At 36.6% G+C, this 71,730-nt stretch overlaps 1 pseudogene; it reads right to left on the bottom strand.

Annotated features, from left to right (window-relative positions):
* Positions 1–15,172: 15,172 nt before the first annotated feature.
* On the bottom strand, positions 15,173–43,186 carry LOC113624998 (uncharacterized; annotated as a pseudogene).
* Positions 43,187–71,730: the final 28,544 nt, after the last annotated feature.

Below are 71,730 nucleotides of genomic sequence, written 5' to 3'. Positions count from 1 at the left end.
TTCCTTCCTTCCTTCCTTCCTTCCTTCCTTCCTTCCTTCCTTCCTTCCTTTTCTCCTTTTCTTTCTGAGGTCTTAGCTGTCAATCTGTGGCTGATATTTCTCATTTTTAGGTAATGTGCATTTTTGCTCTGCATGCTTTCAGTGTGTTTTCTCTGTCTTTGCTTTTCAGCAATAATATATATATGTTATGTCCAGTACAAGTTTTATTCATATTTATTTGCTTTGAAATTTAAGTGCTTGTTAAAACTGTGGCTTGATGTCTTTTATCAGTTTTGAGACAGTTTTTGTTATTTTTCTCTTCTACATTGCTTTTTCCCCATTCTCTTTTTGAGAGTTCAGTCACTACTATGTTAGACCACTTCACCATTTTCCATTTATTTTATATGCTTTTTCTTTAATTTTATTATTTCTCTAGAGATTTTTATTCATTCATTCTATTTTATTCATTCAATTTTCAACTTTATAATTCTTTTAAACTCTGTAGAGTCTGTTAAAATTATCCATGAATTTTTTAAGTTTACTTATTTTATTTTTCAGTAGAGAACTTTCATTTGACTTTTTTTTTAAGTTTCCATTTCTTTGTCAAAATTCACCAGGCTTATGTTATTTTCTTGCACATACTTAAGAGTTATTTTAAGGTCTACAAAATTGGCTTCAATATATGGATGTCCTTATATACTGAGGTGCTCCTATTTTGGGTGCATAAATATTTATAATTGTTATATCTTCTTCTTGGATCAATCCCTTGATCATTATGTAGTGTCCTTCTTTGTCTCTTCTAATAGTCTTTATTTTAAAGTCTATTTTTTTCTGATATGAGAATTGCTACGTCAGCTTTCTTTTGGTTTCCATTTGCATGGAATATCTTTTTCCATCCCCTTACTTTCAGTCTGTATGTGTCTCTAGGCCTGAAGTGGGTCTCTTGTAGACAGCATATATATGGGTCTTGTTTTTGTATCCATTCAGCCAATCTGTGTCTTTTGGTGGGAGCATTTAGTCCATTTACATGTAAGATAATTATCGATATGTATGTTCCTACTCCCATTTTCTTAATTGTTTTGGGTTTGTTATTGTAGGTCTTTTCCTTCTCTTGTGTTTCTTGCCTCGAGAAGTTCCTTTAGCATTTGTTGTAAAGCTGGTTTGGTGGTGCTGAACTCTCTCAGCTTTTGCTTGTCTGTAAAGGTTTTAATTTCTCCATCAAATCTGAATGAGATCCTTGCTGGGTAGAGTAATCTTGGTTGCAGTTTTTCTCCTTCATCACTTTAAATATGTCCTGCCAGTCCCTTCTGGCTTGCAGAGTTTCTGCTGAAAGATCAACTGTTAACCTTATGGGGATTCCCTTGTGCGTTATTTTTCCCTTGCTGCTTTTAATATGTTTTCTCTGTATTTAATTTTTGACCGTTTGATTAATATGAGTCTTGGCGTATTTCTCCTTGAATTTATCCTGCATGGGACTCTCTGTGCTTCCTGGACTTGATTAACTATTTCCTTTCTCACATTAGGGAAGTTTTCAACTATAATCTCTTCAAATATTTTCTCAGTCCCTTTCTTTTTCTCTTCTTCTTCTGGAACCCCTATAATTTGAATGTTGGTGCATTTAATGTTGTCCCAGAAGTCTCTGAGACTGTCCTCAGTTCTTTTCATTCTTTTTTCTTTATTCTGCTCTGCAGTAGTTATTTCCACTATTTTATCTTCCAGGTCACTTATCCATTCTTCTGCCTGTTATTCTGCTATTGATTCCATCTAGAGTATTTTTAATTTCATTTATTGTGTTGTTCATCATTGCTTGTTTCATCTTTAGGTCTTCTAGCTCCTTGTTAAATGTTTCTTGCGTTTTGTCTATTCTATTTCCAAGATTTTGGATCATCTGTACTATCATTATTCTGAATTCTTTTTCAGGTAGACTGCTTATTTCCTCTTCATTTGTTTTGTCTGGTGGGTTTTTATCTTGCTCCTTCATCTGCTGTGTGTTTTTCTGTCTTCTCATTTTGCTTATCTTACTGTGTTTGGGGTCTCCTTTTTGCAGGCTGCAGGTTTGTAGTTCCTGTTGTTTTTGGTGTCTGTCCCCAGTGGCTAAGGTTGGTTCAGTGGGTTGTGTAGGCTTCCTGGTGGAGGGGCCTAGTGCCTGTGTTCTGGTGGATGAGGCTGGATCTTGTCTTTTTGGTGGGCAGGTCCACGTCTGGTGGTGTGTTTTGGGGTGTCTGTGGACTTATTATGATTTTAGGCAGCCTCTCTGCTAATGGGTGGGGTTGTGTTCCTGTCTTGCTAGTTGTTTGGCATAGGGTGTCCAGCACTGTAGCTTGCTGGTCGTTGAGTGAAGCTGGGTGCTGGTGTTGAGATGGAGATCTCTGGGAGATTTTTGCCATTTGATTATATGTGGAGCTGGGAGGTCTCTTGTGGCCCAGTGTCCTGAACTTGGCTCTCCCACCTCAGAGGCACAGCACTGACTCCTGGCTGCAGCAACAAGAGCCTTTCATCCACACGGCTCAGAATAAAAGGGAGAAAAAGTAGAAAGAAAGAATTAGTAGAAGTAGAAAGAAAGAAAGAAAGAAAGAAAGAAGGAAAGAAAGAAAGAAAGGAGGGAGGGAGGGAGGGAGGGAGGAAGGAAGGAAGGAGGGAAGGAAGGAAAAAAGAAAGGAAGAAAGAAGATAAAGTAAAATAAAATAAAGTAAGATAAAATACAATAAAGCTATTAAAATAAAAAAAAAATTAAGAAAAAAAAAAAAAAACGGACATATAGAACCCTAGGACAAATGGTGGAAGCAAAGCTATACAGACAAAATCTCACACAGAAGCATACGCATACACCCTCACAAAAAGAGGAAAAGGGGAAAAAATCATAAATCTTGCTCTCAAAATCCACATCCTCAATTTGGGATGATTCGTTGTCTATTCATGTATTCCACAGATGCAGGGTACATTAAGTTGATTGTGGAGCTTTAATCTGCTGCTTCTGAGGCTGCTGGGAGAGATTTCCCTTTCTCTTCTTTGTTCTCACAGCTCTCAGGGGCTCAGCTTTGGATTTGGCCCCGCCTCTGCGTGTATGTTGCCGGAGGGTGTCTGTTCTTCGCTCAGACAGGACGGGGTTAAAGAAGCAGTTGTTTTGGGGACTCTGGCTCACTCAGGCCGGGGGGAGGGAGGGGCACGGAGTGCGGGGCAGGCCTGCGGCAGCAGAGGTCAATGTGACGTTGCACCAGCCTAAGCCTCGCCGTGCATTTCCCTGGGGAAGTTGTCCCTGGATCCCGGGACCCTGGCAGTGGCGGGCTGCACAGGCTCCCCGGAAGGGGGGTGTGGAGAGTGACCTGTGCTCACACACAGGCTTCTTGGTGGTGGCAGCAGCAGCTTTAACGTCTCAATCCCGTCTCTGGGGTCCGCACTTTTAGCCGTGGCTCGCACCCGTCTCTGGAGCTCCTTTAAGCAGCGCTCTTAATCCTCTCTCCTCGCGCACCAGGAAACAAAGAGGGAAGAAAAGTTTCTTGCCTCTTCGGTAGGTCCAGACTTTTCCCCCGACTCCCTCCCGTCTAGCCGTGGTGCACTAACCCCCTGCAGGCTGTGTTCACGCCGCCAACCCCAGTCCTCTCCTTGCGCTCCAACCGAAGCCCGAGCCTCAGCTCCCAGCCCCACCCGCCCCGGCGGGTGAGCAGACAAGCCTCTCGGGCTGGTGAGTGCCGGTTGGCACCGATCCTCTGTGTGGGAATCTCTCTGCTTTGCCCTCCGCACCCCTGTTGCTGTGCTCTCCGCCGCGGCTCCGAAGCTTCCCGCCTCCGCCACCCGCAGTCTCCACCCGCGAAGGGGCTTCCTAGTGTGTGGAAACCTTTCCTCCTTCACAGCTCCCTCCCACTGGTGCAGGTCCTGTCCCTATCCTTTTGTCTCTGTTTATTCTTTTGCCCTACCTAGGTACGTGGGGAGTTTCTTGCCTTTTGGGAGGTCTGAGGTCTTCTGCCAGCGTTCAGTAGGTATTCTGTAGGAGTTGTTCCCTGTGTAGATGTATTTCTGGTGTATCTGTGGGGAGGAAGGTGATCTCCGTGTCTCACTCTTCCGCCATCTTCCCCTCGTTCCTGGATGTCCTATAGAATAGTTTATGTTCCAGGTTTCTTTTGTTGTTGTTTTTGGCCAATTCTTATTTCATTATTTTTAAATTGAATAACAGATATTTTTATTAAAAATATAGATATATTTTAATACTTAATATAATATTTTCCTCCATAAAGGATTGTTTTGACTAGTCTGCCAGTTAGATTGAGGTTATATTATCAAATATTTAACTGGACTTTACTTCTTGTGTTTATTAATGTATACTTTGTTCAACTTACTCCTGAGGTTTATGCACAATTGAAAGTCTGTGTTACTTAACAGGTCCTTCATCCTTGGTAGATCCTCAGCTGCACTTTTCATCCATTCAGCCCTATAAGTTTTCTAATATTTCTGTTCATCCTATCATCCATAGCTTTGTGGCTGGCAAATAACCTAAAGTAGAAGAATATTGATCTGATATCCATGGGATTCTCTTCTCTCTTATAGCTTGTCTTTTCTCCCCCTCAAGTCCTTGTAACCTTAGCAACTTTCCAATGCTTTTAAACAGATTTTTAACATATATATTTTTCTTTTTCTTTTTTGTCCAGCTTTTGTAGTTCCCACAGTGTGGTTTTTGAAACAGAAGATCTACAACTTCTCTACATAATTCTTTGTACAATCTTCTTATAAATATGAAATTACTTGAAGCAAAATGCAAAATATCACCGTTCTTACAAATAAAAATAACAAATGGAAAGAGAAGTAATGTATTGTATTATGTTGATTATGATGAAGATGTGTTTGATTTATACCACCCATTAACAATTTTAAATTAGACATTCAAAACAATTACTGGAATTATGTACATTAGGTAAGATTTTACTTAATATATCTATCTATTTCTTGGTAACTGACCTTTGCACAATAACTTATTATTGATTTTTATTACTACTCACATAAATTTTATTTTATAAATGTGTTAAATATTGATTTTACATAAATAGTTTTCAAAGAGCATTCAGTAAGCAATCTGCTGATACAAAATAATATTAAATACTTTAATACTTATGTTTTAACTTTAATTATGTATTTTTGAGCATTAAAATCCCATATATAAATAATTTAAAAACTTTCTTTTTCTGTTTAATTTGTCTACTTTGCCAAAACAGTTACTGGATAATTATGCAATTGTCTCCTCCATGTCTTTTGATACTTTTAAAATACAGTCCCAAAAGATATTCCTTTTCACCTCAAGAAATATCCAAAGTATGAAAGGAGGCCTGCTTGGTTTTTTTTTAATTTTCAGATTTCTGTTCTCTAGTCCTCTTTTATATATTTCCTTTAGTGTAGCATGTAAATCACTATACATCTAAAACATTGTTTTGGAAACAAGATCTATTTAACACCATATATGAAATCTCTGGTCATAAGTTATTGATGCAGAAAATAAAGAAAAAATCTCAACAGGCATTACTTGATTATAATCTTTGTGCCAGGCATTGTACTAAGAGTTTGAAATTACACTGGTGAAAAATATATGGCTCTTGTACTCAAGGAAGTCACTGTCTAGCAGATGTAAACACATGTAAATAAATGTAATATAGTGCTATAAAGTGCCATAAAAGAGGACTTTAGAAGGCATTTCACAATAAAATATCATATATCATATGGAGTGTTTACACCAAATCGTGAATTTTGTTTCTGCTAATTAGAAAAAAAACTCCTAGCATTTATAGAAAGACGTGAAGTTAGAGGGGTGAGTCGGATGAGATCAGACACAAGGCAATATTTTCTTCTATATTTATACCTTATCTCTAATTAGTGGCTTTGAATATCATTATATGTTTATAACCACCAAACATAACTTAAACCTTGATTTCTATTGATCTCTAGTAAGCAGTGTGTCAATATTTCATGAGAGACTTGTTATGGTGGGACATTGGAAGAGTCCATAAGAACACAATGATTATGCTACTATATGTGGGTGGATTTGGGGGCTTATTGACAATACTAACACTATTACTACTCATAATAATAGTAATAAATATTGAATCTCAATTTTGATTCATTTAAAATATGGTCTTATTTCAAATAATGCTGTGATACAGGCATTACTTTCCTGGTGTTATAGAGAAAGGTTTGAAAGCATAGAAAAATCCTTAAATAGCTGAGTCAGAATTCAAACTCAGTCTGTCCCTCTGAAGTGGGAGTGTATGTTATGAAATATGGAAAAAAGATAATGGGTTGACTTTTGAACATTTTAATTTTGAGAAGGGTTTGGGACACCCATGTGTAGTAAAGAGGCTATTGAATATTTTTGACTGAAGCTCTTGAAATGATCCTACATAGAGATTTGTTCTCAGATATCATAAAAGGGGCAGGTAGAAGATTCCGTGTTTGAGACTGCTGAGATATTTGTGTAAGGAATAATGAAGAAGGCAAGTATAAAGCCTTGAATAACACAACACTTCATAAACGGTTGAAGGAAAATGAGCAGAGGAAAGAGAATGAAAGAGTTTAAAACTTAGAAGAAAAACTAGAATCTTCTGACATAGAAATCAAAGGAGAGTCCTTCAATTAATTGAAGATAGTCAGTGAGTGTCGCAGAAAGATTAAGATGAAAAGTCAGCTCTAAAGTTCAATTTTACTTGGATTCTGCCTCCTCGACTCACCTAAGCCAAAAAGAACCTTTAACTTAGAGCCAAAGAAATTCTAGGATTTTTATTCAGTCCTATATCTCTTCAATTAGGACAAAAATATTCTACAAAATTGTCATAAATTGTCAATTATGTTTTGTTTGAATATTACCATCCAGAATTGAATTGGTGAAGTTACAATTAGTGCAAGAAACAAAGTGTATTTTCAGGTATAATTTTATCTATTTAGGAGAATTTCTAAAAGGGTTTGGAAATAGACTAACATTACCCTTCTCAGTCAAGACTTAACTAAAGCTACAAAAATAATGAAAGAATCAATATAAACACATAGAGATGTATTTTGGTTGAATCAGAGGTAGTAACACTTTAACTCTACCAATTCTGAACCCATATTCCTCTACCTTCTTAAAGATTCTCTGCTCGTGGCAGCCATAGTTCTCTTTAATTATCAAGGGATATTTGACATCATGTAAATATTTATTCTGTCCATGTCCTCTTTTGAAGGGAATCCAGGAACTTCATGGGAAGGAATGCATATTAAAGTTCAGATTTTCACAAATATGTCTGATAGACTGGAAAAGTTCTAATAGAATCAACTCTGCAGGAAAGAAAACAGGAATATGTGTATTTTGTTCAGAGAGAGGCAGGAGGCTGATGTGATGATCCACAGAGACCAAGGGGGCAATGGTTCTAAGTGAAGTGTGAGTCCATGTGAAAATTATTTTGTTTCCATGTCATTACTCCATCAAAATCGAGATTGATTAAGGTCTGAGAGAATCCATACTTCCACTTAGAGTAGAAAACAATTTTTCCATGCATTTTCTAATGTTTTTAAGCCACATAGGTACCCAGGCTCTTTTCCCCTAGAGAGAATTGGTTACAGGAGGACAGTTTCACAATACACTGAACTCTGTTGACTAATGAAAACATATATTTTCATTACTAGAGACTACACTAATCTACTAGAAAACAATATGGTTTAATGAATTACCTACTTTTTTGAAAGCAATGAACAAATGGCTTCATTTATAGAAGTCAATAGCAGACAGAAAATATGTTATATATGAAAAATAAAATATCTTATCCATTCTTTAGTGCTTAACCCAATTTTAGTTAGGGTATGTAGAATTTTGCTCACAAATATTTCTAGAGCTCCTAAATCCCGGGTCAATTAGCTAAACCATCCTTTACCCCCAATCAAATGTAGGTTATCAAATGTCTTGTTTTCCTGAATTAAGTGGACAGCAATTTTTCTTTTTCTGTTTGTCATTGTATCTTTCCATTTACCTATAGCTCAATGAAGACTTCTACATTATGGTAAAACATTACATACTGCCAATAGCTCAATTATATATACTTTTATAGTTCATTACCCAAACCATCTCTCTTCCTAAGAAATCCAGAAGTTTAGCTATGCCTCATTGATTCACAGTAGATACACCAATCTGGATGAAGTTTAAAAAATAAGAAAATTACAGAATTAAAAACAACTGCATTCATTTACATACACACTATACTGATGTTCTTGTTTATTACTTTATTACACCAAGGGTTCTTTTTAGCCCATTGAATACTGTTGTATTAGTTTAAAGAAGATTCTAAAACCATGTTCAGAATCTGATCTCTCTGTCGAACAATGGACCTTCTTCTCAGCCAGTCTTATTCAAGTCTGCAGTGTGTTCAGTGGACAGCAGATGTAAAAACACAGGAGAGTTTCTTACACTCAGAGTCAACATTATTTTGAACTGTGTGTCCTTGTTCCTGAGAGGTGTATGTGGATGTATCAGAACATAGGGGTTATCACTAGAGGATACTATCACATTATCCCAACCATTAAGTTTTCTCTGGTCTTTGATACATGTAAGGACAAGTATTATTATGAATGTTAGTATGATTATTATGACAAGAATTTTACACAATTACAATCTGAAAGAGTGATTCACCATTCCTCACCTTCTTTAATATTTTAGACAGCTGTGTCTGTCATGACCCCATTTAAAAGACATTAAGTACATTTCAAAAAATTTAGGTCACACATAACCCATGATGTTTGATTTATGATCTACAAATGGACACCTGGGGCATAATTATACACCTATAAAGTTGTTGTAGGAACCATTAATTATCTTCTACATAATGGCAGGTTCTAATTGGTTTGCTAAAAAGTTTATTACTGATTATCACACAGAACTTGCCACTGAAGTCATCTTTGTTATAATCCCAGCAGCACAGATGAACACATTTTAATGTAGGTATCAGACATAAAGTAGGAAGCATGCTGAAAATCTATTAACAAAAACTATTTCAAGAAAAACAATTTTGTAAAAATTCTATTTATCTTTTTTTTTTTTAAGGTCAAATCTTTTATTTATTTATGATTTTTGGATGCTTTGGGTCTTCATTGCTGCGTGCAGACTTTCTCTAGTTGCAGCGAGCAGGGGCTACTCTTCGTTGCAGTGTGCAGGCTTCTCATTGCGGTTGCTTCTCTTGCTGTGAAGCATGAGTTCTAGGCGCGTGGGCTTCAGTAGTTGTGGCACGTGGACTCAGTAGTTGTGGCTTGCGGGCTCTAGAACACAGGCTTGGTAGTTGTGGTGCATGGTCTTAGTTGCTCCGCGGCATGTGGGATCTTCCCAGACCAGGGCTTGAACCCGTGTCCCCTTCATTGGCAGGCAGAGTCTTAACCACCATGCCACCAGGGAAGTGCCCCATTTATCTTTGATATAACTTTCTAATAATTTCAAAATTCTTTTTTCAAATCAAGCAAGACTTATGTAGAATTCTGAAAAACCATGTCTAAATTAGGTTAAAATCTTCAGTTTAATGAATCAGTCATGGTATTAAAATTGATTCAATGTTTACTGACAAACTTACAGTAAAAAATGGGCTTTTTCTCCATTTTATTTAAGAAAATTAAACAATTCAGCCAAAGAACTCATTACAAAAGAGAATGGCGTTCAAATTCCTACTCCTCACTCTGTGAATCTAAATAGTAGATTATGTTGTCCATTTTACCGTTTTGAAAATTTATATTTTTCCAATATTTAAATTGGTAATTGTCAAAAATGGCATTTTAATATCCAATTATAAGGCAGATGTTGCAGATGTATGATATTTTTGCAGGTGTTGCAGATGTTGTATATTTTTCTTTCTTCTCATCTGCAACTCTTGAATGTTTACATATTGTTTAAATTGCTACTCGTTGTTTCCAAAGTTGTTTTTTGATGGATTATAAATAATTTTTAGTGGGTATTATTACATTATGATGGCTTTATTTACACATTTAAAAAAATAAGCTTATAGAATAGAGTATCATGGGAATAAAATATGAGGATCCAAAAATAACCCAACAAAAAACTAAAAATACAACAAAAAACTGGCTTCTCATGAAGGAAGTGAGTACTTTATGCAATCTGGGGTCTATATAATCAAGAAAGCTAACCAGTGAGTTATAAAGAGATTGGAAGAACAAGCCAAAATAGGAATTCTTTTAGGACTGTCAGTGCTAAATGAACTCTATCAGGATCACAATAAGATACAGAGTATTCAGGAGTAGGCTAATTACCTTTCTCAGTATGAGATGGCTCAGGTCTCATTGGAAACAATTAGGAATAAATATGTTCATTTATAAGGTCCTTGTTCTACTCACATATATTCAATGTATCTACATGCATAATATCTGAAGTTTTAGGAAAACTACTACACTTAAGGAAAAACTCAAATGTATGTATATGCATGTATTTGTAGATACCTAGCTATCTATCATCTATCTATATCATCTATCTATCCATCTATCATGTCTTTCTTTTATGGGAAACTGAAGCAAAATATCATTGTAAAATGTTTTAAATTCATAAACTCTTTAATCTTTAGTGAGGAAGTATCTTCAGGGAGATAATTCATCTGCTTTTCTTCCACCTTACGTTTTGTAAAGTTTACCTTAGCAAGGCTTGTTAATCCTAGGAAACATTTTCATTATCTGAAGGCTTAAGCTTAAAAGCACAATTGAGAACCATTCATAATAGTCACATAATTTTCCACTGACTGATTGCTGCCTGCTCTCAAAGAACAATCATTTGTAATCTTATGATAGGATGGTGAGTAAGCATCATCTTACAGCAGTTTCTTTCCTACTAACCTTTCTGCTAATGCCACAATCTGTTTACAACAAAAACAAATCAGTCAACACTTTTGTAATTTTCATTAGTGGTACAGCTTTTCCCTCTGATTCAAAAACAAAATGCTTAGTTGATGTGTTCATTAAATTCTGACTTTTTTTTTTTTGTCTCCATGCAGTATTAAAAAAACAGCATGTGTGATTCTTTTTAAAGAGAATTGGAGTCTAAGAGAAATCAAAACCAGAGTTCTGTCATCCCTAATATGCCCTTGAGAACTGACTGGATTCGTTAGCTGAGTCCATTTTAGCATGTTTCAGATTTTGCCTGTGTGTGTGTGGCTGCCATGAAAACCACATGGATACTTTGTGAATACTTTATACTTAAGAAAAAAAAGAGGGGTGAGATGCAGAAACTCCAGCCACTAATAGATCTCAACCCATCTTATTTAGATAACAATTGAGTAAATGTGGACACATATTGATTATCTTTCTAGAAATGATTTCTTTCTTATTTTCTTTTTGGCTCCTTATCCTTGGCACAAGAAATTGTTACATTAAAATTGTTTTACCACAAAGATATGAAGGTTTATTACCTGGAAATTATGTATGTAGTTTCAATTAATTTTATAAAACATCTGTGTACATGTGATATACAAAGAATTTATAGTTAGTCTTAATCCACCCAATGTAAGCCACATAAAATTATTCTTTTTCGGGCTTCCCTGGTGGCACAGTGGTTGAGAGTCTGCCTGCCGAAGCAGAGGACACGGGTTCGTACCCCAGTTTGGGAAGATCCCGCGTGCTGCGGAGAGGCTGGGCCCGTGAGCCATGGCCGCTGAGCCTGCGCGTCCGGATCCTGTGCTCCGCAGTGGGAGAGGCCACAACAGTGAGAGGTCCGCGTACCGAAAAAAAAAAAAATTATTCTTTTTCCCCACTGCATAACCTACTATTAATTTTATTAATAAGCTTAATTGTCAGATCGCACAAAGACCTTGGATAATGACAAAGGACATATCTTCTGTGAGTTGGGCATTTAAAAATATTTTTGAAAGGTCAACAAATTTAAAGCACTAGGTTATTTCCCTTCAGTCATTTTGTTCTACAAGTATTTCTACCACTGTTTGTCTGAGTGGAATGTACACTCTCTAATAAAAAGAAAATAAAACAGTGACTGTCACTGACAGAGGTCAATACTGAAAAGACTTCTACAAGTTCTATTAATAAAGTTAACAATTTGAGTAAATGCTGACATGCATTACTTTATCAACTGCTCTTAAAACACCTACTACTTCTGTATGACAATTTTCATTGCTGCGATAATTTGAATTGCCACCATCAAATAACATTTCTGAGAGTCTGGCACTACATAGTGTCAGGTTTAATGTTGTATCTCAAACAGGATGACAAGGTTGCTGCCTTCTACACACATCATGGCTGGTTAAGAAATATCTGGTGAAAACAAACACAATGATATCTTATTATTTCAAGGTTGTCAGCAAATTTTCTCATACTGATTAAAAATGTTGGGTAAACTGGAATACATAAAACAGATAAATTATGCATGACAACCCACTTTGTCAAGGGCTTATCATAAAATTCTGTTAAAAGGTACTGTTTATTATAGCATCCTAAGTGTAAGTGAATTTATAAAAGTACAGTGGAAACACACATTTTTAGTAATAGTTTTACCACCTAAAGTTTCAAACAACTTGCATAAACATACAAAGTTATATCCATATGACATTTCACGATTTTGAAGCTCTGGATGGACCTAATCATGGAAGGATGTAGAAAGAAGAGCACCAGTTTTCTTCAATCTTTATATTATTTAGAGATACTTTGTTGAGAGTTTATTTTCTACCCAAACTTTTCTTTTAATCAACTTTTAACTTCCATCTCTTACTTTCTTTTTAAACCATATGGTATAATCATATGATGTAAAAGGGAAAAAACGTCCTCTTAAAATGGTTCACTTTCGTTTCCAACCCCAGCCAACTGGGTTACATTTTCAGTGCTTAAATGTGATGAATAGGAAACTGAGTCATTTAAACCGATGCATCACGCAGGAAATGTATAGAAAAGGAATCTGAAACCTAAGAGACTTTTTTTGAGTGTGATAATAAGCTCAGGATTTCATCAGACTTTTACAGCAGCTAATAGAGTGAAGGATGGCATAGCTTCACAAGGAGAAAGATAATGCTCCATTCCCTCAGTAGTTATATAATACCAATCACAGGAGCACTTAGTCTAACAAAAGACCAGATGAGTTCTTTCTGGGAATTACTTAAAATATAGGCCAGGACAATAAAGAGACTGAATGTTAGTGTGTATTGTTCACAGGAAAGGACAGAGGACAGTGGGAGTTGGGCAAAGCAATAGGTATATCTCAGACAGCCTTGCTACAAAGTTTCCTTGATATCACATTTGTACTTACAAGTATTAGCACAGCCTCAGTTCCCACTCAGTCAATTCCTATTAAAGACTTCCTAGGCCAAAGAGAAATGGAAGGATTAATTCTGGTAGTCATTTGCCAAATTCACATTAGAGAGAGTAATTCACCACATTTGGAAAATTAACTAAGACTCTTTACAAAGAAGATCCAAGACTTCTAATTTTATAAATGATTTCACTTTGACACATTTATATGATTCAGTTAAACCCTTTAACTTATAGGGGAATAATCACTGAATCCCTATCAATATCTTGGCATATAGAGCTTAATTGATTTAATGTCTTATGCAGTTCGCACTAGAAGTAGAGAAGAAAAGTTTACAAATGTTGATGAACAAAGTAGAATGATTTCAAGAAAAACATGAACAATTAGCCTCTTCTGTATTAATCAGAGTTATCCAGAAAAACAGGATAAATAAGAGAGAGAGAGAGAGAGAGAGCGAGCAATTTATCATAAAGAATTCACTCATGCGATTATGGAGGCCTGTAAGTCCCAAGATCTGCAGTCTGCAAGCCTGAAGACCAGGAGAGTCGATAGTGTATTTATACTCCAAAGGCTGGTAGGCTCAAGATTCAGGAAGAGCTGAAGTTTCAGTTAGAGTCCAAAGGGAGGAAAAGAGCAGTGTCCCACTCCTGGGCATAAATACAGATAAAACCATAATATAAAAAGATACGTGCACCCAGATATTCATTGCAGCACTATTTACAATAGCCAAGACATAGAAGCAATCTAAATGCCCATCGACAGATGAATGGATAAAGAAGATGTGGTACATATATACAATGGAATATTACTCAGCCATAAAAAGAATGAAATAATGCCATTTACAGCAACATGAATGGACCTAGAGATTATCATACTAAGTGAAGTAAGTCAGACAGAGAAAGACAGATATCATATGATGCCACTCATATGTGGAATCTAATTTTTAAAAAGATGCAAATGAGCTTATTTACAAAACAGAAACAGACTTACAGATATTGAAAACAAACTTATGGTTACCAAGGGGGAAACACGGTGGGGGAGGGATAAATCAGGAGCTTGGGATGAACACACACACTACTATATACAAGATAGATAACCGACAAGGACCTACTATATGGCACGGGGAACTCTATTCAGTATCCTGTGATAACCTATATGAGAAAAGAATCTAAAAACAAACAAATATATTATATGTATAACTGAATCATTTTGACGTACATCTGAAACTAACACAACACTGTGAATCAACTATTCTCCAATTAAATTAAAATATTATAAAAAATAAATAAAGTAAAAAAAAAAAAAAAAACTATGTCCCAGCTTGAGGGCAGAAGTGCAGGAAGAAATTCCTTTACTCTCTAGAGGGTTACTCTTTTTGTTCTATTTAGGCTTTCATAAGATTGGATGATGTCCACCAATATTGGGAAGGACAACCACTTTACTCTGTCTACTAATTCAAATGTTAATCTCTTCCAAAATATCTTCACAGACACACCTAGAATAATATCTGACCAAATGTCTGGGCACCCTGGGGGCCTACTCAAGTTGACACAAATTAACCATCATAAGTCCACGCCTTGTCAACATGGCACCCATATGCATTTCCTTAAAACCATACTTAATCTCCAATGAAAGACAATAACAAGGTCATAATTTTACCTAAAATTATACAACTATTCTGCATACAATAAAGAATACACTAACTCCTTCCACAAAGGAGAAGGTAAAGTTCATGAATGATGTTTAATTTTTTTGATATCCCATAACTAAAATACTATGATGTAGAATTGATAATACTTAAATACTATAATATAAATTCAACACATTTTACATTATATAATAGAATAAGAGAGGTATGAAAACAAAGATCGTTTCTACACACAAACACACACACACACACACACACACACACACATCCCCCAACATAGTCATTACATAGTGAGGAGGTCCTTATTTCTGTAACTGATTTTGTGCTCAAAGATGGTATTTATGACTAACTTCTTCTATTATCCATTCTGTATTCCCTCTGCTTTTAGCAAGCACCTCAGCTGGTGGAAGTTCTCTAACTGGTAGGCTGACCCACACCTTTATTTCTGAATTCCTGAAGAGTCAGAGCCATCAGTAGTCCTGCCTGGATTGGACTGTAGTTTTCCATCGGCCATAGTCACAAAACATGTTAATATTAAGAGATGTCCTAAGAAATCTATATTCCAGACACATTCTTCGTTATGTCCACTGTAGAGTAGTTGTGCAACATCCCCTTGGTAGTCAGGATCAATCATCCAAGACAGCACATTAACTCCCTTCTTTGCCTGTTGATTTGGAGGCATAAGGAGCCCAAAATGGCTGAGCAACAGTCTTAACTTTCAGTTTAATGGAAACATTGTTGTATCTCCTAGTGAAAGCATTCCTTCTTTTGGAACTAAAACCTCTAGGACAGCAGAGCATAAGGTCATGGTAACAGGAAGCAACAATTTTTCTAGGGTGTGTCACTAGAGGTAAAAGTAAGTGGTACCATTCTCATTTTCACTTCTTGATTCCTGGACCCATTAATCCTGGCTGTGGAAGAAAAAGCAGCATATATTGAACGGCGATTCAGAGCATATGTAGCCTCTGAAGAATCTTACCTCAGCTTGGCAAAGTATTGCCACCTAGCTGGTGCTGTAACTGAGTCTTCAAAAAGCTATTATACCATTCTGTCATGGAAAACAGAGAATTTCATGATTATGAGCACATTGACATAATTTTTGTGCTGTGAAGTGAATTCCTTAATCAGAAGCAATGCTGTGTAAAATATCAGGATGGTGGATAAAGCATTTTGAAAGACTACAGATGAGGGTTTTGAAACATTGCTTGCAGGGAAAGGAAATTTGTATTCAGAGTAAATCTATTCCAGTAAGAGTAAAACATAGCCCATTCCTAGATAGAAGCTGTCAAAGTTAGTCAACCTGCTACCAGGTAGCTAGCTGACAACCCCCAGGGAACGGTGCCATATCAGGGATTCAGTGTTGGCCTCTGCTGCTGGCAGATTGGACCTCAGTGGTGGCTGAATCCAGGTTGGCCTCAGTGAATGAAGTCCATGGCGCTGAATGCATGCATAACCTCCATCTCTGCCACCATGGCTACTTTGTTCCTGAGTCCACTGGCTGAGGAAAAATGCTGACAGGTGGTAAACACAGAATGTGTCATTCTATCCACTTGATTGTTAAAATGCTCTCTTTGATGATCATTCACATGGGGCAGAAATATTTTCTTGTTTTCTTTCCATTCAGAGAGGTCTACCCACATGTTCCTTCCCTACATTTCCTTGTCACCAGTTTTCTAAACATGTTCCTTCTAAATCCCTGACCATCCAGCCAAACATTGGCCACAGGTCATGAATCAGTATATAGTCTCATGACTGGCCATTTCCCCTTCCAAGAAAAGTGAATATCTGGGTAACCATCTCGAAGTACTGTCCATTGGGAGGATTTCCCTTCACCACTGTTCTTCATGAATGTCTCAGAAAAGAATTGCAGTGCTAAAGTTGTCTACTTTAAGGTGGTGCCTGCCTATCATGCAGAAACATCAATAAACCAGGCCCAATAGTTCTCTTTCTCTGTACCCCAATCTTATGGAATTTTTCCTGAGGCCAAAGGTGTAGGCTGGGACAGAGAAAACAGTGTAGCAAGAGTGGGGACCATGAGTATTTGGGCCACTTCATGTAACTAACTTTTGCCTTCTGGTCTAGCTCAAATCTGATCAGGTACATTTACTTCCATTCAAAGATGAGGTGTTGGTGCTTGTGCTTTATGGCTTGGTGGGTCAGATTACACCCAGTTCATGATAGGCAGCTATAATGGCAACTTGGCAGCCCATGGTTAACTGTTCAGTCTCTACTATTGCCCGGTAGCAGGCCAAGAGCTGTTTTTCGAAAGGATAGTAATTTACAGAGGATAGCAGGGCTTTGCTCCAAAATCCTGAGGACCTGCACTGTGATCCACCTATGGGGGACTGCAAAAGTCTCCAAACAGCATCCCTATCTGCCACTGACACTTCAAGCACCATTGGATCTGCTGGATCATATGAACCAAGCAGCAGGGCAGCTTCCATGGCAGCCTGGGTCTGTTGAGGAGATTTATCTTGTTTTGGGCCTCACTCAAAACTAGCAACTTTTTGGATTACTCAGTGAATAGAACAGAGACACAAACCCAAAGGAAGAATATGTTGCCTCCAATATCAAGAGAGGTCCTCTAGGTGGTGTGCTTCTTTTTGGTTCTAGGAGGGACCAGATTCACCTTTGAAGGGATATTTTGTCATGCCTCACACCACTGAACTCCTAGAAATTTCACTGAGGTAGGGCCCCTGAATTTTTGTCATATTTTTCCCCCCACACTCTGACAGGTAAATCTCTTACCAGTAAGTCTGGAGTCGTTGTTCTTTCCTGCTCAGGAGGTCCAATCAGCATAATGTCATCAGTGTAATAAACCAGCATAATACCTTGTGGAAGGGAAGTGATCAAGATCTCTAGGAAGTAATTATGACATAGAGCAGGAGAGTTGATAGACTTGAGGTAAGACAGTGATACTGTATTGCTGGCCTTGCCAGCTCTAAACAAACTGCTTCTGATGATCCTACTGACAAGTATGGAGGAAAAAAAATATTTGCCAGATCAATAGCTGCATTCCAGGAACCAGGGGATACATTAATTTCCTCAAGCAGTGAAACCACCTCTGGTACAGAAGCTGCAATTGGAGTCACAACCTGGTTAAGGTTATTATGATCCACTGTTATTTTCCGAAGTCCACCTGTCTTCTGCACAGGCCAAATAAGCAAGTTCAATGGGGATGTAGTAGAAATCACCACGCTGCATCCTTTAAATCCTTGATGGTGGCACTGTTCTCTGCAATCCCTACAGGATTGCTTTTGGCTTATTATTCTCCTAGAGACAGTTAACAGCAGCTTCCACTTGGCCTTTCTGACCATAATAGCCCTCAGTTCACCGGTCAGGGGACAAAGCCAACTTATGAGTGTATCTAATCCAATTATGCATTTCAGAACTGGGTAAGTAACCACAGGATGGGTTGGGAGATACACTTGTCCCATTATGAGATAGACTTGAGCTAAAACTCAACTGGTCGCCAGACTTCCAAAAGTCCCTACTCTGACTGATAGACAACAGTGATGTTTTGGGTCTCCTCGTATTAGTGTCAGTTCAGAGCCGTTGCCCCCCAAAGTCTGATAATTTCCTTTCCCCCAACGCACAGTTACCCTGGCAAAAGATCATAGGTCCCTTTGAGTAAGGCTAGGAGAAAAATGAATGATACATTTTTAGCACTGTACCAGGGGCCCTCCTCAAGGGGGCCCAACTTTCTCTTCATTCAAAGTTTTCTGGGTCTGCAAACTGGCTCAGAAATCTGTGTTTGATTCAGCTTAGACTTTTGTTCACTCGTTCTAGAATTTTTCTGCTTTTACAGATCAAGTAACATTTTAATAGATTTCCTATTTATTTCACTTCTAGGAACTCCAGGATCAACTAACCAATGTCATAGGTCTCTGTGAGTCAAACAATTCTTATTACTGCTTTCACCCTAAGGTCTGTTTATGGGAACCACACTCACGTTGCCTTTGGTGGTTGATGCTGACACTTTGTCCCTACCACTCCAGGATCAATTACTCCCCTTGCATTTAGGTTTCCCAATTCAGTGACCACAGTGCCCACTGTAAGGTCTGTTCTACAACAAAGAGTGATCACAGAGCTTACAAAAGTATTCCTCACAGATGTGATGAAAGTTGTATCTCTGGACCTTCCCAGTGTGGGTGAGTAGTTTTTAAATGACAAATCTACTCTAAAATTCCAATCCCACTAAGCCTTTGAATCACTTCTTCCACATTAAATCAAGGCAGGTTCTGAAACTGAGCAGAACCCTGTGTGGTCCTGGGCACAAAAGCCTTTCTGTGTCCCCCAATTCTCAATTACAGGAAATAGGCTTCATTCAGCCTCCATGACCTTGCCCAAAACAGTTGCTAAATAGAGAAAGGAGGCAATACAGAGAAAAGGGAGGAACAGTCAAGAAACAATAGTGCAGCCTTGGGACAAGGTCCTGGTTCTCCCTCAAGGGGTATACATAACAATATCTTTGAGCAGTTTTGCAGATACTGAAAAATTTCTGCATACTCACCAAGTGGGAGAAGTTAACGGTATGCTGCCCACAAGCACGTAGACCCCAGACAGGTTGGAACCAAAAGGTTGATGCTGACTCCCACTTACCTCACCACCAACCAATCAGAAGAATGTCCATGAGCTGTTCACACCATCTTTGGACCATTATTATAAAACTCCTCACTACATGCTCCAGGTTGGGACACACAGTTTTAAAGACATTAGTCTGCTGTGGCCCACTTTGCCTGGCAAAGCAATAAAGCTATTCTTTCCTACTTCACCCAAAACTCTGTCTCTGAGATTTAATTTGGTGTTGGGGTACAGAGGCCAGATTCATCTTCAGTCTGACATTTCTAACTCGTTCACTGTGGGCCACCTGTCAATGATCTATGTTTCAGGCAAACAAACTGTTAGTCATCTCCAAGTTGCAATATTAAATGTAGAATCTGCTTAGAGAGCCCATATCAATAAATTCAGCCTGGTCCAACTTTATATTTTTTCCAACATTATCCCACACCCTTCCATGTCCGGATGACATGTGCCCCAAATTTCTGTCTGTGTAAATTAGAAAACTCAAGTAGCTATTTGGAGGTGTTAGTGCACCTCCTCATAGGTTACACTTTATTCCTCACTTTTAGGGGTCTACTGGGACTTGAGTCTAATTATAGGCCTAGAAGCAAAGAAGACTGGGGGAGGGGACTGAGTCCCGAGGAGAATCTGCATTGTCTTGCAATAACAACTGCCTCTGGGGAGGTCATCACAGTTTCCTCAGGGAATGCAGAGTTGATCCTTTCAGACAAGGTGGAGAGGCATTTACACGGAGGATGTGGAGGCTGCTTCCACTGGGAGTGGGGAGGCCTCTTCCATGGGCAAAGAAGACTCACCAGAATTTAGGGGTTTGATATCCCCAACTTTACTGGAGTCTTCCCACAAGTCCCCTTTCTAGCTTATAGGATCCCATTCTTTACAAAGTAATGCCCTTACATTTACAGTAGACACTCTGTGAGGTTGGGAATTTAATTTGCATTGAAATTCATCCATTGGCAGGAAGGAATTCTGGGTTAGGTTTTCAACATTCTCAGTCTTGTGCCTATCGAAGATAAGTCTCTTTCAGGGCACACACAGAAGTTTCTAGGTCTTCATGTGACCCTTGACCTTGGAATTAAAATCCCTGATATCATTCATTTCTTTCCCTACTTTGTCCATTGACATTAGGAGCACCCCACCAGTCTCACTGACATTCATTAGTTTGAGAAAAAAATCCCAAAGTATTAAATACACAGTTATCAAGCTCCTTGCGTCTTACAAAAAGTTGATTAGGATTACCCAGTGGTGACATTTTGTATACCTCCATTGCTAGATCATTCTGTAGACTATCAATGATCTCTTTTACTATTGGAAATAAAGTCATTCATATCTTTAAATATAATAAGATTTGAGAGTCAGTTCCAGAACCGCCAGAACTAAATTAGAAAACTTATCCTTACAATTCTGTTCCTCTTCAATCATTCTTGGTACCAAAATCTGTGTTAGTCAAAGTTCTGCAGAGAAACAGAAACTATATATATATATATATATCAGCAGCCCTCAAGCTGGAAGCCCAGGAGAGTCAATAGTGTAGTTCTAGTCTCAGTTTGAAGGCCTGAGGACCAGGAGATCCAACAGTATAGCTCCAGTCCAGAGGTCAGTAGACCTGAGGCCTAGGAAAAGCCTGTGTTTCAATTTGAGTCCAAAGGCATAAGTAAATCCATATTCCAGCTCTAAGGCAGTCAGGTAGGAGATGTTCCCTTTACTCTCTGAAGGGTCAGTCTTTTGGTTACTCAATCCTTCAACTGGTCCCACTTGTATTGGAGAGGGTCTGTTTTACTCACTCCACCAACTTGTAAAAAATTAATAAACAGAAACTTCAGTTAAGTGGAGTTGGGAGACCAAACGGGGATGCTCTCTCACCCTGTGACAATAGCAGAGACCATTAAGAAGAAGAAAGACTCCTTGTCTTTCCTGGCAAGGAGTCAGCCAATGAAAAGCTTTGTTTACTATATCTCTCCCAGCTTCCTTTTTCCCCTCTATAAAAATGTTCTCCTTTCTTTTCCATGTGGGAACTTGTACATGGTTTTCCATGTTTACAGACCCTGAACTGCAGTTCTCTACTGATCCCAAATAACTCCATCTTTTCTGGAGAAAAGTTTGGCTGTCTATTGTTTTAGGTCAATGTTTTGGAAGATTGTACAGGGACCCCTCACAGCTCGAGGGCTGTTGAGCTGGTAAGCAAAAGGTCCAGTACCCACAAATGAGACCTTTGTCACTCACTGCTTTTCTCACAGAGCCTACTGTTTGAAGGTACATCCTTCTCCTGGATTCAAGCTCATGCATTCCTTGCATCTGAACCTCTCCAAGCTTTACTGGGGATCCATTTAAGGGTTCTGCCTTTCTGGTTAGGCCGTGTTTTGTATGCGAGTACTCATTTGGCTTTTCAGTCTGATTTTGAGATCGCACTGTTTCCCTGAAACTGGCAAGCCTCTGGCCTTTTCCATTCAGAGCAGGGGCTGCTTCTCCTGAAGCTGTCTAGCCTCTACCCATTCCTTTGTGAACAAGTGTTCTTTATCTGAAATGGTGCCAGGTTTTCAGCTTTTGGCCTACTCCTTTGGAAAGCTGTCTTCTGGGCACTGGCTAAAGAAAAGGTCTCTGGCCTGGCTCCTCCAAGACCAAACTGTCTCCTTAAGACAGGCTGGGGTTAGCTTGCACACTGTTTGAATTGAGCCATTTGTGCTGTAAGCTGTTTATGCTGCTTGAAAATTGTTCTTTGCTCTAGAGGAAAAACCTCTAGGAAATGGGATCCCAGTTATCTAAGTATTTTGAGGGTGCTTCTCTCACAAAGGTTCTGTCCAGTTTTATGTTTAAAAGCAGAGGTCCTTCCTCATGCTCATTTCTTTTTTTTTTTTTTTTTTTTTTTTTTTTTACGGTATGCGGGCCTCTCACTGCCGTGGCCTCTCCCGTTGCGGAGCACAGGCTCTGGACGCGCAGGCTCAGCGGCCATAGCTCACGGGCCCAGCCGCTCCGCGGCATGTGGGATCTTCCCGGACCAGGGCACGAACCCGTGTCCCCTGCATCGGCAGGCGGACTCTCAACCACTGCGCCACCAGGGAAGCCCCCTCATGCTCATTTCTAACTAAAATAAACATGCATGACTAAAGGCAATTTAGAATATCAGTGGCCACTATGGGAGACTTGTGAAATCCCCAAACTTAATTTCCTTGAAACTGAATTGGACTATAATAGCTCAAAATTTTCCAGAAGTGAGTGGACTGCTTATTCCTGTTGGTATTTTGAGGTTTCTCAACTTTTCAGGAGCCTAAAATTGCCTTTCTGCATAATAAGATTTTAAGATTAACTGAGACAAAAAATATTTAAGAAAAACAAAATGTCTCCTGAAACCTCAGGCTCTTCTTCCTTGGTTTCTTTCTCTCAGGCTCCACGTCTGGCTCCATCTCCTTCCTCCCCTTCTACACCACCCCCATACCCTCAAATTCACCATACTAATGCTCCCAGCAAACTTCCCCTTTTCTCTGAAACTCTCCCTACTCCCTTTTCCTCTAAACTTATCAGAACCTGTCCCTTTAAAATGAAGTCTTCTGAGGATTCAGAGGCTAAACGCTTCATTTCTTAGACTTCCTGGGTTAAAGCTGAGCTGTGAGCCATAGTAAAGATTTTCCTAACATAACTGAAGAAATTCCTCACGTTTGCTGAGGAATTTAATATAGTCATTCAAATTTATCAACATGGTTTCTCTGACCTATATCAGCTAGTTCTTTTGCTTCTCCGTGAAAGGGTGAAAGCCAGGACTAGCATTGAATGAAAACTACTAATTGGGAAAATCCTGAAAGGTCTCTAGAATTACAACCTGGAAAACAGCCCACTAACTTATATGGGCAATCAGCAATCATTAGGTAACTTCAGAAAGCAATTACTATTGATTGGAACAAAATTCAGACTTGCACAAGAAAATCTTCTGAACCTACTATTAACTATTACTATCAACTGTAGATTGTTTTTTAAAAAAATCTGGTCTTCCGTCAAATGTTGATTCCACCCAACTAGCTTTTAACTGTATGTTTATTAATGGACTGAACTCAGACTTTTCCTTTCTAGTAAAAAAGGACCAGGAAGGAATGAGAAACTCTGTCCACTTCAGATTTAGTTAATCTGACAAATCAGCTCTCTCATACTCTACATGAGTCACTTCCAAGAGAGGCTGCCAAAATTCTTAATCTTCAACTCCAGCAAATGAAGGCTCCTAAGTGAAACCAAATCCTCCTAGTTTTTGCTGTTATTGCAAACAGCCAGAAGATTGGGAAAGAGATTGGTACAAATAAGCACTTTAGGTGCCTTCAGCCCTCAAATCAGCCTTTCCAGCATCCTCCTAATTCTCAATGACTGGGCTCCAAGGAACTACAGGGGCTCTTCCTTCCTCTTTTTTTTTTTGAGGTACGCGGGCCTCTCACTGTTGTGGCCTCTCCTGTTGCGGAGCACAGGCTCCGGACGCGCAGGCTCAGCGGCCATGGCTCACAGGCCCAGCCACTCTGCGGCATGTGGGATCTTCCCAGACCGGGGCATGAACCCGTGTCCCCTGCATCGGCAGTCAGACTCTCAACCACTGCTCCACCAGAGAAGCCCCTTCCTTCCTCTTAATTGGCTTGGAGAAACATCTTTCCAGACTGGAGATAAATCTCTTCCAGTCCTAATGGACAACAGAGCCACTCTCTTGGTGCTCAACCCCACTACTATAAAACTGTCCCTACCTCCCTGTACTAAAATAGTTCAGATAGTGGGAATCTCTAATAAAACTCAAAAGGATCCTGTCTCTGAACTTATTTCCTTTTGTTTAGGCCCTTTGGAAGATACACACCCTTTTCTCCTCTGCCCTTGTCCACTTATTAGGTGGAGACTTCTAAGAGAAGTATTATGCTGGAATAAAATAATTCTAGAAATCAATGTAACCAACCAGGTGAATTAAATGACACTTTGACATCTTTTATTTGTTCTGACTCTGACAGTAGGTACTAGAGCTGATTCTGGAAACACTGATTATTTGTTCCTGTTGAATCAGCTGCCACTTTCCTTATGGGCAAAATCTCCAACTGTTGTTGACAAATTTCACAATGCACCTCCCATCAAGATTCAAACAGACCCCTCAAAACTTCTTCCCATTATTAATCATATGCTATAAGTAAAGAAGACCTTCAAGGTATAAAGGATATAATGGAAGATTACAAGTCTCAAGGCCTCCTTATCCCTTGTACTAGTCACATTAACACTCCCATTTTACAGGTAGGAAAACCTAAGTACTGAGGGTGAAAGTTTGTCCAGGACCTCTGAGCAATAAACAACATTGTTATCCCTTGACACACTGTTATTCTTAATTCTCATACATTACTAATATCTATTCCCAACAAAGTAAATCTTTACTCTAATTGATTTATGCTGTGCATTCTTTAGTATTCCAGTTGATGGAGCCAGCCAATACCTTTTTCCCTTCACTTAACAAGAAAAACAATCCACCTAGACAGTAATGCTTCAGAGTTACACTGGGAGTCCTTCTTATTTCTCCTAAATCCTAAAGGCTGATCTGGGTGATACACACCCTTGAGTTTCTTAAGTTCCCTAGAGTTCCTACTCTGTTGCAATATGTGGATGATTTGCTTCTTTGCTCTCCTTCTCAAGCCCCCTCCCAGGAAGAGAATATTCACTTGCTAAAGTTTTTAGCCTTAAAGGGACATAAGGTCTCCAAAGAAAATTTGCAATTTGTCCATCTGGTTTTGGGCATCTGATATCAGAACAAGGGGTACACTTAGATCCAGATGGACTTCATGGCGTCCTAAGTTTCCCAAACCCAAAACTAAGCACCAACTGTGAGGCTTTCTTGGGCTAGTTGGTTATTGCCAAAATTGTACTCCAAATTTCTCTCTTATGTCCGGACCTCTATATGTTTTACTCAACAATAACAAATCCGACCCAATTTTATGAGAAGAACCAGATGACATGGTCTCAAGGCCTTAAAAAAGTTAAATGGAATAGAATATGAAAAAGAATGTGCTACCTTGAAAGTAAATTGTTCCTAGAATTGAAGCAGATGACTTCTGATGAAACAGCTTTCCAAAGATATCTGGACCAGGCCTGTTAGAAGTTTGTCCCTAAACATTTGATGATGACCTAATGCTTCAGATGATCTCCAGTGTCTATAATCTTGATAACATATGGACTTTATACAAAAAGTGCCTGGGAGTTCTCCCTCCTACCCCTCCTTGTTACTTGAATGTAACCTTAATAAATTTCCAGTATGTGCACTTTCCTTCTGACATGGGACATTATACCCAGGAAAGGTCTTTCCTGGCATTGAGGGACAAAAAGCTGCAAAAACTAGTAAACCTGACTCTTTTTTGGGCCTCTCACTGTTGTGGCCTCTCCCATTGCGGAGCACAGGCTCCGGACACGCAGGCTCAGCAGCCATGGCTCACGGGCCCAGCCGCTCTGCAGCATGTGGGATCTTCCCGGACTGGGGCAGGAACCCTTGTCCCTTGCATCGGCAGGCGGATTCTCAACCACTGTACCACCAGGGAAGCCCATAGAAAACCTGACTCTTGACCAGCAGTGTTTTCAGAGAAAGATCTTGATGAAAAGGGGAAAATGTAAACAATAAACAGAAACCTCAGTAAGAGTTTGGAGACCAGAAGGGTAGCTCTCTCACCCTGTGACAATAGCAGAGCCCAACAGGAAGAAGAGATTTCTTTTCTTTCCTGACAAGAACTCAGCCAATGAACAGCGATAGACTCTTTGTTTACTGTAGCCCTTCCACCTTCCTTTTCACTTCTATAAAAGTGTTTTCCTTCCCTTTCTGTTTGGGCATCTATACATGCCTCACCATTGTTGTAGACGCTGAAGTGTAATTCTCTGCTGATCCCAAATCAATGAATCTTTGCTGGAGAAATATCTGGCAGTCTATCTGTTTCAGGTCAATAAAATGAAATGTTAATCTCATTTAGAAACACCATCTCAGACACACCCAGAATACTGTTTGACTGAATGTCTGGGCATACCTTAGCCCAGTCAAGTGGGCACACCTTAGCCCAGTCAAGTGAGCACATAAAGTTGACATATTACACTCTCCCAATTTTTTTCTCCATAATTTAAATATTTTACTCCCCCAAATTATAGCTGCTTTGGGATGAGAGTTAAGAAGGGGCATGAAAAAAATACATTTAATCAGATATTTGAATTTTAAATAATTTACAGAAGTCCAAAGGACTATTTCCAATATTTTTCCCCTAAAGATCCACCAATAATTCTCTGTTACTTTTATGGAGACTTCATTATAATTAACTCAATTATCTTCCCCAAATGAACAAAAACTGTCTTAGTAGCATCACCTACATTGCTCACATATATATTTTAATGAGATATTAGTGGAATATCTTGTAACTGATGCTGGTTTATCGGCTAAGTTGCTATTTTGATGTTTAAAATAACATCTACTGTTTAAAAATATTGTATAAAATAATTAAGATTAAAATGCACAATTCGACAAATATCTCTTGTCAATATGTCTGGGAGGGAATGCACTTTATTGGTGAATAGATGGGTGGTGATGACTAGAACATGGATGATGAATATTTCTAGGTAAACAGCATACGATATAGGAAACATTATCAAACTACTCTCAATCACAAACAAATGGTCGATAATAATTTGCTAGTCTGGTTTATAATAAACCAACATAGAGTGATTTCTGGTGCAGTTATAAATACTAGATTGTTTAATACATTTAAAAAATCTATTCAGTGATACTACTGCCTAGAGGAGGTACTAAAGAATTGTCAAAATAATAATGTCTGTCTTATTTATGACAAGCATCTATATAATTCACAATTTTAAAATAAGTATTTTTAACAAGATTTGTGAGTGATTCAGGCTGCTCCTTCCTTATTCTAGATACCAGCTTTATTGTGATGTGATTAACTTCCATTAAACTGCATGAATTAAAAATGTATAATTTGACAAGTTTTTTTTTTTTTTTTTTTTGCGGTACGCGGGCCTCTCACTCTTGTGGCCTCTCCCGTTGCGGAGCACAGGCTCTGGACGCACAGGCTCAGCGGCCATGGCTCACAGGCCTAGCCGCTCTGCGGCATGTGGGATCTTCCGGGACCGGGGCACGAACCCGTGTCCCCTGCATCGGCAGGCGGACTCTCAACCACTGTGCAGCCAGGGAAGCCCTAATTTGACAAGTTTTGATCTATGTATATACCTGTGAAGCCATCACCACTGTCAAAGTAATCAACATATCCATTATCTCAAAAAGTTTCCTCAAGTCCCTTCCTAATCATTTCTTATTGCCCACCTGCCCACCATTTTCAGGAAGCCACTCATCTAATTTTGTTCACTAGACATTAGTTGGCATTTTGTAAAATTTTACATAAGTGGAGTTATTTGTAGTGTATATTCTTTTCTCTGACTTCTTTCACTCAGTATAATTATTTTGAGAGTAAACGTGTTGTATATTATCAATAGGTCATTTCATTTGATTGTTGAATATTATTCCACTGTATGTATATACCACAATCTGTTTATCCATTGATCTGCTGATGGACATTAGAGTTGATTATTACAAATAAAGCTGTTAACAACATTTGTTTATAAGTTATTTTATGGACATGTGCTTTTATTTCACTTGAGTAAATATCTAGCAATAGAAGGGATGATTCATAAGTGGAGATATATATTAAACTTTTTAAGAAACTGCCACACTGTTTCCACAGTGGCTTTATCATTTTACATTCTCAGCAGCAGTGTATGAGAGTTCTAGTTCCTCTACATTCTCACAAAAACACTTGGTGTGATTGGTCTTTTTATTTTAAGCCATTCTGATAGATGTATAACAGTATTTCATAGCAATTTTACTTTGCATTTTTTTAATGGCCAGTGATGTTCAGCATCTTTTCATAGGCTTATTTATCATCTATATATATTCTCTGGTAAAACGTCTATTCAAACCCTTTGCCTCTTTTTTTTTTAATTGAAAAATCCAACATCCATTCTTGTTAAAAACTTTTAGCCAACGAGGAATAGAAGGTAACTACCTCTACCTGATAAAGCATCTATAGCTAATATCAAGATCTATAGCTAATACCAAACTTAATGGTGAAAGTATAAATGCTTTTTCACCAATATCAAAAACAAGACAAAGATGTCCACTTCTCCTTAACATTGTATTTGAGACTCTGGCCAGAGAAATCAGGCAAAAAAAAAAAAAAAAAAAAAAATTATAAAGAAAGAAGAAAAATTGTCTCTATTCATAGTTGACATGATTATCTATGTAGAAATTCTAATGGAATCTATTTTTAAAGTAACCAGAACTAATAAATGAGTTTATTAATTAAAGTTCTATATACTAACAATAAAATTTTAGAAATTAAAACATATAATTTCTGAAGTATAAAAGTATAAAATATTTAGGAATGAAACTGATTTTAAAAATGTGAAATACGTGTTCCCTGAGAACTGATGAGAACTGCATAATATTGCTGAGAGAAATCAAAGAACACTTAAATAAATAGAGAGATATACCATATTCATGGGTCTGGAGACTCAATAATTTTAAGATGTAAATTCATCCTAATTTTCTCTATAGATTCAAGAAAGTTCCAATTAATATCTCAGCAAGTTTGGTAGAAATTAGAAAATTGATTCTAAAATTTATATGGAAATGCAAAGTACCTACAAGTGCCAAACAACATTAAAAAAGAATAACAAAGTTGGGGAATTAATATTACCTGATTTCAAGACTTATTATAAAGCTACAATAATATTTGTTGTTAAAATAGAGAAATAGATCAAATAACCAAAAACCAAATCTAGAAATATATCTATATACATGGGTATATATATGTGTGTGTGTATATATGTGTGTATATATATATATATATATATATATATATATATATATATATAAAACTGATTTTCAAAAAGAGGTATAAAAGTAACTCACAGGAGTTAAGATAGTCATTTCAACAATGATGATAGAGCAATTAGATATCCATAGGTGAAAAAAATAATAAACTTTGTTCTATACCTAAAAATGTATACAAAAATGAACTGAAAATGAAATATAAACATAAATGTCAAAACTTAAACAGTAAAAATCATCTAAAAGGAAGTTTTAAGATACAAAGAGAAGGTTTTTCATATGAAATGGAATAACGAGAGATGCTTATCTCCTCAACAATAATAAGTAAGGCAGGAATTAGGAAGAATAATGATTTCTTTTCTTAGCTGAGGCCTGAAAATATCCACAATTATTGAGGGAAGATGTAGAGGAGGGGTGAGGAGTCAAGCTGATGAGACAAACAGGCTAAGTCCTAGACAATGATGGAAATTACGCTGCTTTGTCTTAAAAGGGAGGAATTTTTATTCCTTCTGTTTTTATTTTCACATGAGTATTTAATGCCTTGAAGAATTATAAAGTTGGTGAGTGGGTCCAGTCTTGACATTCATCAGAATAAAAGTCATCTATCAATTCAGTGATCTGAACTTTCATTTTTTAATAAAAGTATTTATTCAAGAGATAGAGAATAGTAGTAGTAATGATGAAATATTTTTATAGAAGATGTCAAAATTTCAGATGGTATGATGTTCTGGCCATCAAGTTGATTATTTTAAAAATTCTAATATTTGATATTCATTTTTTACTTTAAGTTTTTTAAATTGCCCAAAGGATATAGACCTGGAGTATGTGACAAAGTGAAATGTTATAAATAATGAATAAGTCCTGTATGAATGAATGAATATTTCAGATCCTTCCTGACTGACAGTATTAGCAGGACGAATACAGATGAATCAGAGCATTAACAGATTCAGACGTGCTACAGAAGGTATAGATAGGGAAGCTGGAGGACATTACGGTCCTAAATACCAACACTGAGAAAAATAAACCTTTTCTACATGCCTTTGGGAGTTAAAATATGAACTAAACATTGTTTTGCATCTTTACACTCATTTTCAGGAAAACTTTCACCTACGTTATGATGTTTTAGGGATAGCCTCTATGAATACTCAGAAAATATAAAAAAATTTAAAATAAGACAGATTAAAACAGACTTAAAACAAAATACCTGGGGCAGAAGTTATTGGGCTTTCTACCTCTGAAAGGAGCCCAGGTTCTTTTATTTTTCTATGGTGTCATCATCAGTGCTGATATACACCATCAAGTCCACTCATGCTTCAAGATGGTTACCACGATGTTGGGTCTGCACCTTAATACAAGATGGGGAAAATGGCAGAAAGGGTTCATTTTCAACTGAGTAAGCTTTCTTTAAGGAGCCTTTTGAAAGTCAAATACAGCACTTCTGTTTACATTACATTAATCAGATTCTATGTTACATGGCCACACCAAGCTGCAAGTGTGGCTGGGTGATGCCCTCTTTGCTTGGCTTTACTGATAAATTTAGTGTGCCTTTGCATGGGGAGAGGAGAATGGATATTGGGTAGGCAACTAGAAAGCTCTGCAGAAATCTCTATGATTATTTTACCACACTAAATTTTCATATCTCTCTAAATGTACTGAAATGCCAAATTACCAGTTAAGAACACTCATCCTTGAATTTATAAATGTATACACATGACCAAGTATCCAATCACAATGCTGAAGACAATCTGTGTTTGTTTTTCCACATATGTGCTTGGAGAGTACTTTTTAAATACCTGCCTTAGTGTCATAATCACATAGTATTGTATGTGTTTATATAATTGTAACCACTTCAACATGAATCACTGCAGGCCACAAACTATATTTTATGCGTCTGTATCAGACAGCTGTTGCTATAATACAAACAAAGCTACAAAATTTCAGTGGCATATAAAAATAACTTTTTTGCTTGTTTGTTTTTTTCCCTTAAACCTCTGTGAATTGGTTAGGGTAGCCTTTCTGATCTCAGCTAGGCTGGCTCATTTACCTGTTGGCTGATCTAGCCAGAGCTCAGCAAGGTGGTTCTTCAAATGAACAAAGGTGGCAGTGGACAAAGAGAACAAGCTGAACTCTGTAAGCCCCTGGTTGTGTCATATCTACTAACATCCCACTTGTCAACCAAATCACAAGTCCAAAGTCAAAAGACATGGAAGCATATTCCTTTGTGAGTGGAATTGTTAAATTACCTGGAAAAGGGCAAGGCTATAAGGCAGGGTGAAGATCTGGGACCAGTAATTCAATCTACCACAGTTCAACAAATCTCCAGGACAAAATTTAGGGCCTGACCCATAGCAGAACTCATTGAGTAGATATAAAGAAAGTGTATTAATCAGGGTTCTACAGAGAAAGAGACCAATATGTGTATATAATGAAAGATTTATTATTAAATAATAATAATTTATTATTGTGTCACACAATGATAAAGGCTGAGAAGTCCAACCATCTGCCATCTGCAAACTAGAGACCCAGGAAAGCTGGTGTGAGTCTGAATATAATATAATTCACTCTGAGTCTGAAGACCTGAAGCCCTGGGAAGCTGATGGTGTAAATCCTAGGCAAAGGGCAGGAGATGAGATGAGATGTCCCAACTGACCAGTGAGGCAGGAAAAAAGGGGCAAATTCCTCTTTCCTTTGACTTTTGTTCTATTCAGACCCTCAACAGATTGGATGATGCCCACCCACATTGAGAGGGCAATCTACTTTACTGAGTCCATGGATTCAAATGCTAATCATATTAGGAAACATCCTCATAGGCACACCCAGAAATAATATGTAATCTGGCACCCCATGGCCAGTCAGGTTGACACACAAAATTAACATCAGAGAAAGGAATACATTTTAAAACACCACTTTGTTCAGGTTTCTTAACTCCACTGCTTTCAAAGTGTCTCCTAAGCACAGTTTCACCTTATTCCTTAAAAATAATTGGTGAACTTTAATATATACCAGTTTTCCACTTCTTTAATATTAAGAAATTATTCATATTTTCCCATCTGAATCCCACCCACTATAGGCCACGCAATTGGATCACCATTTTGTCAAAGTCTTCCCTTGTGCTAGAATTAACTATAAATACAAATGAAAACTAAGCAATGTGGCATAAATCAAGATTCATTAAAGTCCCAACATTATAGGATTATTGTGAGGAATAAATAAATTTATATACGTAAAGCATTAAAAATAAATGCCTGGGGCTTCCCTGGTGGCGCAGTGGTTGAGAGTCCACCTACCGATGCAGGGGACACGGGTTCGTGCCCCGGTCCAGGAAGATCCTTCTTGAATGTCAATCTTGCAAGCTTGAAAAGACATGTATATAAGTAGCCTATTATCTTTTATGTAATAAAGAGATACAGAAAATTATATGTGAGTTCAGAGAATATATGAGATCATTAAAAAAAAAAGTATGGTTCCAGGCACTTTCCATGATCTTATTCAGTTTATTAAAATCTCACAATAACAGGACCTAAGATTTGAATCCAGTTTTTTCAGACTCCAGTTGTCATGTTTAGTTTTTCCCCTACCTCACAGATCCCAGTTCATTTGGATACTTGAGAATGAATAATTCAGTCACTGCCATTTGAACTAGGTAGGCCTCAAAGAAAAGTGAAAATGTAGATAAGTTGAAAATATAGAACATCATAAACACTACAGATTTGTAAGTGGAATAAGACAAGAAGTGTTCCACAAATACTATGCAATAAAGTTAATAAATTTAAAATGTATAGGGCTTCCCTGGTGGTGCAGTGGTTAGAGTCCGCCTGCCGATGCAGGGGACACGGGTTCGTGCCCCAGTCTGGGAGGATCCCACATGCCGCGGAGCGGCTGGGCCTGTGAGCCATGGCCGCTGAACCTGCGCGTCTGGAGCCTGTGCTCCGCAATGGGAGAGGCCACAGCAGTGAGAGGCCCGCGTACAGAAAAAAAAAAAAAAAAAAATGTATAAAATAATTCCAATATTAAAGAAAATAATTATTTGGGGAAAGTGTTTCTTTCAGCTTTCTTAACATATAAATGCTGAGAATTTTTAAGAAGAAATATGAAAGATAGCATCTCTTATATCCCAGATTATAGTTTATAAGTTAATTAACTGTACTTGGCAATTAAAACATAGTTTTCCTTAGAATGTTGAGTTGTTCATTAACTTGTGTGTTGATACCAATTTCAAAAGCTATAATATTATCTTGTTTGGGAGGATTAATATCAGCTAGTGTATTCCCTGGTAAAGAGATAACCTGTATTCAGATTTATAAAAATAAAAATACAACTACATATTGCAATCACTAGAGATGAAAAAACAATTACTTTACTCTTTGTAACTGCATTTGAAAGCTTCACAAAATATATGTATTAGAATAAGTATACTGTGCATGTCGCTAAAATCACCTAAAATACAAAAGCATGAGTATAAAAATGACTAAAATAGTGCTTTATGAAGATAGTTTACACCTATATTTATAAATATATAAGCATCCTCAAATGAGAGTAAAAGTATCAAAAGATTCTTGTTTAGTTCAATATTTATCTGTCACTAAGTTACCATAAACTTCAGCTGGACCACTTTTTGGTGTTAGGGATTAGAAGAGGTCCAGGAGATTATAGGTCCAAAACTGAAGGCACAGGTAAACCTGCAAAAGTGGAGAGAGAGAGAGAGTCTGAGAGAAGAGAGAGAAAGAGGAAAATCACTTTGATTATGCTGGATATAGGTGGAAAGGGATAGCAGGCTGTGATAATCATAAAAATTTAATCCTTTAGTCTAATTTTTACATGTTAAATACAAATTCTATTTCTTTCCCTTCTTGTTAAGATTTTCTAATGAATACTGCATTTGAACAATTAAAATTTAGTTGTCTTTATTTATCCAGCTCAATATCCAATGGAGATTATGATCACATTACTAATAAAGAGAAAACATCTTCAATAAACTTAAATTGTATTAGGGACTTCAGGTAATTGTCACTGCAAAATAAGGTTCTTTGGGCTACTCAGGGATCGATTTTGATTCTCTTTCTGGATATACAACCTAGTTCTTTGTACATAAGAACTTCAAATTAAAAAAATATATATGAATATTATATTGTTATTCAATGATCATAGACCACTGCATTGAACAGTTGAGACTGATTTTAGCCAGTCTGTGAGATAAGAGAGCAGGAGGGTAAAGAGGAAGTCTAGTGAAATGCATTGAAGACTGTTTTATCTCTGGCACCAAGTCATTGACCCAGAATCAAATTCAGAAGAAAGATTTCTTACTAACCATCGCCTCTAGGAGTGAACAAAAGCTGTGTTCACTAAATTCCTAACATGAGACTCCTTGTCTCACAAGGATACATATAACCAGTTACAGCATGTCTGGGCTCACTATCTGAGTCTGGTGAGCACTGATGCTGAGCCACAGAGCTACGGAGCTCTCTCCATCCTTACTTACCTCTAGCCCCTCCCTTAATGATGCTTCTCACTGCCTTCACATCCATGGAATTCTGGTCACTGGATGTACTACCCTGGTTTACCATTCTCCTCAATATACCTTATTGCCATCTTATTATAAATTCTGTACCCATCATTTACAATAGTAGCAGATACTTCATCTCCCAGGAGCAGAAACATAAACATACACACCAGGTGTACGCTTAATATTTTAGCTATCAATCTGTAGCTGCCAGTGCCAACCTCTATTCCCTTAACCCCCTCAGCTTTGCAGGACAGCTACTATATATGTCCATTTCTTCCTACTTTATGAAAATGTGTCTCTACTTGAGAGCTTTCTCTGGCTGCAGGGCATGACCAGCTTATGCCCAGGACAGAGAGGAAGTGCCAAGAAGCTAATGCTCCAAAGTAGAGAGGTAGTGGATTATATGCTAGCTTCTATCAGAGAACATAGTAAGATTTCCATTTAACATATAGCAGTGACTGACTGCCCCCTGATCATTGTGTTCTTTTCATGTTGACAAACTGAAGTTTTAGATTAAAAGTTTAAATAAGTGTTACTATCATGCCTGTGATTTTTGACATTGATTATTATAGGTGACGAGCAGTGGTCTTACATAATGGAAAAACAAAAGAGTATGTCTGTGATACAAGATATTTGATTGAGTATCTCATGACGTCTCTATGCCCAGGGATAAGAGTGAATAGGAAATTATAGCAACCAGGGCCTGACAAGGACATGGTAAACTAAAACTCAGTCCTTTCTATTGCATCTGATGTCCAAGATCTGTGTCACCCCACTAGTCAAGCAACTTAGATGAACAGAAGTGCTAGGTGAATATGAAGAAACTAAAAGAAGTGGTAGACAAAAGATAATGAATATTAGTTATGTTCTTAGAATTGACTGTGTCAGTTTAAACTCTAGTTTTGATAACTCCTTTGTGGTAGATCTTATTTTCCTGGGAATCATAATCATCCATTACCTTGAAGAATCAGTGAAGGCCTAAGTGGATTTAATGTCTAAATGGTGCAAGGCATAGACTGCTCGATGAACCTAAGATGTGCTTGGTGCTTCCCTCAAATTCCCTTAGTTCACCCTAGAAGATAATTGTGACTGAGGTGGAGTCACACTATACACAATGCCTTCCTACATGAGGTACTTACATCTCTCTGTTTGACAGTTTTCTTTGGTTACATGGGCAAGATCAACCTGCCTGTAAGACAGTTTGGAAGTGCCAAGGGGCTAGTGATTACAGTAGCAAACTTCAAACAATGAGGAGGAATGTTGGTGAATAAACAACCAACCTTACTCCTATGTCAGGGTACTATTCTGAAATATTTTCAATGCAGTTACTCACTGGCATTGAACTCTGGTTCCTGCAGTAGTTATTAATGTGTGTATAACGGTCATTAATGTATCTTTTTATTCGTTATCCCCCCTTACCCATCTTACTTTCCTAGTCTCTCACCGTGCTTCTGGTTTACCTTCCAAATAAACTCTTACACAAAAGCACTTCTCTTAGGAACTACTTTTCAGGGGGCAAAAATTAAGACACCATCATCATACAACTTACTATTGGCCTCTTTGACTACCAAAAGTCCAACTTATAGAGAGATATTTGGTTGAGTAAAAATTACATCCACATGACCTACAATGAAAATAAAATATCCATAATTTATAGACAAAAGTACTAAATGAAGGAAGCAAAACACTTATGTATGACTATGGAGTGATTATCAGAGCCAGATTCATGAAAGAGGTCAAGCCATTAAATTCATGACCAGACAAGAACACGAATCTTGATAAAGAAAATGAACATTTAATTTTTTCTAATTAAATTGAATTTTATTATTTTTTTATACAGCAGTTTCTTATTAGTTATCTATTTTATATAACTAATATAAAATAGTGTATATACGTCAATCCCAATCTCCCAATTCATCCCACCACCACTATCACCCCCAGCCCCCTGCGTTTGTGAAAACGAACATTTTAAATGAACCATAAAAGGCAACTTGCCAGAAAAGGGCTCCCTTTAAGGGCATTGACAGGACTTTGAGGTCACAGAGCCAACTCTACATCAAAAGTACATGTTCTTTGAGTTATATTTTCAATAGATTTGTTCGATTTACATTGTGTATCAAGGTAGCTCCCAAGAGTGAAGGTAATAGTCAGTTTGCTAAGGGTAGAAAGCAAAACTGTTTCCCGGGGAGACCAGTGCCACAAATTAAATTCTTTGGCTTTAGCTCCTGTTATGTCTGCTTTTATCATCTGACCCTTGCCCACAGGCTCAGCTCTGCCTACAGTTCAGGATCAAACATGCTTCTAGTATGGACAAATTTAGAAAACTTAAATTCAGTTGCACAGGGTGGTCAGTACACACACACACTTGCTGTCAGTCTTTTGTCTCGGAATAGCTCCATTCTCCCTCATTGCCATCCTCCTCCAACCATGCACTAAGGCTGCTCTCCACAGTCACAATGAAGCTGAAGATAAAACCCCATGCTCTCTTTTTACTTCTCGTTCTCAGATGTCCCCGTGCTTGCTGCTTTTCAAAACTTGTTTCTTCCTGTCTTGATCCAATCTTAGTCCTTCTATCACTCAATGACTAGTCTTTTTTTCTGAGATTTTGTTTCATTTCTTATCCTGCCTTATTCCAGAAATACAGGAAATCAAGTTACCTATTATACATAATAGATAACATTTACAATACGGATAAAAGAAAAAGAACAATAAAGAAGCAAGAACATCGTACAAGAAAATCAAAGATCAAGATACTTATTGCAATCAAGCCCATGATATAGATCTGAGCAGACAGCTGGTCTTTCACTCTATTTTCTGCTTCTGCAATTTCACCCACACTCCCTGTCTTGCCGAGTTAATATGCAGATGTCTTGCAAATGTGGATCTCTCTTACCAACCTTTCACCAAGCTACAGACCTCTATTTTCACAAGGCCTGCTAAACAATTCCAAAATTATTATTTGTCTTATTTTCAAACTCAGCTTATTCCACAATGAACGATCATTTTCTTTTTGTTTTTACTTATCCTCAAATTCTATCATACCGTTAGCATCTCATTTAACACCTATGATCACCAAGGTATTGTTCTAGCCTCTGGTGATACAATAGTAAACAGAATTTTACTGCTTTCAAGGAGTTTGGTATTTATTGCAGCAAGCTGTCTCATGAGAGCCCTCACCTGAGTCACCAGGGAAACCACAGACTTAATCTTGTCGCCCTCAAAGACCTGCAGTGGGATGACCTCCACATCTTTGGCATGTCTGACAGCCTGTTGAAGAAGACAGTCACTCAATCACCCAAAAATCAAATACCAAGATATCGTATCCAGACCAAAAGAGTAGGTCCAAGCCAAGACTAGTAAATAGGGGCAGAGAGGAACAAGACCTGCCCATGACTTTCTTGGGAACTTAGCCAGTGAAAAAATAATATGTTCAATCTGAGCAAAGATAGCATGTGTAAGGAACTTAACCATGAACAGAAGGTGCATTTGCTCTCCAGTAAAAATTAAAGGTGATGGTCTAGTGCACACAAATCGACAAGTTCATCTCCATGTACGTTAATATTAATGTTGTTTCTATGTTTCTCTACTGGGGAGATCTCTTTCCTCCTTTGCCTCTGTGTTCAGGCATCAGAGCATTATCTCACCTGATAGATCTGAATCCCTTAGATCTGTATTTCGCAACCACCTTATCACATGTGAATGTCCTTGACAATGTATACTGTGATACAGTCATCACATTGAAGATCCTTGGTGCAAATGTACAAGCTAAATTCTCCATAAAATCTTAGAGCTTAAGTAGCATGAAAAGTCCTGGGCTGTCTCTTCATGGTGCAGCCTGTGACCATGGAGGCCTTAAGTTCCCTCCAGCAGAGGGGCCTGGGGTTGGGTGTGCTAGTGGCTGATTTTCTCTAGCTCAGATCATAATTAAAGTATGAATTCAGTTCAGAACAAAATTTTAATTTACAGATTTGTATATTAACCTCAGGCAATGAAGATGTTATTGTAGATACTGCTGTCAAAATGTGTTTATACGAAGCTGCCCTCCTCTGTTCATAGTTCTTTTAAAGATTATAAGTAAAAACTCATTAAAAAAAAAGACAAGTACAATTAATTTCTGTGTAGTGTTCTCAACTATATAGAAAGGAAGGCTAACACTAAGATATAAGGTAAAATACTCACAAGAAGCTCCATCAAGGTTGAAGTTTGAATGGAATGAAAAAGTTAGGTAAATAAAGAGGGAGAAGAAGCTGACAGGTGAAAAGGAGAAACACTTTTGGTAGAGGAAATGTTATAAGGCAAGGACTTGCTGCCCAAGGCACATAGAAGCTGATACTATGGCACTGGCTTTTGAGAAAAGAAAGAGCTTTATTGCAAGGTCAATGGGCAAGGAGACAGGAGGCAGGGCTCTCAAATCTGTCTCCCCAGCTGGGGTTCGGTCGAACTTGAGTTAGGGAAGGAGGGTTGGTATGTGGAAGTGCTGGAGGGATAGGTTTTGATTAGAGGGCTTTGAAATTTGGCCATTTATGGTAAGGTAGGATAAAAGGGCTTCAGCAGCAGATCTTCCTGGACAGTGAATCCTTCCCTCTGAAAGGGTTCTTGCATTCAGGTTTTGGTCATGACCCAGTCCTTTGGTTCTGTTGGGGGGTAAGGGAGGCTTTGGTTCTAGGGGTTATTTATGGTCAAAATTTTCTCTTCTGCTCATGCTTCAGCTGCGTGACTTGCAGTTTTGTCCTGTTGTCTCCAAAAAATAACTCGGTATCTTGTTGGAAACCGGGTAGGGCCAATTTGGGCTTTGTTTTGCAGTTTCAAAGTAGCTCAGGAGAAGGCACAGAGGAGAGGAAGAATGGTGCACTCAGAAAATGGTGAAGAAGTCACATTAATAAAAATATGGGGATTTCTTTACATGGGGCTGCCTAGGCTGAAAGAGAAGTGTCATTTTAATCTCCCCCACCTACCTACTTCTTTTAGCCAAGAAGCTATTTTGGACTTTGGGGTCTGGCTTCATTTTAGCTGAGAAGATATTACCAAGCTATATGGATCCTAGAAAACAAGGAGTAATGATATAAAAAATCAAGAAACTGTGGAAAGCTTGTAAGGGTAAAGAGGTTCAGATGAGAATGAGGATTAAAGAAAAGATTTAAATTGTGATCAGGAACCCAGCATAACAAGTAGGGGAGGCATATTGAGCTTTAGCAATTTTTAGAACAGTTAGATGCAGGAGTCAAACTCTTAGCAGAGTCAGGCTTGGTCTGTACTGACTATATTACTAATGAAGTCTTGGCTCAGTTCTGGTCCCAGTGGATCCAATAGATCCCAGAACTCTGATTAGAGTTGGGAGCAGTTGCAACCTCAACTGAAAGTGTGACCTTTGGAAAATGCAACCTGGGACCTGGATTCTGATGTTACCATTCTACTAGTGGCACCAATGTTCTCTAACACCTAATTTATTCTGATTACCACCATTCTCATTACACAGAATTTATTTAATTATTTTTTATGGTCAATTGACTTCAAACTATTGTAAAGAAGCAAGTACAATAAAACTGCTATTCCATTAAAATAATGGAACTATTAAAACAAAATGGAGATGAATATATCTGAAATTCAATTATTCCTATAATTTAACCTTTATTCACATATATTAATTTTTCCCCCAAAATGTCTTATAATACATCAACTAAACTATTGTTTTCTGTTCTTGATTTTCCTTGTCATTTCTATTTTTGCACCTTTGCTCATGATATTTACTTAATCAAAGCATTCTCTCTGTGATATGTATTCATTGTATTCATATTCGCGTTTGTTATCCAACAGACATCTCAGATATAATATATATAGATAGCTCAAGTGAAGAAAGGCTTCATGAAGCCTTTCTTAATATTTCCATCCATATATTATCTTTCTTTCCTTTGATTCTCCATAACAATTTGTGTATCTGTTAGCACGCTAAAGACATGATGAACCTATGATATACTGTATTCATTTGTGGTAGGTGCTGGGATGCACCTCCAAGAGCCCTTCTCAGGGCTTTCATTGCTTCAGCTTCTGAGAGTGGAACTGCTGACAGCCCTCAGATGTTGTCCAGCTTTAAGGATTGCTTCAATCTGAGAAGCAGAGCCTCGCCCAAGTGTACACTCCCTCTGTTTCCTGCAGCCTAAATCAATGATTATTCAGAAGTGGATATGAACACCAGGGCCATTTCTCCAAATGCAGACCACTTTGAAAGAGTTCCTTGTAGATCAGCTGCAGAGCCCTTCATTGAGATTGTATCACAGAACAGCTCCTCCCCCTGCTTAATCCTGCTTTTGCCCTTTTCTTCCATAGGTGTTAATCCTAAAAGTTTCCTCCATAAGGCCTCTGTGTGTTACCTTTATCTCATATTGTGCTTCTTGGGGGGAATCCAAAATGTAGTATCATTCATTCATTGAAACATATATTGAATTATTCATAAGGCAGGTATTCACTATGCAAGACATAGTTGTAAGTGTGGTGGAAGAAGCAAAGAAGAAACAGAAATTGCTCCTGCTTTCAAAATTCTAGGATGAGAAATGAGTGAAATGTGTATATGAAAGGCACCAAGTGATTAAAACACAGATGAATACCGTGGAGATTCTGATACAGGTATCACACTTAAGCATTTCTTATCTCCTGGGAGGGCTTATCAGCTTTTTTATAGCAGTATGCTTTCATAGACTTTTTGTTACCCTGCTGTATCCAGTGACTTGAATAATACTGATACTCCGTATGCAATTGTTGAATTGATCTCATATTGGATTGTTCTGAAAAAAGTCAAAAATCTACAAGAAACATTCAACAAAGACTTCCTTACACAATGACTATGAGTAACTATGAATTAATTTGAATGCCCAGGGAGTCATTCTATTCTTGTGTTTATTTGTTACTGAAAACAAGAATTATAGCTAAATAACGCTGAGTCATAAATGTCAATGTTAAAACCTGAAAAAAGTGCTGAGGTCCACATAGACAGGAAAAACATTTATAATTTCAAAGACTCTTAGATTGATTGGTTCAGTTTCCTAGACAGGTATGTACTACCCTCCATTTACAATCATACAGAAGCTATTATATTCTGTATTTTTTCAATTCTAATTTGGTTCATCTCTAACATAACCTCTCTGCAAGGCTAATGCACAAGACCATTATTTATCTATGTTTTTTTTCAGCAAGTTGTTTAAGAGATTTTTGAGATGGTTATATGGGTCATTAAGTGCTTAGTCTAAAAGAAAGAGAGCTGTATGCCAAAGTCCTGCAGAATTATCTTATTTAACCCAAAAAAATCTTGTTTAGAAGAAGCAAATAATAGTGTGATTCAATAATCTGTGTAGGAAAATAAAGAATTAAACTTATTTCTTAAATGTATTGCTAAATAGCTATTTTTTTTTTAGTTTTGTTAGAAAAATATGATAGCCAGAGTAATTCTACTAACATTAATTTATAAAGACCTCTATTTTTCTAAACATTGGTATTTATTAAATATATGATATTCATATTTAATACCATTTATCAATGTGACCAAAGATATAGAGATGTTTATTTCAGGAAAGTTGCCATATATATTTAAACTAGACAAAAACAGAAAGTGATAGTGATTATTCTGAACTTTCAACAAACTGTATTCAGTGGTGAAATCAAAAGGGAGGAAATACATAATTAAGTTTTGAATCCCCCAATATAAAAGCATGATGATTTTAAGTTTATGTGTTGTAAGTTCGCTTCAATATCTAAAATTTCAAAAACATTTAAATTTATTCCCACACCCCCTCACAAATGATTGAGGATGGGTCTATGTGAGATTTCATTTCTATTCCCAGCTGTTTGTTCAATTACTATTTTGAATTCCTTAATTAAAGGAGAACAGTTGATTAATGACTCATCAGCAATTTATTTTCAAAAATGTCAAAACACATCATTACCAAAAGATGTTTTTATAAGCTTAGATACGAATGCCTACATTTCTCCTTCATTCTGATAGACTTGCCTTCTACTCTGTAAAAATAGGTTTTTCCATCTTATGAAATGCATCAAAACCACCTAAAATGAAGAGATCATTCCAAAAGCTTAGTATTTCAAAAATGCAAATAATAATTACATGCATATTATGTTATACATCTACTTCATGTTTTGCTCTATGAGAATCTTGGCTCTGCTAAGCATGCTGTTTCCCTTTAAGCTCTCTTAAGTGCTGTTATTTTTCTCCCAAGTGCTTAATACCATAGGTCTTGAAGAGGAGGAAAAGTTCTCTCCCTGTTGTACATCCAGACCTTTCTTCTTTTCTCTTGCTTTGAACTTCAAGTCATTGGACTGTACAAGCCAGAACTCCTCCTGTTGCAGTTGTCCCATTTCCTAGTCACCCCCTTCCCCTATCCACAAACACACCCCAGAGCTTTCTTGAAGATTTTTTACATGAGTCACTGTCCTCTCCTAACTACTGTTACAGTTCCTATCTTATATGTCTATGTCAGCAATCCTTCAAATCACTTGGACTCAGTGTCTTGACTTCTTTTCCTCCAATGGTCTTGTCTCCATTCTCCATCAGCCTGTGTCCATTTCTTACCCTGGCCTAGGCATTATTATCAACATAGACTACAACTCTTTCCCAAACCCATGATCAATTTATACATTCACTCTCTGAACACCACCTCCTATCTTTCCAGAACATTTTCTACAACACCCCGTCTTTCAAACGCACCCTGTACCTACAATTCAATGGTCCTGTTACATTTTCATTGAGACTCCTTCTCTCTGTTTTTCTCACACAAGTTAAACAGTGTGGTTCATCTATAAACACTGTAGCTGAATCGTTAAATCTCTTTCTATTCCTTCTTTTATTTTATGTTGGACAAAAAAATCAACACTTCACTTATTTCTATAGAGATGAACAAGGCTATCTGATCTTACTTTATCTTTATGACCATTTAGGTCAAGTAGACCTTAATGGCTCTTGTCTATAGTACTGCATTTCCCTGGTCCAGTCATTCCCCTGGTCTCCTAGACAACACCTTCATTGTCTTTCCTATTCCCACTCCTCCAATCCTACCCAAAGTTATCATGTCTGATGACTTTTACTTCCCTTTACACTGAGAAAAGGAAAATACATGTAGAAGATTGCTTCTGAAAGCTTCCATCATCACATCTACCCAATGTATTGAATCTGTGCAATATACTGTTCCCACTCTGTTTCTCTGGATGAAATATCTTGGCTCCTTTGTAAGATTGACATTTACCTCAATTTGAGACTGACTGCATTCTTTGTCATCTTCTCAAGAACAGTGTCTTGGAAAACCTTCTCTTTCTCTGTTTCTCCCATTCTCTCTCTCTCTCTCATGATTTTTATTCTCAAGAAAGTACACCCCATTACTCTACTGGCATAACTGACATTAATAATGACCTGATATACTCCACTTCTAAAGAAGAAATAACTAATTGATGCTCATTCTTTTCACTGGTCCAATCAGTTCTCCTACCACACTAATCCAGCAGGATAATCTTAATCTTAGACTGGTGAGCAATTTGTGGTACTTTGCTCTTTCTCTTTTTGGTGCTTTGGGCATGTTTAAATTGATCAGGTAGTGTGCAGTATGAAGTATTAAAACAAAATTAGAATAGGTTGGAATATTAATGAAAAAGACTGGCTCAGAGGCCAGGGTATCACCACTAGATATATCAAAAAGGTAAAACTATCCTTTGTCTCTTCCACATGATCATACCAGTTTTTGTGTCTGTAGGTGGTTGTATCTGTAATCCTCCCACCATTATCCTTTTTCTGGTGTACAGAATGTAACTATTCTTTTTGATGACCCCCCCCCCCCACAAAGTCCTTTACAGTCAGCCATGCCTTTTGGGTTGTGCTGACCACAAAGGTAATTACAGGAAGGCATGATTTAGACAAAGCCAAACAAATTCAGTCTCATAATTTTAGCTCGTGAAATTAGAATAGAGGGAAACTGGAGGAACAAAGATGGTGGAATAGAAGGACGTGCTTTCAATCTCTCTTGTGAGAACACCAGAATCACAACTAGCTGCTGGGCAATCATCGACAGGAAGACACTGGAACTCACCAAAAAAGATACTCCACATCCAAAGACAAAGGAGAAGCCACAATGAAATGGTAGGAGGGGTGCAATCACAGTAAAATCAAATCCCATAACTGCTGGGTGGTTGACTCACAGACTGGAACACACTTACACCACAAAAGTCCACCCACTGGAGTGAAGGTTCTGAGCCCCACGTCAGGCTTCCCAACCTGGGGATTCAGCTATGGGAGGAGGAATTCCTAGAGAATCAGACTTTGAAGCCTAGTGGGATTTGATTGCAGGACTCTGACAGGACTGGGGAAAACAGAGACTCCACTCTTAGAGGGCACACACAAAGTAGTGTGCACTTCGGGATCCAGGGGAAGGAGCAGCGACCCCAGGGGAGACTGAACCAGACCTACCTGCTAGTGTTAGAGGGTCTCCTGCAGAGGTGGGGGTGGCTGTGGCACACCATGGGGACAAGGACCCTGGCAGCAGAAGTTCTGGGAAGTATTCCTTGGCATGAGCCCTCCCAGAAACTGTCATTAGCCCCACCAAAGAGCCCAGGTAGGTTCCAGTGTTGGGTTGCCTCAGGCCAAACAAACAACAGAGAGGGAATCAATCCCCACCCAACAGCAGACAAGCAGATTAAAATTTTACTGAGCTCTGCCCACCAGAGCCACAGCCAGCTCTACCCACCACCAGTCCCTCCCATCAGGTAACTTACACAAGCCTCTTAGATAGTCTCATCCACCAGAGGGCAGACAGCAGAAGCAAGAAGAACTACAATCCTGCAGCCTGTGGAACAAAAACCACATTCATAGAAAGATAGACAAGATGAAAAGGCAGAGGGCTATGTACCAGATGAAGGAACAAGATAAAACCCCAGAAAAACAACTAAATGAAGTGGAGATAGGCAACCTTCCAGAAAAAGAATTCAGAATAATGATAGTGAAAATGATCCAGGACCTCGGAAAAAGAATGGAGGCAAAGATTGAGAAGATGCAAGAAATGTTTAACAAATACCTTTGAAGAATTAAAGAACAAACAGAAATGAACAATACAATAACTAAAATGAGAAGTAAACTAGAAGGAATCAATAGCAGAATAACTGAGGCAGAAGAACGGATAAGTGACCTGGAAGACAAAATGGTGGAATTCACTGCTGTAGAACAGTTTATTCTGTTCTACAGAATAAAAGAATGAAAAGAAATGAAGACAGGCTAAGAGACCTCTGGGACAACATTAAACACAACAACATTCGCATTATAGGGGTCCCAGAAGGAGAAGAGAGAGAGAAAGGACCTGAGAAAATACCTGAAGACATTAGAGTCAAAAACTTCCCTAACATGTGAAAGGAAATAGCCACCCAAGTCCAGGAAGTACAGAGAGTCCCAGGCAGGATAAACCCAAGGAGAAACACACTGAGACACATAGTAATCAAATTGGCAAAAATTAAAGACAAAGAAAAATTATTGAAAGAAGCAATGGAGAAATGACAAATAACATACAGGGGAACTCCCATAAGGTTAACAGCTGATTTCTCAGCAGAAATTCTACAAGCCAGAAGGGAGTGGAATGATATACTTAAAGTGATGAAAGGGAAGAACCTACAACCAAGATTAGTCTACCTGGCAAAGATCTCATTCAGATTCGATGGAGAAATCAAAAGCTTTACAGACAAGCAAAAGCTAAGAGAATTCAGCAGCACCAAACCAGCTCTACAACAAATGCTAAAGGAACTTCTCTAAGTGGGAAACACAAGAGAACAAAAGGACCTACAAAAACAAACCCAAAACAATTAAGAAAATGGTAATAGGAACATACATATCAATAATTACCTTAAAAGTGAACTGATTAAAAGCTCCAACCAAAAGACACAGGCTTGCTGAATGAATACAAAAGCAAGAACCATATATATGCTGTCTACAAGAGACCCACTTCAGACCTAGGGACACATACAGACTGAAAGTGAGGAGATGGAAAAAAATATTCCATGCAAATGGAAATCAGAAGAAAGCTGGAGTAGCAATGCTCATATCAGATAAAAAAGACTTTAAAATAAAGAATGTTAAAAGAGACAAGGATGGGCACTACATGATAATCAAGGGATCAATCCAAGAAGAAGATATAACAATTATAAATATATACGCACACATCATAGGAGGACCACAATACATAAGGCAACTGCTAACAGCTATAAATGAGGAAATCGACAGTAACACAATAATAGTGGGGGATTTTAACACCTCACTTACACTAATGGACAGATCATCCAAAATGAATATAAATAAGGAAACAGAAGCTTTAAATGACACAATAGACCAGATAGATTTCATTGATATTTATAGGACATTCCATTGAAAAACAGCAGATTACACTTTCTTCTCAAGTGCGCATGGAACATTCTCCAGGATAGATCACACTTTGAGTCACAAATCCTGCCTCAGTAAATTTAAGAAAATTGAAAGCATATCAAGCATCTTTTCTGAACACAACGCTCTGAGATTAGAAATGAATTACAGGGAAAAATACATAAAAAACACAAACACATGGAGGCTAAACAATACGCTACTAAATAACCAAGAGATCCTGAAGAAATCAAAAAATACCTAGAGACAAATGACAATGAAAACACGACTATCCAAACCTATGGGGTACAGCAAAAGCAGTTCTAAGAGGGAAGTTTATAGCTATACAAGCCTACCTCAAGAAACAAGAAAAATCTCAAACAAACTATATAAGCTTACACCTAAAGGAACTAGAGAACGAAGAACAAACAAAACCCAAAGTTAGCAGAAGGAACGAAATCATAAAGATCAGAGCAGAAATAAATGCAATAGTAACAAAGAAAACAATAGCAAAGATCAATAGAACTAAAAGCTAGTTCTTTGAGAACATAAATAAAATTGATAAACCATTAGCCAGACTCATCAAGAAAAAGAGGGAGAGGACTCAAATCACTAAAATTAGAAATGAAAAAGGAGAAGTTACAACAGACACCACAGAAATACAAAGCATCCTAAGAGGTTATTGCAAGCAACTCTATGCCAATAAAATGGACAATGTGGAACAAATGGACAAATTCTTAGAAAGGTATAACCTTCCAAGAGTGAACCAGGAAGAAACAGAATATATGAACAGACCAATCACAAGTAATGAAATTGAAACTGTGATTAAAAATCTTCCAACAAACAAAAGTCCAGGACCAGGTGGCTTCACAGATGAATTCTATCAAACATTTAGAGAAGAGTTAACACCCATCCTTCTCAAACGCTTCCAACAAATTGTAGAGGAAGAAACACTCCCAAACTCATTCCATGAGGCCACCATCACCCTTATACCAAAACCTGACAAAGATACTACCAAAAAAGAAAATTACAGACCAATATCACTGATGAATATAGATGCAAAAATCCTCAGCAAAATACTAGCAAACAGAATCCAACAACACATTAAAAGGATCATGCACCATAATCAAGTGAGATTTATCCCAGGGATGGAAGAATTCTTCAATACACGCAAATCAATCAATGTGATACACCATATTAACAAATTGAAGAAGAAAAACCATATGATCATCTCAATAGATGCAGAGAAATCTTTTGACAAAATTCAACAGTGATTTATGATAAAAACTGTCCAGAAAGTGGGCATAGAGGGAACCTACCTCAACATAATAATGGGCATATATGACAAATGCATAGCAAACATTATTCTCAATGGTGAAAAACTGAAAGCATTCCCTCTAAGATCAGGAACAACACAAGGATGTCCACTCTCACCACTATTATTCAACATAGTTTTGGAAGTCCTAGCCATGGCAATCAGAGAAGAAAAAGAAATAAAAGTAATACAATTGGAAGAGAAGAAGTAAAACTGTCACTGTTTGCAGATGACATGATACTATACATAGAGAATGCTAAAAAATGGCACCAGAAAACAATTAGAGCTACTCAATGAATTTGGTAAAGTTACAGGATACAAAATTAATGCACAGAAATCTCTTGCATTCCTATACACTAATGATGAAAAATCTGAAAGAGAAATTAAGGAAACACTCCCATTTACCATTGAAACAAAAAGAAAAAATACCTAGGAATAAACCTACCTAGAGAGACAAAAGACCTGTATGCAGAAAACTATAAGATACTGATGAAAGAAATTAAAGATGGAGAGATATACCATGTTCTTGGATTGGAAGAATCAATATTGTGAAAATGACTATACTACTCAAAGCAATCTATAGATTCAATGCAATCCATATCAAATTACCAATGGCATTTTTTATGGAACTAGAACAAAAAAATCTTAAAATTTGTAGGGAGACACGAAAGATCCCGAATAGCCAAAGCAGTCTTGAGGGAAAAAAAACGGAGCTGGAGGAATCAGACTCCCTGACTTCAGACTATACTGCAAAACTACAGTAATCAAGACAATATGGTACTGGCACAGAAACAGAAACAGATCAGTGGAACAAGATAGAAAACCCAGAGATAAACCCACACACCTATGGTCAACTAATCTATGACAAAGGAGGCAAGGATATACAGTGGGGGAAAGACAGTCCCTTCAATAAGTGGTGCTGGGAAAACTGGACAGGTACATGTAAAAGAATGAAATTAGAACACTCCCTAACACCATACAGAAAAATAAACTCAAAATGAATTAGAGACCTAAATGTAAGGCCAGAAACTATAAAGCTCTTAGAGGAAAACATAGGAAGAACACTCTTTGACATAAATCACAGCAAGATCCTTTTTGATCCACCTCCTATAGTAAGAAAAATAAACAAATGGACCTAATGAAACTTACAAGCTTTTGCACAACAAAGGAAACCATAAACAAGACGAAAAGACAACCCTCAGAATGGGAGAATATATTTGCAAATGAATCAATGGATGAAGGATTAATCTCCAAAATATATAAACAGCACATGCAGCTCAATATTAAAGAAACCAACAACCCAATCCAATAATGGGCAGAAGATCTAAATAGACATTTCTCCAAAAGAGACATATAGATGGCCAAGAAGCATATGAAAAGCTACGCAACATCACTAATTATTAGAGAAATGCAAATCAAAACTACAATAAGGTATCATCTCATTCCAGTTAGAATGGGTATCATCAGAAAATCTACAAACAACAAATGCTGGAGAGGGTGTGGAGAAAAGAGAACACTCTTGCACTGTTGGTGGGAATGTAAATTGAAACAGCCACTATGGAGAACAGTATGGAGGTTCCTTAAAAAACTAAAAATAGAATTACCATATGATCCAGCAATCCCACTACTGGACCTATACCCAGAGAAAACCATAATTCAAAAAGACGCATGCAGGGCTTCCCTGGTGGCACAGAGGTTGAGGGTCCACCTGCCAATGCAAGGGACGTGGGTTTGTGCCCCAGTCCGGGAAGATCCCACATGCCGCAGAGCGGCTGGGCCTGTGAGCCATGGCCACTGGGCCTGCGCATCCGGAGGCTGTGCTACGACATGGTGGGAGGGGCTGCAGCAGTGGGAGGCCCACGTACCAGAAAAAATTAAAAAATTAAAAAAATGATGCATGCACCCCAATGTTCATTGCAGCACTTTTTACAATATCCAGGTCATGGAAGCAACCTAAATGCCCATCGACAGACGAATGGATAAAGAAGAAGATGTACATATATACAATGGAATATTACTCAGTCATAAAAAGGAATGAAATTGGGTCATTTGTTGAGATGTGGATGGATCTAGAGACTGTCATGCAGAGTGAAGTAAGTCAGAAAGAGAAAAACAAATATCATATATTAACGCATGTATGTGGAACTTAGAAAAATGGTACAGATGAACCAGTTTGCAGGACAGAAGTTGAGACACAGATGTAGAGAACAAACGTATGGACACCAAGAGCGGAAAGCCACAGGGGGCTGGGGATGGTGGTGTGGTGACTTGGGTGATTGGAATTCACATGTATACACTGATATGTATAAAATTGATGACTAATAAGAGCCTGTTGTATAAAAAAATAAAATAAAATTCAAAAATTAAAAAAAAAATACTAAACTTTCTTTGGGTTATTTGTATGGAAATATGTTAATATAAATGTTTCAAACATTACATGAAATTCCTAAAAATCTTATATGTTCTGGTATAATGTTATAAGTCATAATTCTAGTTATTATTTTAAAATGTATATCTCAGAAATAACTAAATTTCTTTTTCAATTGCATTCTTATGAACTTTCATCAAATCTTTAACCATGGTCATTTTAAAGCCTTTTGTCATTTACAGATAGTTCTGGGTGTACTCTGATGCTTTTGCAAAAATGTTACTATAAAAGGGTCTCATCTTTAAGGAATTCATGGATAAGACTCTGACAAGTACAGGTTTCTGGTAACTGACTATAATGCTGAACTGAATGAATAAGAATTTTCAGAACTCTAATGGAAAACTGATGAATTCATTAAAGTGCTAACAAAAGATCAAGATAAAAAAATTAATTCCATGAGACTGAGTGAACTGATGAGGATGATTATAATTTTTGTGACTTTCTGTTTGAATAAAAAAAAAAAAGAAAAAAAGAAAAGAGGGACACTTTTACACCAAAGATAGCAAACTGGTAGAACACAAGTCTGGAGTGTTTTTGTGGTTATTTTTGCTCCTGTATGGGAAGAGATACCTGCTAATGAAATCAATAAACCTAAAAGGTAATGAAAGACATATTGCTGAGGATATTCTTTGAGCATCTGGGTGTCACTTTTTCTAAGCCATTCTTCCTTGAGTTTCTATTTGATTGTGCCAATGGATTTCAAGTTTGAGTTAGGTTTCTGTCACTTACAGAAGAAAAAATCTTGACGTCCTGATTATCACAGACATAAAGATAAAATGGAATAGGAGTGGACACCGCATAAACAGTCTAAAGTGATAGGAGAGTACTCTATGGCATGGTTTCTGTGTAGTAGAGCTGGTCAGGAATTGCTGAGCTTCTACACGGTTTGTGAACACCAGATAGTTAGATTCTGATATTTGACATTTTTTGGGTATTTTAATACAGGAAAAATATATAAGTGGACACCAAATAGTAGAACTTACTAAACCATATAATAATCTCAACTTCTTTCCAAACATTTTTAGAGAGTCTCCCCCTCCTTACGTTTCAGAGGATCCACCATTGCCTCAGTTAAATTATTGTTGTAAGGGTTCGTACTTGTATAGGTTATTTGTTATTGGTTTAGGGGAGAGAGATTGAACAAGTCTGAACTAATCATTATTTCTTCTAGAAACTCTATCCTTCTAGTCAATGTTTATAGTTCAATTTTTGACTCCTAGAGTGAGTTGAAGATCCTTCCTGGGAATTTGAAACTTGGAATTAGTGAAAGAAAATTCATTTTTTATAGCTATACTGAAATATGTACATTTTATGTGCTTGGTGATGTCCTGTCCCAGCATTTAGATAGGAGGCAGGTTGAGAAGAATGAAGGAAATATGCAGAGATGAGCCAAAGAAAAAGTAAAATGACCCCCTTCTTTTCCCACAAGACCTAGTTCTCCAGTTTTATTCTTGAGGCCTTGAATAAAAGTCCATAAAACATTTCATTACCCTTCAAATAATTTTATTTATTTTTGCTTAAATTTTATCCAGATTTGTTACTTAAACCAAAAGTAAACCTAACTGTGGAACAATTTTTGTGTGTGTCAATAAAGCCTATGATATACGAAGTTGATTGGTACAGGGACAGGCGTAAAAACTGTGTATCAACATTTCATAAAAGGATTTGATCAAATTTTTCATAATGTGTTTATGTTCAAAAGAAGAACTCTTGGATAATTTAAATCAGAGAAGTGTGTTTTTACTGTGGCAGTGAGAAAACAGTGCCTATCAATGGTGTCTTGACAGTTTTCAACCTTATGTTACAGGCCTCCACCCTCAACTTTGTTCTTGTCAACAGTTTTTAAATTAATGATAGAAGGAAGATATTGATGGCATGCTTATCAAGTTCCAACATAACATCAACATGGGAGGGATAGAAAAGTATAAGTTGGCAGAATTAGTGTTTTTGAAAAAATAGTGTACTAAAAACCTCATCATATAATTTAACAAGGATAATTGTAAAAGTTACAATTATGCCCCTCAAAACAATCCTAAGAGACAAGTAAAAGGTAGGGATAGATAAAAAGTATTAATTATTTTGAGTAAAACTATTAGCTCACTTAGGTCAGCAATATGACACTGCTTAAAGCAGTGTTCAGCAGTACCAATAAAGTACTGTGCTGAGAAGTCTGCCATAGTTAGGATATACAAGGAATAGTTTGAATGGCCAGTTAACCAAATACAGCACATCCAGAGATGAATGCTCTGATGAACTCGTAGAAAATATTGCTCATTTATGCCCAACAGTTGAAATATTGACTGGTTATTGTGAAGAATTCAGGTGGGAAGGTGGGGAGTGGGATGGAAAGTATAAACTTCATGGTCATTCCAATTGAAAAAACCCTACTGTGTGAGAAAATTGTATTTATTAAATTATAATTATGTTTAAATACAAAGGATACCTTTGAGTAGCAATTAGAAAGAGATAGAAGGAGAAAAATTCAATCCTTATGACAAAGACGTATCTGAGAACTGGAGGTATCTGAAAACAAAATATGAAGTGGCAAAAAGTTGTGAATTCTCTATTTTGCTGTTGAGGCAGAGATAAAACTAACAGGAAGTTATAGAGGGAAGTCCTCAAACGTGTGCAAACTTCATTAGGTGATTCCTAACTTTCTTTTCAATTCCAAATATTATGACCTATCAATTTCACTGTACTGAATATAAATAGTTTATAATAAGTAGCTTTATTTCTATAAGAAATGTTAGTTGATTTTTAATAGAAGTATAGTTGGTTAACAATGTTTCAGGTGTACAGCAAAGTGATTCATTATATATATATATATATGTCAATTTTTGAAAAGTTAATATTCAGAAGATAGAAGATGATTTTCAGGGTCTAAGGATTGAGTCAAACCACAAATATAGTCACAGTAAATCTGTGCCAATGTAGACAATTTTATTTAAAAATATATAAATGTATATCTAGCTTGTTTACTTACCCCCTTGAGCTCTACTATAATGATTATAAACACATTTAAAAAAAATAATCTAATCTGGGCTTCCCTGGTGGTGCAGTTGTTGAGAATCTGCCTGCCAATGCAGGGGACATGGGTTCGAGCCCTGGTTCAGGAAGATCCCACATTCTGCAGAGCAACTAAGCCCATGCGCCACAACTACTGAGCCTGCGCTCTAAAGCCCTTGTGCCGTAACTACTGAAGCCTGTGCTCCACAACAAGAGAAGCCACTGCAATGGGAAACCTGTGCACCACAACGAAGAGTAGCCCCTGCTAACTGCAGCTGGAGAAAAGCCTGCACGCAGCAACAAAGACACAGTGCAGCCAAAAATAAATAAATAAATTTAAATAAATAAATAAATTTAAATAAATAAATGAATAAAATAATCTAATCTAAAAAGACAAAGATAAGGGGGAGAACAAACCAGTAAAATAATATGATACAGGTTTGAAAGATGGGAACATTTAACTGTTAAAATTCATGATGGAAGGAGGGTGATACACGTGGGATCCACCCAATTAGCCCCCCCAAATCTCTGACAGATTCCATGACTTGAATCACCAGGTAAGCCAGTGTATTAGTCAGAGTTCTCCAGAAAAAGAGTCAATATGTGTACACATGAAGAAAGAGATTTATTATAAAGAATTGGCTCGCATAATTATGGTTGTCAAGTCCAAAATCTGCAGTGATGGCCAGCAGATGGAGACTCAGAACGGCAGCTAGTGAGGTTCTACTCCAAAGGCCAGCAGCCTATAGATCCAGGAGAGCCTGGAGTAGATGAAATCTGAAGGCAGTCTGCTGGACAATTCCTCTTGCTGGAGGAGGCTGGTCTTGTTTTGTTTTACTTGATCCTTCAACCGATTGGATGAGGTCCATAGCAAACTGATATCGTGACTTCCAATAAATGCACCACATCTAATCTCACTTCAGTGCAATATTGGTCAGACTATTTCTGCTGAATGATAAATGAATATATTTTTATATTTAAAAGAGTACGGAGGAGGGATTTTCTAGAAATTTTTTAGCATGGCTAATTAAAAAAAAATAATTGATGGCAATTTCCAAATTAAGAACAGGTTCTAGAAAATCGTAGCTCAGACTATAAAGGAATCTTCTCATTAAATTTTTGAGAAGCATATCACACCAATTTAAAATTTAAAAAGAATTAGTTAAAATAGGTTAGAGCCTCCCAGGCCCTATCCTTACGCCTAATTTTATTTTACACTCTCCTGACTGAAGTAAAGTAGAAAAAAACTGTATTTTTAACTCCACTCAGTTTGTTGAAAGGTTAGTTTTGAAAACCTGTAGGTCCAAATTGAATGTGATTTTATAGGTAATATCTGAAATCACTTAACAACACATTACATTCTAGAATTATTTAATAACATTTATTCTTGTGTTTGTGGCTGTATTTAAAACTGTCTTTCTTGAAGATGGTATCTCAACACATAAATGCACTTTTGACTATCATGTTTGGTTTCCATTTTGAAGAGGATATTGCATCATAATTACTAAAGAAACATTCTAAATGGTCAGATTTTGGAGGAAACAACTTTAATTATTCAGCTAAAGTAAATGTTCTTAGAAAAAGCAATAAAAAATAAAGACATTTTAAAATTATTGTTAAAAAGTTCTAAAACAGATTTATGACTTATTAAATATCTAGTTCTGAAGGTTCCTCTTATCTAAAAGTACATATGAATTGAAAATCTGATTATTTTTAAATGAATATCTGTTTTAACTGCTGTCACCAGAGAAGGTTAATAAACAATTTCAAATCTTGGAATAATGTATTTAGCATGATTGAGTCTTCTGTTTGTTTGTTGATTTGGTAGCTAGAGTTTTGAGGTGCAGATGGTGAAATAGACATATCAGTGGTTTACAGTTCACACTGTCTCTAGAGTTTTAGGTTCCAACTGCACCTATAAAAGGGGTAATTAGTCCTTTCTATTTCATTGCTGTTAAGGGAAAGAAAGCTATTTCAGTTAACTGCCAACTAGATACTACTCTAGATTAAAACCCTGACACCAGTAGCTTATTTTTCCTTTCAAATTCTAAGTTGAAAGTTCTAAAAAAGTGAGAAATGTCACCTTCCTAAATATTATGGTCTATTAAGCATGTCACTGCGGTGAAGTTTATTGGTGCAATTAGTTGACAGATATGAATATCATTCTTTATAAAATTGTATGTAGTGGAGACAAGGTTAATACTAATTGAATATGCATTAATGATATGATTGAATGCATTCAGAGATGAGGGAGCTGTGATCTTAGCAAAATGGCATATTCTGATTTATTTAAAAGTTTGAAAACAAGAACATTCTCAAAGCATGTATTTTTTCACAAATCCAGTACTGTTGGCAAGTTGCAAATGTGTAATAATATTTATTTTTTTATTTAGATGTGAATTATTTTGATAGCAACTTCTCAGTCATATCAAATACAATGAACCAACTCTAGAAAATAATTCCATTCCTTCCTAACTACACCTGTGACTCCAATATAAAAAGAATAATAAACATTCAGTTTTAGTCAGATGCACAAAATAAGTATTCTAGTTTCCAAAATAATCTTCAAACATGTGAAGAAAATGAATGTCAAATATTAGCTTAATTATTTGAAATTTCATCTTTGATGCCTTATAGGCAATGTGGTTGACTCATAGAGGCTTTGAAATATTTCTGCATAACTTTTCCTACTTTAGAGGTGTGAAAACGGAGAATCCTAAGAAAGATACGCAATTTGAAATGATCAACAGGTCACATAAACTAACAATGGCATTAGCATTTGTTTGTAGATTAGTTATATTAATAGTTATAGTTAGGATAATTTGAGCTTTTGCATTAATATAATGGGAGTTTACTTGTAATGTTTTTAGTGTATGTTTTAATTCTGCCAACTGTGAAATGGGGGAAAATGTCAATGCTAAGAACAAAGTGGAATTTGCATAGGAATGGAAACAGCTACATCATGACAAACAGATCTTGAATTAGCTCATAAGCTGAATAATGTCATGAGTTTTTGTACTTAGAAATGTATTTTTTAAATCCATATATACCATGAAAGACTGATTAAGACAGCTGCATTTTTTAATTCAAATAAGATCAGCTGTTTGCCAGAGGAGGCAGAGCAAAGAAAAATTGCAACAATGACTTAACTGGAGTGAGAAAATCAAAGACAAAGAGGAGCACAATGAAATCATCATGAAAAATACACATTAACAGTAACTTCACTCATTTTAGAAGGAAAGTTTGTCTAATTTGCTTTTGACTGTGCCTAGTATAGTTTATACCAAAAAAACAGTTTCCCTAAATAAATATCCCTCAGTGAGGACATAAGAAAATTAAAGGTAAAAAGAAAAAAAATTCAATGACTTTAAGGAAATAGAGTCCTTTAATTGTGCTGGTCAGTGTCATGCTATCATCACAATATATTTTCGGCTATAAGCTTTTATTTCACTTTTTATGCCAAATTTCCACCTGGTATACTAATTCCTACCTGGTTTGCCTATGTCTCATTCCTTGTTGTGAGTGCTTTATTTGACCCAGAAGCAAAGAGCTCAAATGATCAGATATTCACACTAATTATTGACAGATGCCCTTTACTTAGGGACTACCTGGATTCCACCCACTGTCTACGGACACGTGTCTCCCATGCTACTTCTACGCATCTACAAGTGTTCCAGTTGGATCCTTTCATTGAATCTGCTTGTTGCTGACTATCTGGTCTGAAAGTTTGAATATTACTAAGAGCAGCCTGCCAAACTGTCTTCTTTAGTCACTTCTATTAGGTTAATGGACTCCCTTTTTTATCATGTATGGGAGTTCTCACTTTAGTCTCAGAAGCTTGCCCCACTTTGTTGCTTAAAGAAACTCAGTGCTATAAATAGTATTCATTCATTCAAAAATAATTATTGATCTCCATTTCAGCCAGTTATAAGAGTTAGTTATACAGTGATAAACAAATCAGACATAGTAATTACCTGCCTGGACCTTAGAGTTTAGTGGATTGTATAGGTTATACACACATAAGTAGATAAATACATATTTAAGATTTTAATGTGATTTTTAAAAAATCAGTGTTTTGTGATAGAGACTCACAGAAAGAATGTAATTAGAGAAGACTGTCCCTGAAACTTAGCAAGAGTTATTGAAGAGTTAGCTATACTTATATTGTTGCTATTATTATATTAATTACTAATGTATTCACCAAGGACATTTTATTAAGATAAAACTCTAATAACTGTCTTAAGTGCTTAAAATATACTAAACAGTCTTTTAAGTGCTATACATGTATTAGTTTATTTACTCTGTGTGACAAATCTTTGAGGTGGGGGATATTATTACTCGCATTTTATAAGTGAAGAAAATGCAATACAGAGATGGAGTGAATTGCCCAAGGCCATGCTGGTAATGAAAGGTTGAATTGGTATTAGGGCTGTAGGTGGTCTGCCTCCATAACAAAAATGTTATATCACCTGTCAAAGTGCTGAGACTTGAAATCTCACCCACATTGAGAAGTGAAAAAATAATAAAAATCAAGCCAGTGTACTGCACATAGAGGGACAATCACATGTAATGATTATCATTTGGAGCAGAGCTATAGTGTAGTGACTATGGATGTGGGCAGACTAGCTCAGGATGAGGGTTAAGACATGTTTAGGGATAGATAATGTGGGGTTATGAAGAAAAAGGGAAGCCATTAAACTCCTAGCACGCCATTGACCTGACCCAACTCATGCTTTTCCTGTTTATTTCATTTTGCTTTGCTTTGCTTTATTTACTCATTCTGAATGTTAAGCAGGAAATTAATTGGAATGGAGCAGCAAGAAAGGAAGTGAGGATGACAATTCAGGGGCCATTTTTGCAGTTCAAGAGAAAGATGGTGATAATTGAACTATGACTGTAGCTGCAAAAATATAGAATGCTGAACAGAGTAGAGAGACATTTGAAAGAGACAACATATATGCAAGATATGTGGAAGACTAAGTAATGAAGGCTAGTACTAAATTTTCTGACCTGGTAAAGGTCTTATTCTAAAATGCATAGAAATATTAAAATTTAAATTTAAATCATTTAAGAACATTAAGTATTCTGGATTTTAAGCAAATGGGCTAATACTTTTGCTAACTAGGTAAGTGTGATAGCTGGCTACCACAATTATTAATAGATGAAATTTTTGAATCCTTTACTGAAAAATGAAAAATCAATAAGATAATAGATAAAGAATTATAAATAGAAAGATTAAGGGTAACAATATTATAAAATATATTTTTAAAATTTTCTCTCTTATTAATAAGATATGCTTATATTAAAATAAATTTTTATAAATGTTAAGGATGTAGAGGCACAGTGTAATAGCACAGGATTTAAATAATTATTCTGGATTAACTTGACAGATTTAAATACAATTACAAAATTATTGGAGGAAAGCGATAGAGCCCCTGTCATATGTTTGGACTTTGGGAAAGTATTTTATACTGCTTCTAAAACCTTTGTTTACACAATATAAAATAAAGATTAAAATGTAGTCTGAAAAACTATAAATAAAGACAAATGGCCAAGTTTCTATCTAATAAAGTGTATTTATTTTTGGTAGTCTTAGGTTTAATATTATTTGACATCTAAGCTAAACAAATAATCTAAAAAAAGGAGGAATAAACCAACCCAACTTGGAATATTTTAGGCACTGAATTTAAAGACTTGAAGAGTGAAAATCCCAATATATTTGAGGGGGTAAATGTTTGTTTATGAAAAGGCTAAGAAAAGTGAAGGTTGAAATTAATTTAAGAAATCTGCTACCCTCCAGAAAACAAATACTTGCAACATGGATCTTAAGAAGCAATATAAACCCCATGAGTATGGAAATAGATTGAGATATTTCCACAGAATAGAAGTATTAGAAGTCATATCGCTGAGAACAATATACATATACACGTCTGGTTACCTTGGTATTAGACTGATATTAGCAAAGAATACATTCTAAAGAAAAATGGCTCATTTTTTTAAAAATATGCTATTCAAGATTATGCTTTTTTTCTTTTTTTAAGCAATGTTTGACATTTTTGCAAAAAAATTAGATTATATTATCTTCAGCACTGGAAATTAAAGGCAGATCTATGTACTTTGATAATCAATCTAGATGGAGGTAGGACTGGCAACTCCTAATGAAATCTAAAATCTCAAACCAGAACAGAGATAAATAAAATGCAAGTAAAATGGCATGACATGGAGATGTGCCTTAAAAAGAACTCTAGGGTAGGTCAAAATTCTTTTCAGAAAACACTGTCCAACACAGAGAAATGTGGCTTGAAAATTTCTAAAATATTATGTTATTGCTTTGAGCATAGCTTCACATATATTAGCCAAATTAGGCTTAAGGCAGATGCAATCAAGCTACAGTGATTTTCATTTGAGGTCACTTCCATATTGTTAAGAGTAAAACTTTGTTACCTGAATAGAGAAATTCACTTATATTTATTCTCTGTATAGGCAGCTGGGGTCAACAGTAGTGAATCTTACTTATCAAGAAACATAATCAAAATATATTTAAATAAATATAGGTATAAATATAGCTGTAGCTGTATATATAGATATAAAATGCCAAAATAATTTCTAATTTATCTGATTTAAGATTTTTACATAATCTTTACAGAAATCTGTCAACATTATACTCATTTCTTCTTTATTTCTTACAATATTCTATAGCCATCAATCTTTTACTTATAAAAACAAAGCATTCATGTGAACTCAACTTTTTGCCTATAGCAGATGCTAACCACCCCACTATCCCAAATCTTGTATTTCAAGATATTATTTATAACTCTTTACAACTATTATGATTTTTATAATATTTTAAATGAAAATATAATTTTTTAGGAAATCACCCTTAAAGTATTTTGGCAATTATTTTATGTTCTGCATGTAAATGGTGCTGAAAAATCAATTTCCTAAAGGGAAGGAGATAAAGAACATCAATAGAACTTCAGTGACATTCAACATCTCAATTTCACTCAATCACAAATAGGCCGACCCTTTCCTTAGCTGGTCTGTGAATGACTCACTCTCCATTTTCTCAGGCTTTTGGAATGTGAAAGTAACATATATTTGTTTCTTCCAAGGCAGACAAACATATATATTTAAGGATTTGTCTTTATTTTAGATATTAAGTTTAAAGATATGTACAATTGGTATTAAAGTGAGTAATTTCTGTAACTTTCAGTATTAAAAAAGTTTGTTTCTCATGCTAACATTTCATTTATGTATATAAGAGATCAAAATATGGCTTAAAATATTACTATGAAGTCTAGGTATGAAAGTGGAAATACAAACCTAATGAAGTACCTTTCTAAATTCAGTGGATACTTTTTCATCTGGAAAAGATACTAGGAAATAAACTTTGCATTACCAACAAAGTATAGCAAAAATACAATTTATTTCTGTTAATTATTGATAGTCTTTGGTTTACCGAAGTAGGCAAATACATCAAATACAATGTCGATATACTTAGCCTTTGGTGACAGTGGTAGTTTCAAAACCTTGAGCAATTCTTCCTTCAGATTTATTATTGATCATGATGCTGCAGCCAGTATGGTGCAGCCATATGTCTGAGTAATAGTAAGGACTGGTAGAGTAGCCAGGCAACAGACCTATAATGATTAGAGAATTTGAGAAAGTTAACTGTGAAAATATGTTAACAGAATTAGCATCAATTAGTTTAGAGAAGTAAAACCTTGGGGGAGACCAACTTTATTTCATTGACAACTGATAATGAATTCTGATTAAACACGTTTACATTTCATTGTGGAAAGTTGTTGTAAATTGAAGGGACTTATCAGAAATTCAGTTCTATAAGAAGCAGAGGAAAAATAATTTAATCTGAAAGGTGTTTTCATAATGAGAAATTTAGATTCATAAAATAATCATCTAATACCAGTGGTGAAATATTATGAGATACTTGAAATAAGATTGGAAAATTAGTACCAAGTAGATAAGGGTAAATTGAATATTGTGATATGTGTTTGTTTTCATTTAAAATTTTAGTAGTAATTCATTCAGTTTAGTTTTTCAGTACATTTGGAAAAAAAAAATTCCTTAAGGTTTATCAACATGTACCGAAAGTCCTTTTGTTCATTGATATCAAAAAATATATATGCAACATTTGACAAATTAAATTTTATTCCAGCTCTGTGATGAACATTACAAAATAAGGAGTTGTTTCTAATTGATTAACAATTTCCTTTTTTTAATAAGGCCATCAGCAAACATAAGTCTGGTACCGCATTTGACAGTCTCACTAAATACCATATTTCCTCTGCCCTTAGATGAAAAACACCAGAGCGGGTGCTACATTATGATCGTCAAAAAGCTGTTTTGTTTAACATGAATAATGTCATTCAGAGGGTTAGCCATCTGTTTGCTGAGTGTTTGTCAGCTCTACACCCACAGCAGCAGAAAAGCGATGCATGTGGGCGCCATAATCATGGCTCTTCCAAAAAGCTTTTGTCTCATATAAAAATGAAGTGAAATTATTTAAAAAACTAAGGTATATTAGAAATATAGACACTTAAATACTTTTTTTTTGCCTTACTGATCCCAGATATGCAAATAAAATATTGAGTTTGGGTTTCTGCATATAATTTATGAGCTTAAAAAAGAGATACTGAGCAAATTGTAGTTCAAAATGTGCAATTACTGAAACCAATTCAGTTTGTTGTGTGTATATTTACACACACAACAGATCTTAAACTTTAGATTCTATCCTAAAGTGTAATTTTTTTTTCCAGAACATTTATGCTATTTCTCACTTTGTATTGATTATCAGGAAATAAACTTAAGAACTTCCTTTCCAGGGAATTCTCTGGTGATCCAGTGGTAAGGGCTCTGCGCTTCCACTGCAGGGGGCATGGGTTAGATTCCTTGTTGGGGAACTAAGATCCCACATGCTGCACGGTGTGGCTAAAATAATAATAATAATAATTTCCTTTCCAAATAGTGAGCAAGAATTAATCATTGAATATTTTTTCCAGAAATATTGTGTAAGGAAATTTTGACAAACAGCTGAGTAAAAACAACTTTTTATTATTCATTTCTAGTTTGCTATTCAAATAATAACCATAAATTTATCTCCAGTTATTAATGGTCAATCTATTTTGAAGGAATTCAAACTTCTATCAATCAAAATTTGGCAATACAGTTTGGAATATGTTTGAAAGTGTAGAAAATATTTTGAGCAATTTGATTCCAACAGATGCATGGATTTTTTTTTAATGTATGTAAAACAGTATGATAAAATTTCAAAGAAATTCACTTATATTTATCATGTATAAATTGTCAATATTTATTGATATAAACCATCTGATCAAATTCACTAACAGTTGGACCGATAAGCACAAAAGTATACAGAATTCATGATAGATTTACTAGATCACAATTTCAATACATAAAACCAAGATTATTTAAAATCACTTTACATTTATGTAACTGGATTCAGTAAGAGAATAACTTCAGGAAGTTCAAGTACTTCCTGAGGACATTGGGAAGGTTGTCATTATGGTCATCACTAAATATGGGTTAGTATTAATAGGAGTTCGCTACCCTCTAGGTATGGAAAATGTAGAAATGAATCAAGGAAAATGAACATAGAAAAGACATGGTCCTGATTTTGAGGCTCTTAAACCACTGCAGGCAAGGGAGAGAAATCCATATCATAGACACTTCAAAGTATGCTCTTGAATAATCTGACTGTGTGTTTGTACATGGGTCCAATCCAATATCCCTTGTCTGGGGAACCTAATTCGACTTCAGTTGATGGGAATGAAGGGTTACAGATGAAGATAGAAAGTCAGCACCTCCTGCATAATGATGTATACATAGGGTCTTAAGCTCTAGGAATGAGTGTTGATGGCTTTCATTCTATGCTGGACACTAAGTGAAAGCATGAAACACTGAAGAAGGGCAGAAGCAGAAGACCTGAACCAGAGGTTTGAAGGCCACAGGAAACATAATGAAGACTTGTATCCATTTACTGACATGGAAGGAAAAAAATCAAACAAAAATTGTTTCCTTCTTTTGGAAAGTGATTAATTAAGATGGTGAGTGCCCAGGAATTTACCACTTCCTGTTACATAAGTCTATGAAGATCTTGCTGGATACAATGATCTCTTCACTTAGGAGTATAATGCTTATAAAGAAAGCCATTGATTTTGTTTTTTAAATAGACTATTTTTTAGTGTGGTTTGCAATTGGTGTTTGAAAATTATAGAATATATATAAAAAAATGATTAGGAAATGAAAATTAGACAAATCTCAGTTCAAGTGCTTCTTTTTGAGTAATTGCTTCCCTAATTTCCCTGTATAAATTTATTCTTTCAATGTATTTGTATAGATATTTATTACAGTCTTAGCCAACCTAATTCATATTCATTATTACATTTTTTTTATCTCTGTTGCTTACGAGGTTGTCAACTCTTTGAAATCAGAAGCACATTTAATCTTCTTCATATCCCTTAGGACCTAGCACAAAAATCTAGTATATAATATGCACAATAATAGGTATTGAATTGTTGAGGAATAAATAAAACTATTCTAAAATACATATATTGATAATGTGAATATTGACTTAATTGATTTAAAAATCACATAAAAGTTATACATTTCTCTTACTGTGGGTGATACAACATCATTCCAAATAAAACTATTGTTGAATCAATCTTAAGAAGATAGTCCAGGACTAAATAAATAAAAGTGGCAATTGCCTTCTTAAAAAATGTGCCTGAGGGCTTCCCTGGTGGCGCAGTGGTTGAGAGTCTGCCTGCCAATGCAGGGGACACGGGTTCGTGCCCCGGTCTGGGAAGATCCCACATGCCGCAGAGTGGCTGGGCCTGTGAGCCATGGCCGCTGAGCCTGCGCGTCCGGAGCCTGTGCTCCGCAACAGGAGAGGCCACAACAGTGAGAGGCCCGTGTACCGCAAAAAAAAAAAAAAAAAAAAAAAAAAAAGTACCTGAAACTGTCAAAAGAGCTATAGTAACGTCAGGAGACTGAGAAAGTTCATGAAATTTACAATACAAGTGAGATTTCTGAATAAATTTAAAAACTCAATAATAAAATAACCCATTAGGGGATTTCTTCATTTGAACTGATGACACAAGGCCTTTTGTTTCCTAATGATTCTTTGCAGTTTAAGTTAAAAAAACTATATTTCCTTAATTATTTGTTATAGTCTTTTTTCTCTTACATTTTAATTTTTATCTTTCCTTACTAATAGCAAACATTCTCTTCAGTTTTAACCAGAATAATTTAAGCCTGAATAAAGTACATCGTACTGAATTTCTGATTCTGAAGGACAACCAACTATATCATATTACATAACATAGTTATGCTTCTTCTTCAAGCAGAAAGTCTCTCATAATATAAAAGTTACAGAAAAGAGAAAATGTAGATGTCAAGTTGGAACTATTGATCATAAGGAGAAATTATAGGGATTATCTATTTTATAGAAATTTTAATATGCATTCAAACTTATACAGTGTTAACTTTGAGCCTCAGCACTTTTTCTAAGTCCTTTATAAGTATTAAGCCATCCAGTTCTCACACCACCCCTTAGGGTCAAGTTTACAATTTTTTTCTCCATTTTATGAATAAGGAAACAGAGGAAAGTTTATACAGCCCATATTTGGTAAGAATGAGATTAGGACCTACATTTTCTGGCTCTAAAATCTCTCCTTTAATCACTCTTCTATAACGCCTCAGTAGCAAGGGAAGTTGTTGAGTTTAGCTTATAGAAATCAAAGGAGCCAATATATTCAGGAGAAAATGTACAGGTTAGCCAGACCCTGTAAGGAGAAAAACAAGGAAAAGAAGGTGTCAGAGATGTGCAATTATTTGAAGTTTTGGAAATAGTGGGAGCTCAGGAACAAGAAAAGGCAGATGTTTGCATACTTATACTCTGAGCACAAGCTTCTCAGCTATGAGGTGTACCCTGAGAGGTGGCCGTTAGCATGGACCATTAAGAAGGAATACACTTACTTCCACATTCCCAGTCCTTGGAGGTGGGAACTAGGGCCATGTGAGGAAACCCTCTGTTCTGGTCCTCTCTGGGAGGTGGCCCTTAGAAGGATCCTATAACAGGAAATCCAAAATAAAATCAGTGGATACTGCTAGTTTTATTTATGAGAAACAATATCTAGAGTAAAAGTGTGAGATATGATGTTCTTACACATTGTGAATTGTTTCTGTGATATGCCTCACTCTTAAACAATGAATAACAAAAGGTAAAAAGTCCCATTATGAGTTTAGCAGGTGATGAAGAATTTGTAGGATTGTGGAAGATACATGCTGTCACTTTAATTGGGAAATTATTATCTTAGTTTTGTCTTCACTAGGGAGAATTATAAACATTTACTTTTAGCTGTAAGGGTCTAAGATTTCAACAATGGGAAGAAAGAAATTCTGTAGTTATATAATTTGGACATGTCATAAATTCAGTCAATATTTAGAGAGTTGCTTTTCTTTGTGGGTAAAGCAGTTTGATCCATAATCTGGAAGTTTCATGCAAATAGAATAATTGACTGGTAATGATAATTAGTCTTGTGAGATAATTTGTATACAAAGAACAAATAAGTATTTCTTTGATTATCAAGCTCATAATGAAAAATTAGCAAATCAGTACTCCATTTTTAGAAAATCAAATATTATTGACAGATGTCTTAAAATATAAGATTTATACTTAAACAATTAAAGTATAAGTGACTGTTCTGCTCTTTTTATCCATTTTAAAGTTATAAATATAATGCAATTAATCAGTCTATATTCCTCTACTTTAACTGAATGAAAATAACTAGTACTTATTTCTCCATTTTAAAAGAATCCACTTGAGGAAGTAAAGCAGTTTTGCTGCATAAAATATACAGATTATTACAATTTAGTTATTTATGAAATGAAATGAAATTCTTCAAAATGATAAAATATGCATATACATGTATATATGTATACATCCATATATGATAGTATAAACATGACTTATTATAAATTTTACATTTATCAGTGTTATAAAAACCTCACTGTAGTGTGGGGAAAAATCCCTTTCCAGGTCAGGTCCAGACATCAAAACTCATGACCCTAGTCTAGCCTTCCTTTGGTATGATCAAAAGATTTATTACACAGGCAGGAAAATCCCAAAGCAAAAGGCATAGGATGACTCTCCCAGAGGAAGTCTAGGACTGAGAGAGTCAATACCAAGTGTGCAGGTGTTTTATAACAGCAAAGTCTGCCAGACTGAAGATTTACCCCCCTGTCCCCCAGTGAAAAATTTGAAAGAAGCAGAACAAGGGAGCATGTATTTGTGGTGTGGATGGGGGAGGATTTATGACATGACAGACAGGGAATGAGATTTAGAGATTGCTGGCACTAAATCAAGGTCAGTTGGGGTATAAGTTTCTTTCTTATGGTCTCATGGTCAATATTAAAAAGTTTTGCTTAGTTCTGTTTTCGTTTCATAAGGCAATTTATATTTGGGAGTACTTGGACTATTTGAAGTCATTCATTTAATTGTTTCATTCAGTACAGGGTTTGAATTTATAATTAAAATAAATTATGGAATGGCAATGAAACATTTAATGAGTGAAATATGTAGAGCTAAATAGAAAATGAAATAATGTGAATCCCTAGTGGAAAATATATAATTTCAAGAAACCCAACCAAGAGAGGTTAGTATTGAACTATGCAATTACCAGAGTTTATTCACTACTAAGAGTTATGGTGTAGTTTCATAAAAGTTAAGAGCTATCTATAATTAGAGTTTAATCTAAAATTTCTGCTGGAGAATTACTTTAAAATGTAAACTTTGTGTACATTAGATATTATTCTCCTTTCTTTTCAGTAGTCCTAGTCAAGCCAAGAATCTTGCATCAGAATCTTTTTGTAAGAGAAAGAGAAGAAGGAAAGTTTAATGGAACTAAAGAATCAAGACAAAGCTTTATTAAAAAATGTCAGTGTTCATGATCTCTCCCTTTTTATAATCCCACTACAGTGACATTTAAAATAGGGTTTATACATAATAATAAAGATCTTGAAATAGTAATTTAAATTTATGACTTTCTGGTAGATGCAAAATGGATGGTGAGGTGAGAACTAATTCAGTGGATCAGGGAAACTGGTAGTCTGGAGACGGATTTCTGATGTAACAACAACAACAATAACAAAAACAAAGTGCAACATTGGCTTAGGAGCCAGATAGAACATGATGAGGAACTTAATGGGTGATAGGAATTGCATAATCCACTGTGAATCATTTGATACAAAATTTGTGACAATTTGAAAAGCAATAATGTACTGGGCAAACTTCATGCCAAGACATTGAAAAACAAAATATTAGTAAAGTGCTTTGTTTTCATTGGCTAAATCTGGCAAGAGAGTGCATAAGACATGAACTCACTAAAAAAATGTCCGGTTTGCAAACAGAAATAACAGGGAAATATTAAGAACTCTCAGAGTCTGAGATTATACACCACTTGCAAGCTAATTAGTTAGGCTGCCATGATTTCATGATTTCATGGGTGCCTCTTGGTAGAAGACAGGAGACTTCTGGGTCAGAGACAAAATTTACAATAGAAGTAGTAGTAGCAAGAGTGTCAGCATTTTGTGCCAGTTTCTTGAGCCTCGAATCTCATAGAGTGGGAAGAACGTCAGATGACATTGGCACATGCAATGGGCTGCATTACAGGAGAAGAACACTGAGCTTAGGAAACACAAATATTTTCTGATAGACAGTAAGCATACTTGTCCCTTGCTCTAGAGGAGACTTCATCTTCATTATCCTGGACAATAAGCATATCTACACTTTGCCCTGGTGGGAGGGCACTGTATCTTCTTCAAAGGCTGTTAGCTATGAACTATCCTTGAGAAAATAACGAAGAATAAAGGCCAATCAGTGTCTCACTTATGAGATGTGCAAAATGGCTTAGACTCATGGAAAACTATCTTCCAACAAAAGTAGGTCCAGAGGGCTTCCCTGGTGGCACAGTGGTTGAGAATCTGGCTGCCAGTGTAGGGGACATAGGTTCGAGCTCTGGTATGGGAAGATCCCACATGCCGCGGAGCAACTAGTCCCGTGAGCCACAACTACTGAGCCTGCGCGTCTGGAGCTTGTGCTCCACAACAAGAGAGGCCGCGACAGTGAGAGGCCCGTGCACCGCAATGAAGCGTGGCCCCCGCTTGCCGCAACTAGAGAAAGCCCTTGCAAAGAAATGAAGACCCAACACAGCCAAAAATAAAATAAATAAATAAAGAAGCTTTCATTTAAAAAAAAAAAAAAAGTAGGTCCAGAAATTCAGGGGCTTTAGAGTAACTTTCTATCAACTGTAAACAGTAAAATATAAAATTGAGAGAATATTTGAGTGACAAGGACAAATAAAACTCAGCTTTGTGTCAAAAGCCAAATTAGTAGTCTAGTGGGCAGGCAGTAACCAATAAAGTCTTTTAGTTGAATTAACTGACTCAATGAAAAGAAATTAAACATGTGACTCTTGGGCATCCAATGAACTGCCTCAAAATGACCACAAAAATGTATAAAGAGTCAAAACAAATTGTGGCTGTGTCTCTTGGCACATGGGACTGATCAGAATTAATGAATAAAAAGCTGAGTTTTCAAAGCTGTACTGAAGGAACCCACCAGCCTGGACTAAGACTGTGATTGTTCTACCCCCGAAATGATCCCTGAAATGCCAAGGTTCTACAGGCCAAGAAAGACCTTGAAAATTGCTCAGTCACCAAGGAGGACATATCTCTCCTCTTCAAATGTAACCAGGTAGGATAATGGACAGAGAATGTTCTCCGTCAGGGTGAAGCTATGTCCACTAAAAGCTATGAATTAGGGAACTTCTCCCAGCAAGAAGGAGTAGAGCTTAACAGTAGAAATTACCATCTTTCCCTTTGTGATTTCAGAACTGCCATGGTGTAGTGAATGTGCTATTCTTTCTATTCTTACTTGTATTTATCTTTATTATTCTTATCACGTTTCTTCTCTCTTCTTCTGCCATAATATATGAGGAGTAAAGGGAGCAAATAATTTGCGTGGCTTTTATGTTGGTGGTTTTTGTTTTGCTTTGTTTTGTTGTTTTTGTTTTATTTGTTTTGTTTTGTTTTTGTTTTTGGCAAGGTCTCTGAGCAAGAAAACCCACAGAGACCTGGATTTGAGTCTGATGCCATTATTAAATTACATTTTGTGTGGTCTATCTGGAGAGTCTGTGAGTGTACTTACACATAGAACAAAGAGAGTACACCAAATATTTTTCACAAGAATAGTTGCCTGTGGAAGACTGTACTGTCATTTGCAAATACCTGTTCCCACTTCTTGGAGGATTATATTTCTCTGGTCTCACTGACATTACACTTGGCCTTTGTGACTTGTTTTGGGCAATGAATAAATAGTAAGCAGGAACAAAGTATACATATGTCACTTCTGCACAAAAGCTTTATAAGCAAGTACATTGTTTGACATTATTTCCTTGCTTCTGCCTTGATGAATACCAGCTTCTGTTAGAGGTTGCTTTATCAGACTGGGCCCAGGAAAAAGGAGGATGTGGGACACAGCTACCACAGAATAATTATGAACAGGTAACTTTCATAAGAAATAAACCCTTGTTGACTTAAGCCTCTGAGATTTGGGAGAGATTACAACAAAATAACATAGACTATCCTATTGAAGTATCTTTGTACTATGTCAGCTTAGCTATGCTAGAACTATATTTATTAGTACACTCTTCTCTACATGGTTCTGGGTTAGAACAGGACTCAAGAGAAAAATGCATGAGATTCAGAAGACAGAAGAAAAGCAGTAGCCAGCATGCACTGATGGTCAGACTAGGGCACCTGACACCATTGCAGCTTGCATGCATTGTTGATCATCTACTGGTTTACTTTTTTGGAGTCTGGTAGCAGCTCTGTTGGGAACTCCTCCAGCTTCCACCAGATCTTCTGTCTTCTCAAAGTCCTAGGCCAAATGTATGCAGCATCAAGGCAAAGGGTACCATGGTCTCCTGCAGGTTACCTGCATCAAGAGCTTTCAGGTTGTGACAGATGAGTTAAAAACCTAGTTTGTTCTTGTGAATTCCAATTTGGGTTCATGGAGTCCAGTTTTTCCTTTCTCTCTCACAATACTTCTAGTGTTCCCAACATTAGGGTCATCACTGGAATTTCATAGACTCCTGTATCAATTCTCATAACTGTTAAGGTCTAATCCCTGTAATTAGTCCATTATTCTATACCATTCATATTGGTTCTGTCTCTCTAATTGAAACCTAACTGATAAATCTTTTAGACCCTCTCTAGTTATAACTACCATGTGATACTGTAAAAGATTTTGACATTCATTATTTCTATTCCTTACAATAATTCTTCAGGAGAGGCACTGCTATTGTAATTTAGAGATGATAAACTCGGGACAAGAAACATTGCTTTCCAAAGGTACAATAACTAATGAGACACAGAGCTTGTATCTGTACCTATGTTTCGATCATGTTCTTTATATTATACTATGCTTCTCATTGAAAAACATTTATTCATTAATATTGGTAAAACTTGGCCAATCTTCAGCATTTGAATCTAGAGTAAGTCACTTTGCACATTTTTACTGCCAAGTTACAACCATTTTTTGAAGTATGGAATACAGAAGTGAACTTGTGCAGCAAAACTGTGCACCCATTTTAGAGGCTAGATAATGACAGAGGAAAATATGACCCACGGAATATTACTTTGCATGCTGCAGTGCATTTACACTCAGT

This window comes from Aethalodelphis obliquidens, unplaced genomic scaffold (genome assembly GCF_003676395.1).
Source record: "Aethalodelphis obliquidens isolate GAN/ISIS:26980383/991018 unplaced genomic scaffold, ASM367639v1 scaffold1, whole genome shotgun sequence".
Classification (NCBI taxonomy): domain Eukaryota; kingdom Metazoa; phylum Chordata; class Mammalia; order Artiodactyla; family Delphinidae; genus Aethalodelphis; species Aethalodelphis obliquidens.
Note: the sequence above shows the minus strand (reverse complement) of the source record. Positions and strands in the feature narration are given on the sequence as shown.